Here is a 71,425-nt window from a genome sequence, read left to right on the forward strand (position 1 = left end):
AGTTTTTATAACGATCACGGTGACGTAAAGTTTTTAATCCGTGAATAGAAATCGGGAAATCGTTTTTCCCGTTTGTTTCGCGTTGCCTTCTATTGCACCGATTTATTTACCACTTGTTACGCGCCGATATATATTGACAATAAACGTTTGTAGTAATCCACGATTAATGACTATGATCCGTTTGTGACGTTAAATGGATTTACAGATTTTTTTCTCATCGACTAACGATCTTTTCGATTCGAACGAGAGTGGGCGACCGCGTGAAAAGCTCGATGGAATGGAAAGGAAAAAATTGATAGTGACTAATTCGAAGATTATATTGCCAAATGCTTTTGGTTCGATGTCAAATAAATAAGAAGGTTCTCCGTTAACGAGGATTAATCTACCCTGGAAGTAACCGTAGAAATCAATGATCGTAGAATGAAATGATCAAAGTTCGAAACTATACGAAGGTTTTCGCGACAGCGATAACATAAATCATATACCGCTTACGAGCTCGAAGTTGGAAACAAGAGTTCGACAATCAAACAACATCCAAAACTGCGAGGCCGGCCGAATCCCGTGTGGGAGTGTACAAGAATATTTTCCTGCCGAAGAGACGGAATGTAATTATCCTTGTTATCGACTTGCGCTCTGGTGCAGCGAACGTCGGATGAATTTATCAGCAAAACTTTCTCAATCGAACCGCCGGAAACCCGGATGTATTTTTTTCATAGATATTGTTCCCTTGTATAATTAACTTCCAATAATGTCTACTTCTTTCGTTGAAGTTTTCAGAATATCTTCACAAAGCTTAAAGCTCCTTCGGTATAAAATAAAATTAATTTCTTTTATCTATCTAGGGTAGATGTAACCCCCATTATAAAACGCGACGTAAAACCACTTACAGCTTCTGCAGACCCTATTTTCAATGTTTTGCACGGAGAAAAGTATGGAAGCTTTAAATTGTACATATAATTGCCTCTACAAAAAGAAGGATATTCTAGTGCCCCAAACTCAACCCCTGGAAGTGGATAGAATTTCATTTGAATCATATACAGTGAAAAGCAGCTGTAACGAAAAGATCATCATCCTGACCTTTAGATAATGATTTTGTCCATCGCCCCCTCAACCCCTCAATAAATTTTAGGATCGTTTTATAGTTATTCCACCCAGTGTATATCAGTTTTACAATTTTGAAATAACGATTCAAGGGTCTGGGCGTTGAAGGGTTAAAAATCAAGACAACGATCTTAGATACAGCTGCTGTTCACTATATATCATTCGAATAAAATTTCGCCCAACTCTGCCCCCAAATCCCTCCTAGTTAAGACAACAGGATCAAACATCAGTCCCTTACAGTATCCTAAATATCCTAATACCAGATTCCAGAAGCCAATCATCCTGGTCTACCCTCCCGAGCCACGATTAAAAGCCTCGGAAACTGTTTGCCAAAGAATAATAATTAAACACAGGTGATGTTAATTGAGCGTACCCACGAGGGACGTGTTAAGAGCATCGTTATCTCGTGGGGATGAATCATTTGCACTTCCTCCTCTCCCACAAATCCTTAATTAGATCTATCCGGCAGCAATGAGACGCGGATATCCGTCGGTGGAAGAGGGACGATGACAGGAGAACGATGCTGCCCCCACCGATTTCGCGCATGCTGGTTTTTCGCGTCGAGAGGGGTTGGTTGTATCTGGCCTCGGCGGTGGCGGATGGCAGAGTCTGCTGCGTGCAGTCGGCGAGGGTCAGGGGGAGAGGGTGGTGGTTTCGTTTTTGGGGAGTATATAAAGAGTAGGGTAGACTCGGAAGTTTCCTCACTGTTTTCCGGTAGATCGACGGGGATACACTTTTTTTCGCCACGAAGGTTCAGTGAAAGAGAAAACACCAGAACAGAAGAGGAAAACACTTTCTCGTGGGTCATATCGATGTGTTTGTCGGTTTCGTAGTAGTCACGTGGCTGTTTTCCGGTGTTGTGTAGCCTGGGGGTGTGTTGAGAGTGTTTGTTTATTGTCGTTGAATCACAAAAAAAAAAACAGAGAATGTTGAATCGTAGCAGCGTGACGCCGGACGATATCGTCGAGGAACAAGTAATAAATCCTGCTGTCTACATCTGCGCGGCGATCGCGTTGGGCTTCATCGGTTTCTTCGGGTTCACGATGAACCTGTTGGTCGCGGTGGTGATCATTAAGGACGCGCAGAATCTATGGACGCCTGTCAACGTGATTCTTGTCAACCTAGTCGTAAGTGATATTCCATCGGCATTAGACGTGATAAGCGTCTTACCGCGTTGTTTTCACAGCGAATCGGTTGTAGAATCCCAAGCAATACGGTATTGATATACTCGTGGTAAATACTGGAAGCCATCGGCTGAGGATAAACGGTCCCTGGAGAATCAACCTTTGAAACCACCTAGACTCGGAAATTGCGGAGATATCGGGGGGTCTAATTAGAATGTTTACCGAGGCATAGGGTGGGTAGGGGAATGTAAAGATATTCGCTTGTTGGGCTTGCACTCCCTCCCACCCACCTGCTAAATTTCTCGTTGATCCCCCTCCCCCGCTGTAAATGAACTTATTTTTTTTTTAAAAAGCATAGAATTACATTTAATATTCTGCAGAATTATGAAACAGGCAGTCTCTTTGGAACTTCATGAAATTGCAATTATTCCACGGAAGAAAATTGATTATTATCGCGACCAGTATACAAATGCAAGACTTCAACAGGCACTTTAACGAACACTCGGTGAGGATGCCGTAGAAGCAAAGTTTCGTCGCGTTCCAGAGGAGGGGGCGTTCGAATTCCAAAGAGACGCGTTGCGAAACTTTCGCGTAATCGCGTTCACGGCACCCACTGACGGAATCTTTAGTCTTGATTTAAGAAGCACGGTATTTCGATGGAATGCAGGTGGATCGGAGCCTTTTATCACGATAGCATTCGCGGGAAATGTTAAGGTTCGCGTAAAATACGCATGAGAAGTCTCTTTCTATGCAACCCTTTCCAAGTAGGTGCTCACACACGGGACAAGAGAAACGCTTCTGTTGCCGTGTGTGTAAAATTATCCCCGTTCGAAATGCTATTGACTTCGTGAAACTCCGATACGGAGAACTGTTATGGTATTAAATTGCCGGGACAGCAATTACCGTTGGCCCTTTAACATCCCAATGTAATGGGTATGTCACATCTAGAAAATCATATTTTTAGGCGTTTTCGTCGTGAAAATACAGACGAAGTACATGTACTGGGATAATTTTTGAGTTAACTAATCACAAGGAATAATTGGTTTCCACAGTAGAGGGGTTCGAGCGTTAAAGGGATTAAAATAAATTTTGAATAAAAGTAAAAAATAGGTTCATTTAAAATCGATATTTTTGACTTCAATTCATAATTTTTAAATAACGATTTAAGGCTCTTGGCATTAAACGGTAGCATTCTCTTACATTACTCGATAACTCGGCCGATCGAATGATCCCTGCGTCTCTAGGAAAGAATAATACGATCTTCGTAATTTCTTGTAACTTTACAGAAAATTTTTTTTTCATTAATTTAATTCGCAATTCGACATCCTCTGAACTATCGTTAATCGGTTATCTTTGAAACTTGTGTCGTTAAGCCTCAATGTTCGAGGCTCCCGTACGTTGTGCAAGGGTTCGTTACAAAATAAGACCTTGTTACATCGCCTTGCAAGAGAAACCTGATGCGATACAGGGACCAGAAAGTAATGTGTACACTGCAGACGCGAGGGTACGTGTCAAAGTTTACCGATATTACCTCCTTGAACTTTTACGACCTACTGGCGACGTGGTCCACGAGCAGTGGAGTTAGAAAAAGGTTCGTCCTTAGATAGAGTTCGATTTTAAAGGAGGAGTCCGATGGACGCGTTGCTGCCCTTGTTTAATCTCACGTCCGCCACCTCTTCAACAAGAAGGACCTAATGAAATTATAACGCGAGCCTCCCCCTACTCGCGGAGAAGTTACTTTGTAAAGAAATACTCCTCTGTGGGGACGGTTCTCACCCTCTTTTAATTCGCCCTCGCCTTTCTCCCGTTTCGAATACCGTCTCGAACACCCCCCGATTAGGGTTGCCAACCGTCCAGGATTGGCCTGGAGTTGCTACTTCGATAAACTTTCCTATAATTTATGCAAATACTGTTTCATATTTTTTTTTTTATATATAGACTTAATATTTCACCGACACTGTAAGGAAGTCGAGAAACAGGGTAACACGAAGGGTTATCGAGATATTGGGACTGGATCTCGGAATCCATTGATCGAAACGATATTCTCCAGTGCTGTTTGCTTTGGCAGGGTCTCTGATGGCGCGGTAGTGTCACGGTATTTTCGTTTAATATTGCCGAAAGTGCTCGAAACTAAGCGGAAGCGCGCGCGAAACAGGCTGTTCCGGGAACGGGGCGAGTTCCGGCGACGGTATGGAAAATTGAAAAATTATCGTGGTTCGATGTCGAAGCGTTTCGAGTTTTCACGACTGACCTTTTTCCATATATAATACATACACACATACATATCCCCCCGCTCACTACGATTCCATGTCGGTCGCGCAGAAATTCGGTCATCACTTTTCGTTTAATTGACAACGGAACGGGATCCCCCGTCGAGGATACACTGCTCTTTTAATGAACGACCGCGATGATATAATTCGCTGCGATTGCAACACAACGGTACCCGGGTTTTTCAGAGCAGAGGAGGTAGATGGGAGGGGGTGCTGGGGGAGGGCAATTAAATCAGCGTGTAGGTCCTGTGAAATTTCATTTGATGTTTATATCTGCGTGGTTGGAAATAAATGTCCCGTCTGCTGGTTCTTTCGACGTGCCGACCGAATTATCTCTACGCGGTAGGAAATAATGTACAGGGTGTTCCATTTCGATCTTGTGAATGAACGACACAGAGTATCCTGTTGCGATGGATGGTCTCTGGAAGCTGCCCGATCGAGGGGATGGAAGGAATTTGAAAAATGTTATACCGAGACGTGGCCATCGATATTATACTGTGAATACAGATGATGTACAATCGAACGTCAATAGGAAATAATCAATGTATATGGTCAGGTAATTGATCATCGGGTATCGGAGATGTCTGGTCACGAAAGTGGATAGATCACTAAACCAAATACGCTGGGCTTCCAGATTGAAGAATATATTCTTAAAAGAATTTCTCGGAATATTATAATCAGATTCAGAAACAGGGATTTCATTGCAGAAGTCGAGGGAGAAGATTTCATTCTGGGAAACTTTACCGCCGTTTCGAGGAATTCATTCCCCTCGCTTGGCTCGCGGAAATTAAGGGCGCCGGGAACGCTTGGAAGATTACGTTTGTTTTTTTTTTTTATTTATTAATGTTAAAACCGTCCCGCCGAGTCAAAGGATACTTTTCCCCACGGCGATTGCACAAAAGCATGAACCAATATGCACTCAACCTGCAATTTCCTTGGTACATTTTAATATCGATGGTCGTGCGAGAAAGAAAGGTGGACGGCCAGGTGCGCGAAGTTGGTGGGCACCCTTTCAAACACGGGGGGATTAACCGAAACTTTCGGTCGAAGCGAAACGCGAGTAAAGATTTCACGTCGGATTTATTCGTTATTCGAAACTCTTTATCTGGACGATGAATCTGCCCGTATTTGGATTGTTGGATAATAAATGACTATTTTGAACTGAAGGGATTGAACGATTATGGTTCGTGTTGAGCAGAAAATTTTTCATCGAATGGAGATCCATATCAATCGACATATTCTTACCAGCGAGAGCTTCTTGATCCTGTATTTAATAATTCTTAAGTAGACAAAGTGAAGCATGTTGAAGAACAACATTTATTATGCAAGAATCTACTACATTTTTCTAGAGAAATAAAAGAACAAGAAGTGTCTGTCTCGTAAAGAAAAAATTCCTTGATCCTTAATACAAGTAGAATACCATGGATCGATACATTTTCTTTACTAAAATAAGAGATCTGTCCCCTGAGAGATTTAGTAAATATTGAATCAATATATTCAAGATGTTAACTAGACGATAGAATTTAACCTTTGTAGACTGATCGTACACTATTTAAATGAAATGTATTAGGTATATATTTACGAAACGTAACACAATCCCTTGAAATGGTGCAATAATTTCTGACGTGTACTTTCAGGTCGGTGACTTTTTGGTGGCCGCCTTTGGGAATCCGGTTGCCATGGTTTCTGCGATCCGAGGAGGATGGTATTGGGGCTACAAAGTGTGTCTCTGGTATAACATATTGTTTATTAACTGAAATTACACGGGATCTCTCTGAGGAGCGGCGAGGTAGCCCGGCCACTCCGTTCCGCGCAGTTTTCTTTTCACCCTGAACAACCGTCGTCTCCCTTTTGTCGCAGCCAGTGCTTAGAAAATAATTGAATCGCGACGTCGCTGTTTTCGTCATTTCCCCCCCCCCCTTCATTTATCTTTTTAATCGAACACTTGATCGAAGCCCACTCGAACCCCTTCTGTCGAATCAGTCGAGGTTGCACCCTCTCTACCTCACGATGTTACCAATTTCTCTCGAATCGGACACACGTGACTTTGCATCGAATATTTTCAAAAAAAAAAAAAAATGTTCCAAAACCATGACCCTGGAAGAAAGCAATCCCGTTGTGTATTATATTCACGGGGGAGAGACTGCATTTTAATCCACGCGATCGCAAATTGCGTAACAAACCAAGGGAACTGTGAACACCCGACCAGCCCGGCGTGGAATTGTAATTTAAACGGTGGCTCGTTTCGACTTTCAGCCGAAGTAAAAATTTTCACAGCTACATTGTAAATATTTCCCTTTCTTTAATTGTTGATAGTTTTGCGAGATATAAGGAGTGGCCATATTGGAAGCATGGACGGTATTAGGTTCAGTCACCCTAATTATCATGCAAAAGGAGAGCGGGTCGATAAAGATGCGGTTCGTTTGACGTAATTGCCGAAACCAGGATCGTCGGGACGCTTAACCATTCTGTTTGCAGATTACCATGGAGCCCGTCCTATGTGCCGTCTTTCCTGGCATCGGTAACGATTACGTTTTGCCCTTTTCCGTTCGAACACGCCAACAGGCAGTTTTACGACCATCTCCGTCCACTCCTGCCATTTTGTCGCGTTTTATCATTGCCAATTAATCTCCCTCCCTTGATACTTCATCCTCTCTGTGTCACTCTTTGGTTATCGAACGATACAATTGATCAATTTTTTTTCTACATTAATTTCACTTTGTCGTTGTCCTTTCCGGTTAATTAGACTCGATCTGTTGCTCTTCATTAGTCCCTTTCACCTAGCTGTCAAATTAGCCATTTTTACTCCCTTCCCGGTTAACATAATAATCTGGACCTTCGTAACACTTTCGTTTCTCTTTTCACCTTTCACGTGTTCTTCGTTGGTAAAACGTATCGAAGAGGAGGCGATGAGGAAACGATGCGTTCGAAGTTATATATCGATATCAGAATTACTATCGACAGCTAAATTGACCGGGGAGGGTACACTCTTGCACATTCGTTGACTCGAGTGCATATATATTTATTTTCTTTTGTAACTAATTTTGTTAATTAATACTATTCTTTTTGGTACCAAAGGGATTTTTCCTGTTAAATAAATTAAATTAAAAGAGCTTAAAAATTTTACTCCGACCAAAGAACAGCTGAATAATATTTAATGTTTGCTGAATCTACTTTGAAATCGTCAACACGAATCTGACTCGATGTTACAAAGCATGGGGTTTTAAATCAAAATGTGATTATATTCGTTCTTCACCTGTAATTCCCACGAATCTATCTTGAAGTGGACTTTGGAGCAAAAATTTCGCGATTAACAGTAAACGATCACAGAAGCTGCGTGATTGCGATCTAATAGCCCGAACAGCTTCTATATCCGATATTTCTGGAACGACATATTGGAAGTTAATTCCGACTGCTTTCTAGCGCGTTACTTCGAGTCGAGGACATCATGATTTCCCGCGAGAATTTTCCATTCAATTTTACCGTCCCAACGGCATCGCCCTTCTCTGAGGCGATAGAACCGGCGGACGCGAATTAATCGTATTCCAAATGCGATTCTATCGACGTACAAATTGAACAACTTACACTGGGTTCTTGCAACGTGAACCAGCTACGATGGAACATCAGAGATCGTTTCCAATACTCATACTGAAAAACTATAATCCTTTTTTCTTGAACTAAGAGAAACATTAAACGTCAAAAAAAAAATTTTTGAAAAAAAAAATAAAGCATAATTTCCCAATCTTTTTTAGACTCACTAACTCTTTGTCAAAGGTTTTTTCTGTTAAATACCCCCGTCGAATAAACTATCTCTATTATCCAAATTTCCAAGTGTAGTTCTGCATGTAATCTTTGAATCTTAAAAAGTTACATTAAAATTAAAGAAAATACAGTAACTAGAACATCTCCTCAGCACCCACTTTGGGAAGCTATGTTCTAAAGAAACTCGAAGGATATTTTCGAAAAATTTGCCCATCGATCATCACAGCACACATCACAGTTAACACACTTTAAAAATACACTAGCTCAAATTTCTATAAAGTCACCTTCATTTTCATTGATATATTCAAAATACCACCAATTGTATTTCTCCATCGTATCTGTTTTTGTATTTTCATTCAAAAAAATGGAGGTTACACTAACAAACAAATCAATATAGAAATAATGAAGCACAATTGTTAATTTCAACTTTACTTATTTGAAAAGCGAATGACATTATAGAAATTTCGGCCAGTATATTAATTACATACAGAGAAGAGTTCCCAGGAATGTTTCGTATCACAATAATTTCTGAATATTCTATCTTCTTCCGAAGGTACGCTTGGTTTATGTCTACTCTGGGATTCGCCAGTATCGGGAACTTGACGGTAATGGCGGTGGAAAGGTGGCTGCTGGTCGCCAGACCGATGAGAGCCCTGTCCATAAGGTAAATAACGTTCGATTTCTTCTTACCTTTACCAGCAGGCCGGGGCGTGTGTTCACTTCGTCCAGCGGCCGGTTTCGAAAGGATTCGGTTGATTTATTTTTTCTTTCTTTTTTTGCTGTTTTTCCCTCTCGCGAAAACGTGGCTTGATCGAAGGGGGGCTGAATTGTAGGACAGATCGAACGGGGCCCGTTCCGCTCCAAAAAGTCCCCAGTGTTGTCGCAACCGTATACCCACACGACGCACGTGCGTGAACGAATTATGAACGAAATGGATCGTAACAGGTCGGTCCGACACGCGATACACGTGTTACATCTTCCTTGGCGGACGGCAATCACAATGGTAATATTAATTCACGTGCGATTAAACCCGTTCGCATGGCGAAGATTACGCGTTCAGGTTCCCACTTTTTACCCTAAACGCGCAACGGTCTTCAAGAGGTTCTTAGTAAGGAATCTACAAGATTGTTTAACAATCGTTGGAATTTTATTATCTACATACACGATATAACTGATTATTTTAATGTTAGTTCGAGGAGGAAACCTTTAGACGTAGTCCGCGAGAAGAAAGTGTTTAGCGCCCGAACGGGTCAAGGAGAACGTTCCGCGGTCGTTAATTTATCCACCGTAAGACGGTGTTTCGAAACAGGAAAATTTATAACACTTTTAATTGAGTAGAGGGGAGCCAGTAATATTTTCAACGGCCAAGAAGATTTGCTGGTGGTTTTACTGAACCGAAGAGACTCAAGTTCGATAAACATTCCTCGATGTTTTGAAATAGAATCCGAGGATCATACAGGATAATTGTACTGTTATTTCTGCTGCTCTCGATAAAACGATTACAATATGCAATACGAATGAAGTTCGAATATTTTTTATGGCCCACTTTGACAGCCTCTAGAAGACTTTATAACTCCCCGTTTGTCCCTCCCTTACGAAGAGATCGCGTACGAGATTAAGTCTTCTCTCGAATCACATTTGCAATTAACTTTGGATTAACAACCGGCGGGACGTCTCTTTTCTTCGACTGCTTTCATCCCTGGATTAGTAGCCGGCCATCAAAGAGAAAGAAGAGATTATTCGCCGAGCTCTCATTAACAATAGAGGGCTCTTTAATAATTACTTAATTCCGTTTCTCTCGACTTCGTTCCACCGTGTATTTAGAATCCCCGTTTCTAAGGTAAAAACGATTTCACCACCGGTTCTCTATCCTCGATCCAAACACGTTCGGTTTCCGGAACCTATTATTTCACGTCTAATACAATTTCCGTGAACAGTTTTGCGATTTGCCGTGCTGTATTCGAACCCAGATAGTCCTGCGAGGTATTAAAAATTCGCGACCGCGATTCATGGATAATTTCCAGCGTGGACCGCAAATGAAACGCAACTTATTGCACCGAGAAGTATATGATTATACCACCGCAAAATGACACGGTAAGACAAAGTGTGGTCCATTAATGTCACAGGCTTCCTATAATTAAGACGACACATTTTACCACCGCCTTTCGTGCTTGCATCCTTCAAAAAATTAGCCTCTGAAGAACATGAGGGATTACTTGAAGTGGTGTACCTGAGACTGATTCTACTTGAAAAGGGATAACTTGAATTCAGCGAGAATTCAATTTTTTAGTAATAACTTTTTTACAAACGGCGACCCCCAACTAAAACCTTCACAACACAACTTATGGTGACTACCTTGACAACACATTGAAAAATCATCGATATCAAAAGTATATTATAGTAACGGTCCAACTTAGGCGATGGTCGAAATTGGGCAACATCCTTCCCCTCGATTTTTCACTGAATCAAGGAACCCTCTGCTTTTAACAGAACGGCCGCGATACTTGCGTTAATCGTCTGGATCTACGCCCTCTGTCTATCCGTGCCGCCTCTATTCGGCTGGGGAAGTTACGGCCCGGAAGCTGGGAACGTGTCGTGCAGCGTATCATGGGAGGTCCACGATCCAACGACGAAAAGCGACAGCTACATCGGCTTCCTCTTCACCGTCGGTCTGATTGTTCCCGTCATCGTGATCAGCACCAGTTACGTGGCGATTCTATTAACGTTACGGGGAGTGAGGAGACGAGCAGGTGATCCTGTTAGACTTTCTTCTCATTTAATTTGAAATTCTTTTCGTTCCGTGTCGCTCGGACCAGACGTGCCCCATTGGTCGTCTTTTCCTCGCAAACTTTTCACGCGTTCCCCGAAAAAGTTCAAAAATTCCGAAAGACGGTTGTTCCAGTCTCGATGTCTGAGCTCTATTGTCCGTTTTAGAATTGCAATTCGCTTAATTTCCCCCGGTGAACTGGTAAACGATCGAACGACGACTCGAAGCTACTTACAGCCCGAGTAAAACGCTGCAGGCACAATGGTTCGGAATTGAAATTTAGCAAGTGAAACGGTCGAAAAAAAGTTTCTTTTATCTTCCAGAAAACTTAAATCACATTATTATTAACCATAGAACGTTTGTTCTATGCATTATTAATCTTCTCGGGACCTTTCGTGTTATCAGCCTTGGTCAAAAGTAGAAAGAAAAACTTCCTTTAAAACTTCAGACTTTCATGAAAATGATCAGAACAAACTATTGATCATGACGTCGTCGAAGAGGATTCATAAAATTACTAAAAATGTGTTCATTTACGCTACTTCTATTTGAATAAAGTTTATAAGTTTCACAATTTTTTCGTATCGTTGAGCTACATAAGCGTATGGAACTGCTAAATTTTGATTCTGGACCACTTTGGTGCCGATCCTTCTTCGTTTTATCAAGAGGATCAAAGCCATTCTGTTTTACTTCTTGATCCCTTCCGGTTACGACATATGATCCTCGCGAAATTCACACGACATCGTGTGTGTCGGTTCTGTGGGGCGCAGTTTTTCGTTTTTTGTGATCCAGGTGCACGAGGAAGACGGGAGGCGAAGATCACGAAAATGGTAGCGTTGATGATAACGGCCTTCCTGGTCGCCTGGTCGCCGTACGCGGCCCTGGCGCTTGGCGCGCAGTATTTCGACGTAAGTAACGCGTGTGGATGTGAAAAGTGGCGAAACGGAAGCCATGAACAGCGAACACGTAACAGCAATGAGGCGTTGATGGGGGTAATGACGTCTAGAGTATCGGAAGTGAAGATTGTCAGGGGGGTCCATGAGACGGAGGTCGTTTGTTGCATGATAATGTATAGGTGCACCAAAATGAGTAGTCCATTATTTTTTAAAAAACTTTGTAGACTCTTCTCGAAATAATTCAAATACACGTCCTGTTTTAACGGCATCTCGTTATTTGTTCTCATCGTCCTCTGGCATTATGACTAAATAATAGAGAATTGATAAGATATTTTGAATCTGAAATAAATATTGCCGTCATATTCATAGAAAATGTGATTGGATCAAAACAAGGTTGGGTACATTTTATTTGAAATAAGATAATAAATAATCATCTGAAATAACGAATTATTTCAAGTACTGTATTATTTTTACTTGACACATGACATAAGAAAACTAATTTTATCCTATGTTTAATTCAAATAAATTATTCGGTTAAACACTTAAACGAATAAAAAATAAAATAAAAAATTATTTCATTTGAAATTCCAATAACGAAATAATCGAAAGGATTATTCATTTGTCTGTCGAATAAACTAACACATGATTATTTCAAATAACACGTAGCCAGATAAGATAATATATTACCTTAACGATTATTTTTCAAACAGTTTGTTTGCATAAATCTGGATCAAACTAGACCCAGAGACTGTTGCAGGCCTAAGTTTACCCGATCAGGTGCAAAAATTACGCACTAATAAGCGACAAGAAACGCATTTTGCAGCGTATCTCTAAAACTGGTTTGTTAACTTATAACTGACAAAGACAAATTCATATTGCTCGATGGCTATCGAACCTGTCCTATATCATCGCTCGAAGAGCAAATGAAAGTAAGCACGTTGAACGATCGCCTTTTGCTCCGAGTCTTTCAACAGTATTTCACCAAGGCTGCAATTAATTAATACGCGTATCTATGTTGATATATCTACTGTACACGTTGCAAGCAAAATAAAACATCGTACACGTCTCGAGAAAGCGACTCCTACACACAGACTCGCATAGAAAGAAACACTGCTGCGCGCAGAACAACCAGCCCGAGACGAGTCGTTTAGTCTGCACGGCACCGAGCGTTTTCAGCGAATGCGCGAGTCGCGGTGAAAGTATTGTTATAATTTCCTGATACGATTAAGTGTCATTAACACGCGCAGAGCCGTGACGTCAACCGACAATGAACTTCGTTGCTGATCAATGCTGTCTCTTAAAATCTCCAATATTATTTTCCCTCCTCATTAAGAACTGTGTACTTAACCGTATCATAAAATGAGGGTTTTTGTTCAAACTGGTGTTGGTTGTTCAGAGGTACATTCTAATCATCAACCCTCCGACTGTGAACAGCGCCTTTAGGCGTTCTTCATTCGTTACTAACAAGAAATTCGGAAATGACGTGAGCTTCTTTCGCGATCATTACGATTGTCACATTTTATAAAATAATTTTAAAACGAATAGATGTTTTTTAAATTACTCTCAAAGAACATCTCATACAACAAACGTTCTACTTCCGAGTGGTTCTCAGTCTAAAGACGAATTTACACTTTCACACTTTCGATACACATCGCGGATGATTCATCCAGAATCCTTTCGATTCGTCAAAAGTAGAGGCTAGCTCTAATTTATTTACTGGTCACTTTGAATGTTCAGTTTGGATGAAATACAGATGTAAAACAATCTTTACACCTGTCAGTGTGGATGAATCATCCGCAGTGTAAAGTCCCGATTTGCACATCCAAAGTGTATAAGTGCTAAATTTGTTTTAAGGGTTAAAATTGTCATTGGTAGAAGTTCACTCGCAAATCCAACCAAGTACATATTCAAAAAACATTCCATCGCGCAGATAGAATTCCATCATACTGTACGATTTCGTCAGAGAAAATGTTCCTTCGTGTCGTTCCACAGGCGAGACCATCAGCATCCTTGGCCTTGCTGCCAGCTCTGCTGGCCAAGTCCTCGATATGCTACAACCCGATCATCTACGCTGGCCTGAACAGCCAATTTCCACGATCCTTGAAGAAGATCTTCGACATACGAAGCTCGAGGACGATGGTGCCAGAGAGTCAAAACACGGCGTTGACTGTTCTGAACAGGCAAGAACAGAGAAACTGAGGACTGTCGAGACTCCCGGTGAGGGAAATCAACCCAACAACAACAACAACCCTGCGATCCTATGGATTTTGGGGGGGATCGTTCGAACAAGAACCGAGAGACCAACGAATACCATCGAAAGAACGCTTTCGACGAAAAAGGAATTCAATATATCCGCTGGAGAACATTTCAACGACGTGGTTCTTTCTTTAACCTTGTCTCCTACTCCCCTAGATTATTTGCCATCCTGTATTTTCGTCTGTGTACCAATTCGTGGTACGATCGGTACAGGATAAACAAACATATAAACATATCATAATTTATTCATTATTTGTCATCGTAGCGCCTCTTTTATTTAAAAAAACACTGTTATAACCTACCTCTGTTACTTCCAACCCCGGTATCCCCTCCCAGAATAATTGAAAATCCATTTCTGGGTGAATTAAGTCCACGAATTTTTTGTCCACACCACGTACATATGTGTATTGACTGTTCCCGTGAAAAGATTTTAGCAGTTAGGAGGGAACCACGACGGTCCAATGTGTCGAACGAAACCGACAGGTGTTTTCGTTACTTGCTGTTTCGTGTCTATGTACAGTCCTTGGATGTTTTCGTCCGTCTCGTCACGGTCCTCGTTAAACGACGACGGAGATTTCGCCGGCCGGACGTGTTAATTAGCCGGTTTGTTCGCGGAAACCGCGTCTGCGTGACAAAACGGAGAAGAGCGTGACGAACGCCTCGGAACGAAAGCCCCGAGGAGGATCTTTCGATTGGGTTCCAAGTCCACGCGTTAATGCCACAAGCGGGCTCTAGGTTTTACGGGAGAGAAGTTTCTGCGTCGAGAGTCGCTCTCGCGTGGAAATGTACCGTGAGCTTTTGGAGCTCAAGGGAAATATCCTTCGCCCTCTGTATGCATTTGGTTCCCGTAATTTGCCTCTTCGTTACCAGCCCCTTAGTTTGTGTTTGTGGTCGCTGTCATCTGTGTGTGTATGTGTGTGTATGTACACCCACGTGCAAACTCGGCTTCCACTGGGCGAAAAAGCAGTGTTGGGAAAGAGCCTCTTACTATGCTTGTACCACTTGGTATTTGGAATTACTGAAATTTATGCCAACTTAACATTCGATTTAATATTTATTTCAGTACCTGGAAGAAATTTACTAAATGGTAGAAGGCTTTCCTTTTACGCCGCTTTTACCCCCAACGGAAGCCGACTTTGTTGGTGGGTGTACCTATGTGTTTTCTAAAAAAGCGAATGCGGTGTAAACCTGGACCGAGAGGCTGGTATCCCATAGAAACTTAAAATTTCGTGGCAAGATCCTACACTGAAATATTCTTTATTCATTCTACTGCATTTTCTACATCCTTTTACACACTTGTAATAATACAGCATAGAATTTTGGAATTAAATGCAGACGAGAACAATCTTTCGCGCGTTTCAGTGTGGTCACGAGACATCCACGTTGCGTGTCCAAAGTGTAAAGAGTATAAACTCGCCTTGACATCGTAACACGCGAACGTCCAGAGGCTAAGCTAGGTCGTTCATCGAGGGGGCTGAAATACTCTCGGTTAATCGTACATCAAAGTGTATACCGGCGAACCGTAGCAGCTTTCTGGGGGACAAAAGGGTTAAGAGACAAAAGGCCATCCGGGCGACGAGGAATGAATCGCAAGGATCATCTTTGAGAGAAAAAAGTGGACATCGTTCCTCACGTATTCCCAGACGGTTCGCGTGCTCCGTTAATTCTTTCTTTCTTTCTTCTTGTTTGCCCCCCCCCCTGCACGGTAGCTCGAATGTGTTGCTCGTGGAATACGGCTAATTGGCAGAAAAAAAGGAAAAAGAGATAGAGATGAAAGCCGTTGGGTACCAGAGTACCAGAAGAGGAGGCAGACGCGCGCCTCGCAACCATGAAAAACAGGGAATCCGAGCGGGGGAGTAAAATTATTTTTAATACGAGAACGCCGACAACCCTCCGTTTCTTTTTTCCACCAGAGAGAGTTACTTGTTCGCAAGTTGTGCTCCGTGAAACGTGTGCTCCCTTTGCATTATTCATGCATTCAACACCATCGCGGACCAGCGCGTGTGCGAAAAAAGGAAAACTTATAGAAAAGGAGGGCGTCGATAAATAAAACGATTCCATCGATACCACCGGCGGTGGTTGCTTGCCATATCGGTGACAATTATTGTTCGTACGCCATCGACATTTTTATCCGAGGGACGAGCACGGAATATGAATCGTTCGCAGCTGCGAATAATTCCTCCTCTGTATTTTCTTTCGTCCATAGGCGTGTAGTTACGACGCTGCTTCTGTGGCTCGGCAGGGGGTGAGGGGACGATCCATGAAATTCGGATTAACCATTCGTAACACGGACGCGATTATGCCACCACGGCGAAAGTGAAATCGCGAAGAAAATTCAGCGTCGTCGTCGTTCGCGCGAATCGAATCCAGGTCTGCTTGCAACTAGTTCGGATACGAGATACCTGTTCTTGCGTTATTTACGGATTTTCGGACGGGATCGACTGTGCAATATCATTAATCGGCAATTTTCTCGTAACTGTAGTCGTTGTATCAGTTGAAAGAAGTTCAATATCAGTTAAATAATAATAATAAGGTCTTGATTACAACATATAAAGTTCAGACGAAATCACGAAGAACGATATTTTGTATGCAGGGTGAGGCAGTAAGAACTATTAACTCGTTACCTATTGGTTGTATGAAAAAAGACATTGCAATCGATAGAGCCACTGAAAAAATCGATCATATCAATATATTTATTGATTGATTTCATCATTCGATAAATTGGATCAATTGAATCATATTTCGTTTTTACGAGTAGCACAATAAAATATATGATTTTAACATTTCGAACGAATTCATCGACCTATAGTAAGCTGGCCTTGAGCTGACTTTGAACCTCCACATTGGACAAAACTACAACGCAGCATTAAAAAAAAGTCATTGACCCTGAAAAAGCTTAAGGTTACCTTGTTATGGCCGAACATATAACATACAAAAAAGATCAAATTGTAACCATCTGAGGAGTTCCTTCGAATGAAATATAATTCCTTTAGAACGTTCTGTGATACACCCAACAGGTAACGAGTTATTCGATATAATAATTCATATTTACTCATGTGTGTCCATGAAAAAAATTATTTATTTTTTACATTGATCACACGAATAATGCAGTAGTTGCTAAACTATTCCTAGTGTAATGATTCATTCGACGACTATCATTACAACACGTCATCAAAGTGCATCTATGGATACAATAAAGGTCTCCAAATGATTTCTGAATTCTTGGATATCTTTAGTATATATAATAATAATAAACAGTATATAGCGATAATTGGTATAGACGAAATAATAAAGAACGAAAACCGGAAGTTCTATTTCTTCCGAAAGATCAAAGTCAGCCTTGACGTTACGTCTATGTAGATCTAATACACGCCAATAAAATAATAATCCACATCGTTAATTACTCGTCGAATTACGAAGACAGCCGAGTGTTAACCTTTCTTGTACCTATCAATTAAATATGTCTCGCTGATTATAAAAGGAAGGCGTGTGCAACGATTAAACAAACTGCATAATTTCCACGGGAGAACGAGCCAGGGTATTACGCAAGGATAATTGGCCGTCTCGAAACGGCGAAAAATCGCGCAGAGACGGGGTCCGCGCGCGTATACATACAGGTTTCAAATAAAAACAGAATGGTGGACGGACGGGTAAGCGGTGATCGGAGATGGTCGAATTGGGTCGTCGCGAATCTTCGGCGCATGTACATATACGGTTGCTACAATCGCGGCTCGTGACTGCAATAAATCGCTGGACGAACACCGTGCTCAGAGACTTTTAGCAATTGATCCACGTGCTCGACGAAAGGATAAGGGGAAGAATAGTAATCGCGAAACGATGATCCTCTCTTCTCTGGTTCGCCTTCTATGGAGCCGTCTGATTGCACTCGAAAGTTTTCCTTCGACCCGACAAATCCTATAAAACCCATCTACGCCTGTTAAGAGACGTCTATGTTTCACGAAAATTTTTCTCGAATTTTTGTTAAATCAATCAACACCGTTTCACCCTGGGATTAATACTTGTGGGTCAGTCCGTGCATAGCGGTTAAGGTGGAATAAATTAATGCTCGAGGCTATCGCGAAATGTAACGGTATAAATTCATTTTCGGTTCCCGTTTCAACGTTGCGTTATTATTATATAACGTATCGCTATAGGTAACTGTTCGCCAGTCGATATGAAAATTGGAAATTCCTGAGAATATAACACAAGATCGTGAGTATCGATTAAAGCTGGTCCAATAAATTTATATAAAGTTCGTATACTTGGCGGCACAAGGGTGTGTTTACGCGTGGAATGTTCGGGACCCTGGATCGAAACGAACTTTTCTCCGGGGGGCAAATGGAGACGTGCGAAAACGAGCCCAGGGCTGAAACCACGCGACGGAATTAATTATTCCGTGGGGACGACGTCGTGAATTTCACCGGAGGATATTTTACGAAACCCGTGGCGGTATTTCATGTGTGTGCGTCCTGCGAGCAGCAGCCGTTGCAGAAACGAGCAAAACGAAGTGTATGAGGATCGCGGCGGCGGCTAACGATTAAACGGGACCCGAATGCAGATGAACCTGTCGAACTCACGTGAAAACACCGCGGCCTTTCCGTGACCCCATGTAACCGTTCGTAACGGGGAACCACGGGTAAACGTTGATCTTGAAATCGTTTCGATCGAAGAAACTTCGGGAAATTTCGGGGAATTGAATTACCATTTGCGATCGCAATCTGCGCGACACGTGAAAATTCGTTTATTTGTGTAGGTACTTTCAGGAGAAATGTGCGGAATTCGCTTCTGTATTTGAGAAATGAAGTAAAATTTAATCACTCGAAATGTTACGTTTTTAATCACAGAAAGGAAGAGGAACCTCTTGAAACTTAAGAGGTCACACTCAGTCAGGAGGCCGAAAAAAGAGTGTTCTTTGGGCATTTTTTTCTCAAAAACTATAAGACCTTTTTCAAAAAATTTGTTTGTGTTTTAAAGATTGCAGTTTCTAGATTGTAAGGTAATTTTTTTAATTAAAAATATTTATTAGTAAATAAGTGAGCGATCTCCCGGTTGTCTCTTCACAAAAAGTGGTCTGCCGTGATCACTGTAACTTCATAACGGTTCATCTGAAATTAAATATTCAGTAAGATTTATGTAATGGGAGAACCAATCTTGTTCTTGAACGTGGGGTTTGTCGAAATATTGGTTAGGAACAAGACGGCGGACATTTTCCTGAAAAAGTGCGATTTTCACCTAAAAACCACTCGTTTTTGGTCAATTAAAAAAAAAGGTATCGAGCGAAAAAAAAATCCTTCGTTCAAGGACAAGTTTTTCTGATTGTAATTAAGGCGCAAACCGTTTCATGTAAATCTACACAGTAGTTTTCGAGAAATATTGATCACCGATTTAGAGAGTAGTAGACCGAGTTTCCGCTTTGATCGATACGCAACGATCGGATGCAACCGCTGCCGGCTCCTTTCACAGCCCGTTAAATCGGTAAATTACACTTGCCCCAAAATCGTCCAGGCTTTTATCCACCGCGGTTTGTCGGGCCATTCCTCCCCCGCTCCGGTCTAATCGGTATTATCCACGGAAAGAAAGGACGACAGCCATCGTCGCGGCGAAGTATTCAATGGCCTCGACTGGCAAATCTTTTGTATTGCAATCGGACCAGCCTCCTAAGACCCCGTTAAGATCTCGAGGATTCATGGCCCCTTCCCATTCGTTAATTCCTTTCTTTGGCCGCTAACCGCTTCTGAAACGAATTAGCCAGATCTCGTTAACCAGTTCGAGAGAGCGACAGGGAATGTACGTCCAGCGAAGATCTGTCTCTCCAGTAAAGATCTCGTCATCTTTGTAACCATGGATTGTTCTCCGTCGAATAACCATAGAGACATATTTCTTCCAGAGCTTTAAGTACAGAATCTGTTGCAAGGAAACCACGGATTACTCTGTTCAGTTTCCAGAGCAAGTTCCTGAACACACTTGGTTGCTTCGAGGACTTTGAATAATTATGTACGGAAAAGATCCTCGAAATTTTGAATTTTTCAGGATACTGAGGCTTTTGATGCACGCCTGGTGAGAAGGGACTGTGAAAACGAAAAGTATGCAGGCTGCGAATGAAATCGAAGTAACGCGGCCGTTCGGCCACGTTGGTCGACTCCACAGTTGTCGAGGGGAACTGTGCAGACCGTTCACGATAGCGAATCGCTCGCGATGGAGTAACGGTATCGAACTAGTGAAATTTGTCCCCGATTCTTTGTTTCGCCGTGATTCGCAAAATACTATCCCCGCATAGGAACGTTTATGGTTCTGTTACTGGGCGAATCCTCGACGCGGGAATCTCGGTGTTGTACATATTTTAATAAATTATAGGCAGCCGACTGGTCGTGCGTGTATATCCGTAGTCCGTCGTGGTTCTCTGATTAGTATATTGAACCGTTTGTTTAACGATGATAGCTCATCGGAGTGGGGGTAGGGGGGAAAGAATAGAAAAAGAGAAATTCGACTGTAGAGACGTTTTGGGCGTGTCGGGTTATCCCCTATCGATATATTCAGATCGCATATATGCATGAAATTAACATGCGATTATTGACACGAGCGATTTCTGACGTACGCAGAATTGCTAAATCGCGAGGAATGAGGGAACTATGCAGATTTAATTTAACGCCGATTAATCGACCTTTTGACTCTGACTATCGGCCTATAGATTGCAAAAGAATCCTGTCTGATATGTTTTTTCTTCAATCGCAATAACGTGGTCGCGATTCATTGTCGTAAAATTGAGAATACGAGAGATACGATTGTTAATTCTATCCTTGGATACAAAATATCCTTTAACAGTAGAACTACCGATGATATACGTATACTACTTCTATCGGGTCGGTAAAAATGAGAAATTTGTTAAAAATATACAAATTTATAAATGAACTAATTTCTTCATTTTCATATAGCAATAAAAGTTGTGAAACATCTGAGAAAACGCATTGTCGTAAGATTTTAATCACCGTTATAAGAATATACTGACCAATCATTTTGACTGCTGCGGTAGTTCTAGTGTTAAATCCATCCGGCAGAGCGAAAATCTCTTCTTGCGAACTCTCACACAATTTCATCTCGTAATTTGCACGACAAACTTCAGCTTTCACTACGAATTGTCTACTTATTCGAATAAATTCATTTCTCCGAGAATTTTGTCGTTACCAGGTCCCGTATCGGAGTCATCTAGTCGTGGACTCGCGAAAGGCAAACTGGTACAGTGGTAGTATTAGTATATACATACTAAATTATCGTGAATATATTAGGGTTGGTTAAAACGTTCGTAACGGTTTTCGGTGTATAGCTGTCTTGAAACTCTTGAATGGCAAATCCGCAAAATCGATCACATGAGAATTCACAACGACCAAGTGAATAATCCTCGTTACAGAGCGCGGGAAATCGCACAAATTCTCCAAGAATCGAATTCAAGCATGTAAAATCATTTGCATCAATTTGGCTATATGCTGGTCGGCTCATAAACCGCACAAAGCCTTCATTCGACCCAATAGTATAATTGCAAATTTCTATCGGAATACTACAAAGGGTTCAGGATAAAAACTATACGAAAATTCGAAGGATCGACGAACGATAAACTCCGGGGTGAAACGGGGTCCGCGAATTCCCGCAACGAGATCCCGCTACCGATATTATTGCACGTTACGGGACATCTTCGCGAAGGGAGAGACCCGCCGAAGAGCAAGAAGCTAACATGGTGGGAGGGAAAACTCTCTCTCTGTCTCGAGCACAGCTGATCATTAAAGCTGCCGCTGGCCAGTCAAACTTTCACGCTCGGTGATATCCGAGCTTCGTAGCGTTCGAATCGCGTTGAACTTGAAGGTGCCCGCGAAACGGTTGTTCGCCACTAGAATCCGTTCGGTCGAAGACATTCCGCGGGCCAGTTTTGGTGTCTCGTTCCGGGCAACATTTTTCTGGCTTTCGGTGCGTCAGGTCGAATCAACGTCGACGGGAGAACAGACGAATTTCAAGAAAGGAATATATCTATATTTGGTCGACCGCGATCAGGTGTTGCTGCCAGTTACCTGGACGGATCGTATGCGAAAGAAGGTGTGTTTCGTGGAACGTCTACATTCAGAAATTCGAGAGTGTTATAGTATAGTCGGCGGAGGAATTGCTAGATCCAGTGAACTTCTCCGGTTGATCGGGAAGGAGATTCCGAGTTCTCGCGGAAATGCCAACGGTGTGACAAACGAGTGCATAAGAAAGGAAGGGGATACCAGTGATCGTGTGTAGAGGAGTGAAAGAGAGAGAGAGAGAGAGAGAGAGAGAGAGAGAGGAAGAAAGTCGAAGGTGGTCGAGGTAAGAAGAAATGCGTCCTGGATCCTGTTCCGCGAGTACCGACTGTTTAAGGGTATCGGGACACGAATTTTCGAGGTCTCGAAGGCATTCCGTGCCGGTGAACCGTGGTCGAAATTAACACGCTAATGCGAAGTGACGCTAAGTCGATCCCATTCGGTGAGTTCAGCATGGTTACCGTGAGAATTACAAATGATCTCGATCGCGTGGCGAACCGAACGCTAGCGGGAATAGTAGGTTCTGGCAATTGAATTGCTTTCGCAACAGGTAATTTCCATGTGAAATTATCGGTATTATCGCACGAGCAGAGACGATATAAACGACGGTATTATTAAAAGAACAAAAAGAAGAAAGAAATGGAGAACATGAAACAATATAGAGATATATAGTATCGAAGATGCGAGGTGATTCTTGTTTCTACCGAAATCGTTCTGTTCGCCATTTAGTTCCCTCAAGATCACTAGATTCCTCGGTTAACCTTCGTACGTCTGTTAAACCGTCTAAATTTCTATTGCACGTATTCCGTTTACTTCGAGGCACGGTTTATTCAACGGTCCCTGCTCGAACAGAGATTATTAACATTTCAATTGGATCTTGCGACTGCGCGATTATTTCGTTTCAAGAAAAAAAAACCTACCGATCTTCCTCGTAATGTTCAGACGAAAAGAATCTCGGGTTCAACTCTACCGTTATGATTAGACGTTCGTTCGGCAGGCCACGCTGCGCTATATCCTTCGATGTTTGAACGTCGACTTTCGGATTCTTTCGGTGTCGGTCCGAAAACGGTTTTAACGATTTCTCTTTATCCTTCGGCTTATTTTTTCGACTCGTGTTTCCGCGTGTTTGCCGTGGCTGGGTTTTCGAGGCGGGTGTACCCAGGTGAAATCGACCGTTCACACGGTGGGGGGATTCATTTTTCGGCGGAGAAGACGAGCCCGCCAGAGAAAGGAATAACAGCGGGGAAACGGGATCGAGCAACTGATCTCGAGAGATCGTATTGTCTGTTCGGACGTACGAATGAACGAACGAACGGCGCACTTGAAACTCGCGTTATTAGTGAAAGTCTCGAGCGCCCCGCTTTAATAATATTCGTCCGAAGGTACGATTCGCGTTTAATTCGTATCGTGAAATTCGAAGGGATCAATGGGGTTGCCTTTATTCTGAAAAGTGTACCTCCAATGAACGGCTGTTCGTCACGTGAATCCTTGGAAACGTGGAAATTCATTTGTCATGATCGATTCGATCGAACGTTTACATCGAAAATAACCCAGACCACAGAAAACAATATAGACACAATCCCCTCTAATGAAGACAGCTTTTTAATTATTATTCGTGAGATCCGTTGGAACAGATGAATATCCAGGATCAGCGAAACGATCCAGTAAACAAATCAATTTTCCTCTACCGTCGTTTCAGAGATAACGGATGATAGAATAAGCAATCCACATGGTAAACGGAAGCGACCTTGCCCGAGGCACGATGAAATTATGACGAGGAGTAACTAGTACGCCCCAGAGTCCACGTATCTGGGCTCGAACAAGAGCGTGATCGATCGAAGAAGAGCGGGACACCAGTTCGAGCTGTGTTAACAACACGGTGATCGATGACCATTTTTCAGCTCAGGATCATTTCAATGACAATGGTCCCGCGGCTTCTTTTCCAAGCGGTCTGAGGGACACAGAGAGCGCGACGGCGGCGGTGGTGCATGTATATGAGAGGGAAACAGTGGTTCACGAAAAGCAGACGAGCGAGAACGCTCTGTCGCGAGTGCTCGTTAAGCTCTCGTAAGGTAATCTTTACACGCAGTCGAAGTGGAGACTGACGAAACTCGAGGAACAACGATTAAACTAAAAGGGGTTGAAGTGCCGGCTGGAACGAAGGAGCACGAACAGGTCGCGACGAAGTGATCGCGACGTGGGACAACCAGTCGAGGCGGATTCGACGATGCTACTACCGTTCACGACGTTCAACGGTTCTGCCAATAACAAACTGTTCGAGGACAACGCATCCAGGGGCTCGTCGCGTCGACGGGACACAGGCGGACGAATCGTTTCGTGAGGGAACCGAGAACAACGAACGTGAAATATGATCGACCGCGTATTCGTTCTTCTGACGGTCGTCCATACGATCCTCGATCCCGCGACGGGATACAACGTTCTGATGGCTACGATGGGTGGCACGAAATCGCACACCGTACCGTTCGTCGCTCTGGGAACTAGCCTGAAGGCACGTGGCCACAACGTGACGCTTGTCAGCGCGTTTCCTGGTCCGGCGGCGAACAACGGGCTCCAGGAGTTCGTACCACCAATTTTCGAGGTGATTAAGTTCTCTTCCAGCTTTCTTTATTAATATGTGAGAACGTCTGCCTTACATTCGCGGAGAAATGATCGTAAGCGATCCGGTACTCTGATAGATCGAAGACGAGCAGATTCAATGTTTTTTTTTCTATCTGATATACTGTGTGGAGTAATTATGAAAGTATTCTAAAATTTTCCATTCTTATGTAGTGTGGTTAAAGTAAAAACGAACCAAGTATGACATGTTTGAAATCGTGTTGAGAAATAATGGTTCTCCAGGCAAAGATAGATTAGATTCCCTAGAAAAAAATTGTTTGTTTTTATTTTTACCACAAAATGTAAGGATTAGAAATTTTAGGGTGGTTTTATGGTTATGCCACGCAATGTATATCATATTTATGAAGATACATGATAGGGACAAACGGGGGTAAGTCCTTAGTAGTGTCAAAAGTGTCCAAGTCGTACTTTACTTTACAAAATTAAACACTAAAGCCTTTCGCTACGTATTATTGAAATAAAATTCCTGTTTGAGTAGAAAATGTAAGACAGCCGGGAGCTGGAATGTGGAATCTAGGAGAAAGGGTAGAGCAGGATAAGGGAGTCAAAGCTGTCCTTAGATCGATTTAGATCTCTGATACACTATTAGCTTATCGAAAAAATAACCTGTACCAAGTTTCAACCCTCTATATCAACCAGAAGGGTAGTAACAGGGAAAATTTGGATTAGAGCAGTTTACCCTCCCTGTTGAGATAGAAGGTTGAAACTTGATACAGGTTACTTTTTTGATAAACTATCGAATGGTGTATCATAGATCCAAGTCGTTCTAAGCGCATCTTTCACCCCCGTATCTTGCTATACCCTTTAAGCAACCGCAGAAGGGAATCGGAGAGCACTAAAGAAGCTGGTTACCTGATTTAGAACCTCGCTGGAATCGCGTTAAAGTGATCTCTGTGTCCGACAAAATATAACAATTCGAATTTGTTCTCGACAGGCCTACGTCGGGAATTACACGTCGGAATGGGATTTGGTGGGCGCAAGGTTCCGCAACGAGCTGCCTATCTCGCCATGGGACGCGATGCGATACGCCTGGGAAGCTTGCGAGGCGCTTCTTCGCGACGAAGTGTCGGTGACCATGCTGAGGAAGCCGGACGGAAATCCACGTGCCAGGTGGGACGTCGCGGTGGTGGACGGAGCCTTTCCAGAGTGTCTTCTTGGCGTTCTTCACAGGGAAAATGTGCCCACGATAATGCTGAACACGGTAAGGTTGACTTAATAAGGAACTCAAACTTCATTTAACCGAATGAATTAACAGATCGACGAAGGGTGCTATACCAATTAAACTATCAATTGTTCTTTTTCCGCCATAATCGACTGCTGCCACATTTCCCCCAGATTATTATATTATACAGTTCACTCGTTTGTTCCTAATTGCTGCCCCCTCCCCCGTGACAAAGAAGCCATGGTAACAGGGAACAATTTCCAAGCCGGGGGGTGGTGGTGTTCCGCTCGGCTGTATCGCGTTTAAATTAAATCCTGCACCCGTTCAGTTATCATTAGTACGCTTAACGAACGTAATTACGCGACGTTGAATTACTAGACAATCGAGGAAAATCAATGTTACGTACGCCGATACAGGTGGCCCTGTACAGTGGCTCGATAGGGCGTCAAGGTAATCCGTCGCCTTGGTCGGTCACGCCATACTTCGGGAAATCGTTCACGCAGGACATGAACATCGTCGAGAGGGTACTGAACGTCGCCTGTCTCCTCACCCTCAGGATCATGCATTGGATCATGGTCGCTGGATACGTGCAACCCGTTCTACGTCGATATCTAGGTAAAACAGCTGGGACAAGTAGATCCAGCCAGATCGATTTTGCTCGCATATGGTGTATCTCTCAACGTTATATGTCATTTTTCAGGGGATCAGCTACCCGATGTACGAGACTTGACTGCAGAGGTACCGTTGACGTTACAGAACAGTCACTACAGCGTGGCCGACTCCGTCCCGTACTTGGCGAACGTCGTCAACGTTGCCTGCCTTCATTGCAACCCAGCCAGCAAACTTAGCAACGACTTGGACAGCTTCTTGCAACGAGGTGGGTCCGATTCGAGGCTGATTCCGTTACAGGGGCTTTCCTGTAGAATCGATCTGATCCCCCCCCCCCCACACGAGTGGAGCATCCAAGATTACTCAAGGATAGAAACAGACTTTCTGTATTCTATCACCGTCGTAAAGACCAAGGACGCTATTGCCAGGTATCCGTAGACTCCTGCAAGGTATACTCTCGAGCGTAGAAGCAACTCCTTATTTATACGCCCATTTGCTCCTTTCCCACTCACCTCACAGGTTCAATTGAATGAAAAAAAAAGAACAAATAAATGAATCTTGTATCTTCGAGAATCTTGCCTCCGATTCCAAGTGTCTCAAAGCGTGTCCAGTTCGATTCTATGGAAGTTCATCTCTCGGAGTGGCCTACTTTTCAGATATCCCTTTACAGCCTACGTTACAAGCGAACGAAGATTGAATGACCGTCCCTCGGAAGAGATTCCAATAACGATGATAACCGAAACGTGTTGCCCGTAGGTTTCATCTTCGTCTCGATGGGTTCGTCGGTACGCGCATCGGGTATGCCGGAGGCGTTACGTCAGATGTTCGTCGCGGCGTTCGCCACCGTTCCGTGCAACGTCGTATGGAAATGGGAGGGCGGGAAGATCAAAGATCTACCGTCGAACGTCCGAACGGCGGCTTGGTGGCCGCAGCAGGATCTCCTCGGGCACCCCAAGTTACGAGCTTTCGTCTCCCACGGCGGTCTGTTGTCTTTACACGAAGCCGCCTATCACGGAGCCCCGACTCTCGTTCTGCCGGTCTTTTGCGATCACGATGGAAACGCCGCGCAGGCAGGTGAGAGATCAACGATTTTTCACTTTAAAACGATCCATTGGCGAGGTGACCTTTCGAGCTCCGGCCAAGGATCGAATCAGGAATGTCGTTTTTTATTTTCGTTTAAGATACTGGAGAATATTACCAGGTCTGCAGACGATCGATTCAATATTTCTGAGATGGGTACATGTATGTAGAATATTCTAAATGGAGTAGAGTGTTGGAGGGTATGAATGAATATTACTAAGATACATGGAATATAACTATATTGCAAAGAATAGAGGACTTTGATCAGGGAAGACAGAATTTTTTGATTACTTAGACCTTGAAATTGAGTCTTTCGAAAACGTTTGGTTACAGAAAAGCTGGGCTACGCTCTCGTGATGGATCTGGCCAGTATATCGATCGGAAATCTTCGGGAGGGGATCTTGAAGGTGGCAGCGGTGCACAATAATTCGTATCGTACGGCAGCGAAGAAACGGAGCTCGTTGTTACGGGAATTGCCGATTAGCCCCACGAAATTGGCGACTTGGTGGGTGGAACACGTTGCCAAGTACAAGGGTGCCGAACACTTGAAGAGCTCGACAAGGTATCCTACGTTCGGGGCTTTCGAGCGATCGGATAGTTTATTATATTTTCAGATTGAGTGGGTTATTAAAATGGAAAAACTGAAATTATTTCAGATACATGGGCGTCATACATTACTATTCCATCGACGTGGTGATATTTTACGCGATAATGTTGCTGCTGCTCGTGTACGGGCTGAAGAAGCTTTGCTGGCGAACGATATCGAAGGAAGCTGTTAATAAAAAGAAACTAGACTGATCTGTGCTGATTTCACGGTAGAATTGCTATATATATATATATATATTCATATTTATTTTGTTTAATATATTCTACGATCTATGTAAATTATAAACGTCGATTCTGAACAGGGGGCAAGTGTAAAGATATTTGTAATTATAATAAAAATGTTTTCCTAAGAACATTCTTTTACGTCTCCGAACGATGCGTGAACACGGTTTACAAACAATTCGAATAGAATAAATTAACATCGACGGAAGATAAAACTGTATGTTACATACACTGGTAAAGTAGAATCCTACTTGGAAGACATTAACCACCATTCATAAGGCAGATAGTCCGCCAACCGCGTTCATGGAATCATTCTTCTCTTTATCCTCTATAAATAACAAATAATAAATGAACGATTCGAGACGAGAAATTTGCATTTAAACTTTTTCCTCGTCTGCGGTGCCAATCAGCCGCGAACACGCCAGCAAGACTTTCATTTATTATACGGCCTTCAATCTTCGTCGGACGATGAAAACTGATTATTACGATGGTCTGAAAGAAGCCTTAAAAGAGGTAACGAGGAATTGCAAAAAAAAATACAAGTAAGCACTCTTCCATCTCCCCATCAAGAGCGGAAGGTCGTCCCTAGTCTAGCACCTCTAAGCAACCCGTCTGGAGCTTGATCTATCGGCATCCATCTTCCATCAAATAGACTGTTCGAACAATAAATACCTTTAGACAGTCGTTGCCGTGTGGAACAATAGTTTCCGGGCTGGATGACAGGCTATTGGCTAAGTATCTGCCACTATGAACACTTTAATAATCGTTCGACTAGAAAGTAGGGGGTAGTTGTAATAAAAGGAGTACCAATAGCGATGCCTCTGGGGATACAAGGACACCCCCACTTTTGGGACTCAATCACTTGACCAAAGATTCGATGAAATACGTTTACTCAGGATTATCCCCGATAATAGGAAACCCCCAATGTTCATAACAGCTATATTCTTCCCACAGCTACACACAACGTTGGATTCCCATGGTGGGGTTGTTGGTATACCAGGTATATATGTACGTACCCTGGCACCTTTGTCATTTCCCCTACCCTTGGACAGAGCAACAGCGACGGCGGCAGAGGGCCTAAAAAGAGGAGGGGCTTCGAACGTGACCAGGTACGGTCCTGAGGTTAGTTAAGGCGTCCGCACGAACGGCGGCGCATACGTCGTGTTCCCGTTGAGACGCGAGGAGGCGAAATAGGAGAGAGTGAGAGAGCCTCCGGTGGTGGAGAGCGCGCACGTTTCTACGCGACGCCGCGTCTACGTCCGTGACCCGTGGCCAAGTCAGCGGTTGGATCATGATGGGATCAGTACCAGCTGACTCGTTCGTCAGGATGTCGGTGCGTGTTCCGTTCGTGTCGCGTATATGAGACCTTAGAATCCCCCGTGTACACCCGCCCGTACACGTTTTACCCGTCTCTTCGTCAGATACACCGTGCGTATCGACCTGAAATCGGTATGTGTGTGTACGTGCGTGTAGTGTGCGTGTAGCATGCGACGACGACGCGTATACAGGCGACACGCGTGTGGTTTTGCGACGTGGTGATCCTCTCTCTCTTGGGACGCGACGGCGGCGACTGGTCGATCGTTGGGCGCACAACACGCTATGCACGACGATGTGGTTCGCAGCGGTAGTGGTGGCGATGATCGCGACGACAACGATCGTGTTTTGAAAGGACACGTTTACCCACGTGGAACAACGCGGTACCAGTTTACGTGGTGACTCTCGGGCCCCCGAGAGAGGACCGAGATCTTTTTTGGATGGAAAGTAAGGAAATAAAAAAAGGAAAACCGATTACTTAGGTGACGGGTGGCGGGGGGAAGTGGATACGGCGGAAGCCTCGCGGTGCAGACGGGAGACAGGAGAGGACACTTGAGCCGACGGTGTGTGTCCCGAGGAAGGCAGACATTCGGGGAGAGGAATAGAGAAAGAGAGCCTTTGGGAGATAGAGACAGCGTGTAAACGTAACGGGAGAAGGAAAAAGGAGGAAGATAGAATGGGGCAGAGAGAAAAAGAATAAAAAGACCTAGCAGAGGGCCCGAAGTGACTGGGTGTTGTGTTTGATCGCGAAAACACGTGGGGAGCGACGCGGGAGAGGGTTCTTCCCCAACCCTCCCTCTTCCGCATCCCCCTGTTAACGAACTTTTCTCGATAAACGGGGGTGGACTCGGTCGAAACCCCCGTAATCTCGTCGATCGATCGTTCCTCGGGCAAACACACACTCACGGGTGGACCCCCCCGGAGGCGCAGAAGGAAAAGCGGGCAATCCTGTGTCACACATACACACACACACGTGGAATTGTATGCGCAAACGGTTAACGATGCTGCGCGCTACACTGAGCGTGAAAAGTTTTCATAGAGTATATGTGTGTGTGTGTGTGTGTGTGTTTGTGGTGGCGGTAGTGCGTCTCGTGTGGCCAATCATGCTTCTTTCCTGTGGGCCCCTCTCACACGGGTATACACATTGCCTTGTGTTTAACCGCGCCGGAATAGAAACGGGCCGCCGAGGTCGGGGGCCGAAGTCCTATCGATGCAAAACGGGCTCGCGTCACGGCGTCCCGATGTTCAATAAACAAACGCCTTCGGGCCCAGGAAACAACACAACGTGTCCCTGACGCGCCGTGGCGAGACTCCTTTACCCTCTTGCTGCTGCCTCTGGTGCGTGACGTAATCCATTCAACCGCTTACTACGCAATACGGGACGCGCGCGGCCGCCTCTCTCTCTTTCTGTCTCACTTTTTCTTGGTTCAGGGGCCATGTCTCTTTTCTCTGTTGCGTCTAGCCGAGGTCTTTTGCTCGTTTGCTCGCTTGCTCTTTGGGCTCCTACCGCCCGTGACCAACCCTTCTTTTCCATCGGCCGCTGATAATGGCGACGCGAGAAACTCTCCTCCTTGTCCGCCGTTTTGTTATTGTTGTGTTGCGTGCCGGGGCCACGCGATGACGACGCGGCGGCGGCTCATTCCTGCGCGTCGCCGCCGGCTCATTCCTGCGCGTCGCCGCCGTGGAGTTTCTCGTTTTCCTTCTTGCGAAACCGTGCTCCGTCTCTCGACCCTCTTGTGTCAATGGTGCTTCCTCTTTGTGTGTGTTGTTTTTCTCTTTGTTTTTCCTGGACGGATGTCTGCCAGTGATCGTTTATACGATGAATTAAAATAAGGATTTCCATTGTCGAGACGACCTTTCGTATGGGTAAGTAGATATTTGGGTGCAGGGGTTGCCCCCCGCACAACTGCAACGTATGTTGTTGTTGCGTTCGGAGCTAGAAGTGGTTTAAAGGGATCTGTTTCTGGGACTGTTTTTTTCTTTTAAGTCTAACAGTTTCTTGTGTTTATGTTAATTACTGTATGTGAGAAAGTGCGATGATAAGATGAACGTATGTTGGTTTCAGGGTGATGCATGTGTTGATTAATCGTTAAATTCGACGAGAGAACAGAGGGAAAAATCGCCAGAGGGTCCCTTTGCTCGATGTAAATTCATATCTGTCGGAGTCGTTTCAATCGCTACGAAAGAAAAACAGTACCTTTTTCCGTTTATACGTATACTTGTACTCGGCCTCGCCCAAAGTGGATGTTCGAGATTAACGCGGAAAATATAAAGCCGTTCTTTGACGAAGAATAATCCTGACTGCGAGGCGCGTACCAACAACCTGTTTGAAGGTGTGATAAAGTAAACAGGCGGCGCGTGCCCCCACCCCCGTATATATGTACATCCTCACTAGGGATTCAGTCTTCCAGTAGTTCACTCCATTTTTCATTCTATTCGTTTTCTTATTCCGCCACTCTCAGGCTAATTACACGTTAGAACCAGGACAAACAATCGTCTGCGTGCGCTCGCATACCGCCGGCAATAATTCATAGCTTGGAGTGTGTGTTTGCGTTCATAAACGAACCCCAGCCATATACAGGATGTAACAAAAATGTTGGAGGCCCCGGAAATGGGGGATTCGTGAGGTGATTTGAAACAAGTTTTTCCTTAGGAAAAATGTTAACCAAGGCTTTGCTAACGAGATATTAACGAAAAACACCGACCAATCATAGCGCGAGTCTTTCATCCGACTTCCCGCGATAACGTTGGCTACCAATCGCAGTGCATAGCCAATGTTACCGCGGGAACTCGGCTGAAAGACTCGCGCCCTGATTGGTCGGTGTTTTTTTGTTAATATCTCGTTAACCTCCAACATTTTTGTTACACCGTGTATAACCGTGAACCAACCCTGGATCGTCTACTCGATCGAGCAGAAAAACTCGTGTGTACGCTGCCCGTCGCTACTTTCGAATAATTACTCTTGATTCGTTATCTGAAAGGCAGCACGGATCACCACGGGCCCCTACGGTCCCAAATAATCCCTGGGAAGTGCGTGGAAAAAGAACCAGGGGGAATTTGGTGGTGGCGCGTGGAGATCAACACGCCAGTCGTGTCGCTTCGACGCCACGCCAGTCGTGTCGCTCCGACGCGTATCTTGTGAAATCCCCGAAGCCTTGAAAAAGTTCCGGGCTAAACGTTGGCCGCGGAGGGGGGGGGGAAGGGAATTAGTGTGTTGCGTGTGTTTTGTAATCGGCTGTGTGGCTACCGCCGCGTGGATATTAGCCACGCATCGATCGTACCGAGGGCTCTTCTCGTCCTCCGTTTTTCGGCTCCTCCGGGGGCTCTTTTCGCGGTACCCAATGGTGTATACATACATACGTGTTTTTTTTTTTTGTTTTGTTAGCTCTTCTGCTCACCACGAAGGCGCGCGGAGTCCCTAGTTTGATTTTGCGTAGTGATTTTTTTTTAAGACTATCGGGCATGCCGGCTTATGTGGAACACGACGGTGGTGGTCGCTCCAGTAGTGATTGTGTTATCGACGTGTCATCATTGCGACACGAATCCGCGGCTCTACTCGGAAATGTGTGGTGTACGTATCTATGAGAGAAAGAGGGGAGAAGAGGTACGTAAGTATATTTTTGCGTGGCATTAAAACCTACCAGTACGTTCGAACACACCGGCACCGGTCGATTCCGTGTATATACACGCTTTCAGCGATAATTGCGCGTGGAACTATGGCGATCGTGTGTCTCTTTGGAATTCTTTGCTCCCACCCCAGTTACGTGGGAAAGATAGAGGTAGAGCTCAGCTCGACTCGTGCAGTGTGCTTCTGCGAGTGTCCTTAAGTCGCGTAGTAGTCATCGCGGAACAGACAGACGCGTAATACAAGTTTAACAATTTCCATGGAAAACCAGGAATCGTTTTTGAGGATTTGTATTTAGTTTACTCGAAAGTACGTGGAATCTCTTCGATAAACGATTGCATATCGATTGAAGGTTTACTGTATCGTCGTGTTTGGGTAGAACAGGCGGGAAAGTGTTCTGTGTGAGTCATTTCTAATCGTTTCGTCATACTCTGGACGGTGTATATACCGTGACAGCGTGATTACGCAGTTAACCGTTTCTTGTTCTGTTTTGCTTGCAGTGGGCCGCCAAATGTATATCTGTTTTGTTATTTTTCTCCGTGGAACGAAAATCGTTCTAAAAGCCATAGTGTGTACAGAAAGTACACTAGGAGCATAGACAGGAAAAGAGAAAGAGCGTTGTTATACCAGGAAATTGCGTGCTAATTTTATCGTTCGTTTCTTGAACTATGGCTAACCGTGGAAAGAATCGACTTCGTGCTCCACAATGTAATTTGCGTAGTTTATTACGGAATTGTTCATTTCATAAATTGCGACGTATTGGTGGACCTTTTATCGTTTAAAGAAAGTGTACAGTGGGGATTCCCGTTTCCTCGATGGAACAGTGGATTCCTGATGGTGGTTGAATTGGTTGTAAAACCATCTAGCTCTTCTCTATACTTTTGGTATAGCTATATAACACCGTAACATACGAATTAGCGTTTATACTACTCGTTTCCTGGAACATACCGCTACGCCACTGTCGACAATTTTACGTAATTCTCCTGTCGAGATGATCCTCGGTTTATTGCGCCTCGAACAGTCTCAATTCCGTTTAGAAACGCGCGTATTTCATTGCGTTTGTTACGTCTTTGACAGGGGATGTCACTACAGTGAGATGTATACAGGGTGTCTCAAAAATATAGGACCAACCGCAACACGCATATTCCTCATGCAAATGCAAACCGAAAAGTCCTTTACCATTTTCTAATCTGAAGCTCCATTTCCGAGATATTAGCAGTTAAACGAACTCCAATCAGCTGAGCGGTGGACCAGATGTATGCGCAGATACAGTTAAGAAGTGCACGATCAAGTCACCGACCTCTGCTTCCGTATCTGCGCGTACATGTGACCCACCGCTCAGCTGGTATTGTATTTCCTTTAACTGCTAATACCTCGGAACTGGAGCTTCAGATTACAAAACGGTAAAGGACTTTTCGATTTGTATTTGCATGAGGAATATGTACATGTTGCGGATTGTCCCATCTTTTTGAAACACCCTGTACATGTAACAAGTTTCACGGGCGATTCGTGAGACGTAACATGGGCCTCACGATTTGTCGGGAATATGCTTTGTAGTTTCTCCTTGTTGCTCTGCCGCCATCCCACCTACTCTGTGTTGTTTTCGTTGGCTCCAGCCTGGAAGTCCTATTGTTTGATCGACTGCACGCGCAGGATATATCGATCACGTGTGCTCGGAAAGAAGTGGCTGTCGATGTTTTGTGTGTGTTTACTTTGTAACGCTTCTTCAGCGCTATCTTCACCCGCCCGTGTGGAACACACATTGTTTTGTCTCCACTGTTGCGGCTCTCGGCGCGTGGCCGGGCTCCGTCACGATTTTTGCACGCGTCGAAGGAACTTCGCGCACCCAGTCGGTGACGGCGACTCGCCTATCTCTGCCGCCACGTGTGTGTGCTAACGTTGCCGTGACATTTGATTACCCAGGAAGCGAATTGAACGCAAAAATAAACGGTAGCGGCTCTGTTGCGCGGAATCGAACGCGCGCGATTACAATACTCTCTGTTCCTTGTTTCTCTTCGCGTTTCACACGCAGAGTCGGGGGGTTATTGTGAACCGTGATCGAATGAATTAATTACGGGAGGGAGGCCCAGGCGTGATTAATTGGCATTCGATAATTATGTGCCTCGGCAACGAGCTGGATTTAGAGCAGTGTTTCCCAACCTTTTTAAGATCATGGCCTACCTCGACGACCCTCAAAGATTATCTCCATGTCCCCCTAACATGTAATGGTAAAACAAGTTCTGAAAGAATGTAACATTAATAGCTGCTTCAAATAACAAAAGAAAATAGGTAACGCTGTTGTCCATAAGGTAACGAATGTCAATGATTCGCTAATTAACTCCCTCGAGATATTCAAATTGCCCCTTGGTGGAGTTATAGGCCCCACGGTTGGGAAACACTGGTTCAGAGTGGTAAAGCTTATTGCGTAGCGAACGAAGTTATTAGCCTCGATATTGGTTCGTCGCTATCCCCCCCTTCCCCGCCATTTTGGGGGCACAACTCGTGAGTGGGACCCCAGTGGTTCTCGATGATTCGCGGTGCTGCTACGCCTGGTGTACATCTTTCAAAGGTGTAATTCTATGCCAGTAAGCTCAATACACCTTTCGTGGGTATAATTCTTATGATACTTTATCGGTGTATATTTATTTTCTGAGATAATGTGCTGGAAAAGTGAGTCCGTATCGCCGAGAATATTCAAGGAAGGTTGCTACGATCATTAAGAGCTATCTTCGAGTCATAAAAGAGACTACAATGTAAAGAAACTGATTAGTTCTGATCTGATCTGACAACCGTTGTTCGTCCTAAAAAGACAGTCATATTGTCACCGATCATGTCTCGAAGTGGATGATACTATCAACACAAAAACCAACAGGAAACAAAACTCCCCACGAAATATCCGCAAAGTTTTCAAAAAAAAAAAAAAAAAAAGAACCCTAGTTCCTTTCAAACTCTCAAGTTTCACACTCTCGAAATATCAGCACGAGGAAAAATGCTGATCGATCTGTTGCACGAGCAAGGGGTGGCAGGGTGAATAGGGCGATCGTCGGGAAATGCGTGAAAATGTCGACGGGGGAGCAGACGAGAGAAGAAGAGAGAGAGAGAGAGAGAGAGAAACGGTGTCGGAGGTTACGCAACCTGGTGGGGATAAAAAGAGGTGACTTGTTTGTTTTGGCAGCGATAGGCGTCGCGACACGTCGCGGAGTTTTCGTCGCTGCTGCGTATTTTCGATGGTAAACAGAAAAATGACGACATTGGTTCTCCCTGGCCTCTCTCTCTTTCTCTCTCGGCTAACCCTCGATCGGCCGCATTATCTAGCTCGAACGTAATCGGTGGCGGTCTAAAAATACAAAAATATTGCGAGGGAATCGTGCTGGAAGAGGCTCGCAGAGACTCGATAAGGATCGCGGGAAAGTTCGAACGCGCGCGCGAAACGTTAACGTCCCTCGCGTGGGGTTTACTACTTGGTATCGGGAATTACTGAAATTCCTGTCAAATTAACATTCGATTTAACTTTTCTTCCAGTAGTCGAAATAAATTTACCAAATGATAGGAGGCGTCTCTGCTACGGTATTTTTTTCATAACGGAAACCGTGTTTGTTCCGTGAGGGTGTGATCGGTTGTACGACAAATCGTGTCGTCTATAGGGCGATTAACGATTGGGCATCGAAGAACGTTGCTTCGACGTGTGGTACTCTTTCGTCGGTACTTAATAGCCTCTCTAGGAGTTTCATCATCGGTCGAATGACGCATTTGTACTGGTATGCGTCGGTCGTCGTGGTGACGGACGGTTCGCTACTGGCACGTCGACTCGACTGCCCGGACGAATTTTCTGTGTTTCACACCCCACGTATAGCAGAAGCGAAATTTTTACTGAAGATTACTGGAATTTTTGTCGCCCAGTTGGTATCACTGATTGTCACCAGGTAATTTAAGTAATCCAAACGGTTAGATCGGTTCCATTTGAGCAGGCTAACTGAAGCTCGATCGGTAAAACGATCGGGGTGGATCTCGAATGAAGACAATGTACCGTGGGGGTGGGGGCTGACCTTATACTTTCCTGTCGGTCAATAAGAATGTTCGATAGCAGGTTGCCGCAACGTTTATGTAACGCGAGCGTATTCCAGGCATACGTAACAGATATCTTTGTCGCGATAACGTTTATCGTGGTGCCCACCGGCGATGCAATCCTTACGGTTTCACGACGGTTTGCTCTTCTCATGAATGAAATCGCACGTTTTTTTTGTCCTCTTTCTTATTTATGCTCCTTGTTAACACTTAACAGACGGGTTGTTTTTTCTCTGTTTTTCTCCGGTATGAGCTCCGGAGCTCACCGAAAACCTCTCCAGATTCTGTATTTCTTCTCTCTCTCTCTCTCTCTCCCTGTGATCGCGCTTCATTGATATTAATTATTACGTGTTTCGTCGCATGAAATTGGAACGATTAACAAGAGCAAAAAAGCATCAAATGATATTTGTGGATCGCAGCACTTAAGCGTACACCAATGAATATTTGGATATTCGGAGAATCTGTTGGGACCCATTTGTTAGAGTTTGTCGGTGGTCAATTCAGAAAATATGGACGTTGATAAATACTGGACGTGAAAACATATGTTCGAGTATTACGTAAAGAAGTCTAGTCGGAAGTTTCACCCTGTGGATTATTCCAAGGAGTTCCAAGTTGGGTTTCTTCGGTGTGCAGAAAAAGGAAAATTAGATTTTCAGCGATGTACTGGGTTTAATATCGCGTTGCAACCGCGGCGCCTATTATCAAACCACTCTGGGTGGAGATTAATCGCCACGAAAAGGAAAGTGGCGCGCACTGAAAAATAACGTATCCAGTCGGTTGGTTGTGAGCTTTCCCTGGCTGGAGAATCGCGAATTTCCTTTATGGTCGAAAGGAATCCGAAAATTTGAGACTTTGCGCGGAGAAGAAACCATCGGAGAACGGCATAAAATTCCGTTGATTGTTACGAACGTCTAGCGGGGCTGGACGAGGCACCGCGGGAGAGCCGCCAATTCGTTCGAATCGCTCCAATTCCCGTGACACGAATTACATCGACATCATTATACACCGTGGAATGGAGGCCCAAATAACGAATAAGCTGATCGTTGATCGTCGTCGTTGAAGTTACATTGATGTTCGTATAACGTAAATTAACCCTTTCCGATCTGGTGGCCACGTTTGTGTAGATAACGTTTTTTATAATCTCACACAAAGCCGTGGCTGTAGTGTGTTGCAGATCCATATTTTTCTTATAAATTTCAATTTTTTCCCTTTCTGATTGTAGTAGGTCTAGTGAATTCAGAATCGAATAATAAAACGTTTTTTTCTTTTAAACCAAATACCAACTAAATAGTCTACTGAGTTAAAATGTGTAATCAAATATTTTTTTCACTGGAATCAACGTCGGGAACACTGATTGAAATGGTTCGTTGGAAATAAAGGATTTACACTGGAATACGATGGTTTAACCAAAATGATGTATTTCCACTGAGATGTGCACATGTATGGTCTGAAGTGTTCATCTAAGGTACTAAAAGGGTTAAATCTCGATCAGACAAGGCCCCCAAATATTCTTCTCCGTTTTCAATCACTTAAAATTCACATCTTCCGTTTTCAACGCAACAATAACATCTTCGTCGTACCATTATAAAAATACAAGAAATCTAATAAGACTCGGACGAGTGCAACAACCCCCAACCCCCAAATTAGCAGTGTCCACGGTTTTCTACCTCGGTTTCCTGACCCATTTGCCTCATTCTGCTCCCCTTAGATATCTCCTATCGGCCATTATTTTTATCAAACCTATTAGTCGAACTATTCTTGGTTCATCGATTCCTCCAAAGGATCTGTCCGCCAGACGGCGGAGAGGCCCGAACTTTTTTTGCCATGCGTTTTCTCACGGTGATTCCTGGCCGGTGCAGCTCGGGGTTCGCATTCCTGACACCGAGTTTATTTACGATTTCTATCGACAGAGCAGAGAAAGAAAGAGAGAAAGAGAGAGCAGGACGTCCGGCGTCTTTTGCCGGAACCCCCGCGCGCGCGCAACCAATTTCCGAAGTCATTAACCCCTCCGGCGAGCATTTAACCGGGGCCCTCCTATTGTGCACCGAACGATCATTCAAATCACCGGTCCCCTCCCCCGGTTATGTAGATGCACCCGCGTGTGTACAGCTGAAATTCCCAGGAAGTGGTATATACAGGGTGATACAAGAAATTCATAACTTCTAGAGGTAGATAGTAGGGGAAAGATGTTTAAAACGATCCCTTTAAGGCGTAATATATATATAAAACATGCAAATGCTCATTATTTAAATAAAAGTTAAGTAGTTTTTGTAAGTTAGTCTATCTATCTTATCATTGGCTTAAATAAAATTTAGCTACGTGATCAATTATATTTTTTATTCACATTTCTTTGAAGGCGTACTTAAGGATCATTTTATACCTACTGAAAACGACGAACATTAAAAACACAGAGCACTGATATTCAGGTGGCACTTCGAGCAACGACTGGTGACGTGCGGGAAGAACTATTGTAGAACGACAGTACGATATAGCACCACTAATAACCACAGGGCAGCCAGGAATCATTTTACCTCGAGGGATCGTTTTAGACACCTTTCCCCTACTTGTCGGATAACACTGGGGATCATTTGGCGAGTCTAGGAATTACGAACCTTTTTTTTGGTATCACCCTGTATATGTGTCCCTGGGTCGTCTCGCTATTGGTTCGGATATTTATTGCGTGGGAAGCACATCTTTTTCGGCCCGTGTACGTTTCGCTCGACACTTTAAATATTATTTATCGAGTGTGAACTACTCGAACGATAACCGGAATCTCTCTGTACCTTATACAAGTCGTTGACGGGAGATTTCGTCGGGTACTTCGGGACATTTTAATGGCTGTCAACCGTATGAGCGATGGAAGACGAATTGGTGTATAGGTCTGGCGATGGACTTCTGATGTTACCTCCAGAAATCAGTTAATTTAACTCGATTCTCGTATAGAATAGAAAATAATCCTAGTTTTATGAAGACAACTTTTTCATTCCTCTTGAGTTCCCTATGCTTCGAATTTGCGTATACTTCTTCAGGTTCTCAGGGAATCGAGAAAGACTTCGAAAACAGCTTCACAGTCCAAGGGAGCATGTGCTCCAATTACCGATCCTGCGCTACCGTTTTCAAGTTCGACGACGGCTGAATTCCTAACCGTGAGGATCTGTCTATGATCTCTGCTTCTCCGCTAAAGTGTTCTGGAAATCATAGAATCAAGTACTCAATTTCTAACTCTGGAATATTATAGTATTCCTGAAGTTGAAGAATTACATCAAAGATTCTCCTCATTCCTAATCGTGCGACTCAAAGGGAAATGCACACTTGTATTTTTATGAGAAAAAGGTGTTCCATTTTGGACGGGCATAAGGTTCGCAAGGAGAATCGAGAGAACACACGGGCTGTGGCGGGAGACCCCATTGCTGCTTTCTCAGGTAGCACATTTCCGGCCCTCGTATTGACACAGCCACGCGATAAAGAATATTTACCGGAGCCTCGTAGCTTTCGTGATGTGTCGCGGTGGCACCGATTTGCCATTCAACGACTTTCCATTGTCGGGCCGAAGGTGTGGAGGACAAGGATATGAACACACACACGAGAAACTATCGAGGTTAGAGAGAAACGTTTGAAGTTTGAAGGAACGTAGCGCGTCAACAGCTGACTCACAGAGCTCTCCGCGCGCGCGTGTTATCTTCGAGCTCAAACCATAATTAGGTAGACAGAACGCTCGAACCTCGTGACGGAGCCTTCCGGCCACGGGTACCTTCTTGAATCGTTCTGGAATAAATTTTCTTCACACACACATACATCGAAAATCCCATCGTTTTTTTTCCGTTGCAAATTTAGCTTCTAATGGTAAAGTCCGGGTCGTATTCGACCGAAATTATAGTTCCTCTTGTGTTATCTCCACTATATTTTTTATTTTTGTTTTAAAATATTTTTGATCAATCACTAATACTTGTATTTTTTAATGTTTATATTTACACTGCAAACATATATGCAAATTCACAATTTTAGACATTAACACGTTGACTGCCACAGTGAAACAGGTCGTTCGTAGCCAGACACACTTTATTTTGTTTCTTATTTCCCAATAGAGGTAGGTTATCTTGTTTTAAATTATACTGTGATATTAATTTTACAGAAAAATACTGTAATGGTATTTAAATAATCCAGCCTCTTTGCAATGTTTCAAATACGAGTTATCTCGTAGTTGGCAGTCAACGTGTTAATTTATAGAAAGAAGGCTAAAATGACAGTTGAGAATATTCCTAAAGAAATTATCATTTAAATTTTCTTCGGTAGAGTCATATAATCGTCTCAGGTTTACTTTTGTATCATCGAGAAAATTTTCCTTACGACAACACAAAACAGAAAAGCTCTGGTTCGGTGCTCCGAACTGGGACACGACCGCGTTTCCGTGCACGCTGGATAAAGACCACGAGTGGCCGCAGATAGTCGTGAGATTATTTCTAGACGCGTGAATTATATGTATCTCGCGTGCACGGTTGTACGATGCGATATAGGGAAATCTCGTTTGCGTTCATTGTGACACGCCGGGGGAAGAAAGAGAGATGTTGAGGGCGGGGAATAAAAACGACGAGATCCGAAAATTGCATCATTGCGTCAAACTACGTCTCGTTCGTGTTGCGTCACCTGCCTTATTTGTTATTCCCCCTCCGAAGGGCTAAGGTGCCGCGAACCGGTTAACGAGAGAAACGGCTCCTGTCGTCGCGATCTGGAACGGAAAATTTCGGTCCTTTAAATAACACTCGAGGATCGATCGTGCGGGGGGAGGAAATCCTGCTTTCACCCATTTTAGCCCACGTGTCTTGACGGAATGCATATCGATTTTCTAACTTTTTAATACGTCTGATTTATTTTCGGCTGCTTTCAACTTTGAATTGACCGACGTCAGTGCTGTTGATAGTGTTTGCTGACCTTTTAACACGAACCTACGCAATGGTTATATTCGGGATAGTTGTTGACCCAGATTTCATCGAATAGGGTGGACGGAACACCATGTAGGTTCATCGATCGTGTTGCTGTTCTCTCCCTTGTTGGCCAAAATAACTCCGTAATTTGCTGGACGATAGATAAGCGTCCTAATGAAAGCTGACCAAAGATCAATCAACCTAGGACGTTCACCAACTGGTATCATAAACCCCACTACGATTTAGTGTCTGGGAATGATTTCGAAAGTAATTCAGGGTGGAGTTAATGACTACGAGCGTGTCCAGATGATTTACCTCTGACGTGTTAAGACGGTCGGAACGCAGGGATGGAAGCAAAGAAGTTGCGAACCGTTAAGCGGAACAAAGTTGATAATACATGGGAGTCCGTAAACCGGACATCGGAGGGAATGGTACGAGAGTGTGTATACGAGTGGGATACTTCATTGGACGAACATATATCCGTGAGCACGAAATTCACTCGATCTGTTTAATTAACTTGAAATGTTACGATGATTTATGCGCAAAGAGGCAACGTAGCGAGCCGATCAGGTTCTTGCTACCTTGCTGATTCATCGAATCGAATTGAAGCGGTCTTTGAACAGACTGTTAGGGACCAATCGATTTTTGGAATTTTTACAATCCAGGTTGCATTAGTTTTACGTAGACTACTGTTCCCTGGACCAACCATTTCTGGGTTAAAAGGAATAACGATGTGAACAAAGATCTATCAAGGTTTTTCCCTCGACTAAGAGGCACTCGAAACGAGGAGCTGCCCACGTCTCTCCGTGGATCGTCTCGAATTGCTCGACGAAGTCCACGATAAGAAACCGAGGTTCGAGGCACGAGCCAATCCGGCATCTCTTATCGGCTTGTTATCAGTCTCGCCGCGTCGAGTTATGAATGGGGCGAGAATCCCCGTGCCATTTCGACCGCGTTCGATTCTCCAGGATCCTCTCACAAGCTTTTCCGTAGAAATTAACCCTTTGCACTCCAATGTCGCCGCTGTGACGAAATCTATATACATAGAGCAACTTTGTATTTTTATACATTTAAAAATTAAAATATTTTTCACTTTTCCATGGGGGCATCTACTGTTACATTGCACACAATTATATAATTGTGTGTTAAAATTAAATAGTCCTGGAGTAGCTGGTTGCTCGTAGTAAAAATGACTCGAAGTTGCTGGTAGGTCATATTAAAAATTGCTCGGAGTGCAAAGGGTTAATATCGTTCGCACGGTAGAAGCTCGATTCGAAGATCCTTAATTTTCTGCGTTAATCTTGTTTTCGCTCGAGACTCTCGAGATTCGTTATAATCGATTGGATATTAATCCCAGCATCATCGATACGATGAAAACGTCCCTCGTTCCGGTTCCCTTTTGGTTGAGCTCGTCTCCAGCCACACGAGTTCACCAATTATCGATGATTATCGATGATTATCGGAACGATAACAGAGAAAATGACGCGAAACATTCAATAATGAACCCATCACGGAAGAGGGGATTTATCTTCTCCCTCGACGCGTGTTCGTTTAATGGTCCTCGAATAGAACGCGAGAAATTGAGAACCGCCCTGGAAATGTTTCCCGTTGCTCCGATAACGGTTTTATTTCAGATATACTGCTGTGTGGATTTTCGTGCAACATTATCGCGTGAAATGCGATTACCGGTTCGATTACGTTTATCTTTCCATCGAGGCGGTTTTTAAAAAGGGAAGAAATGGTTTTCTGCCGAGTGTCACCAGCGAGACCGCTGGTGCTAATTTGGTTTCACATGTGGAAAATTTGTTTCGGTGCCCGTAGTGCAACATAATTATACTCGGCGCATAAATATAAACGAACCGTGGAGCGGGGCCCGACAGTATGCTCCTTGAAACCGGCTCTGCGCGCACCTGAATCGAAATATATCCATTTGATTATCAGGAAAAAATACTCGTTGCTCTACGTATGTATTCTCTGAAAACTCCTTATCTTGCCTGTGTGGAAATAGTAACAGGTGATATTTAACATTATCGTCCAGTAGAGTGATTATGTATATAGGTTTGCATGGACTAATTGGAGGTTATTCACTTCAGTTCACATGAAAGTGTCGAATAAAATCCCCAGACTGACTCTGGGGTCTATAGATTCATTATGTTTGTCAGTGAAATTGTTCATTCGCAGAAGTTTATTTCTTCAGAAAAGACAAATCATTTCTCTGATGCACAATTATTGGAATTGAGGGATGTAAGATTCCCTTTGGAATTCTTCGTGGATCTGCTTGTCTTCACTTTTTCCACTCGAGATCATTTCCTCGGGGGTGCATTCGACATTTAATCAGAAGCATCCACCTTCATTGAGATCCATCGTCTACGTATTTGTACGGCGATTTCTGTGATATTCCACCGGTGTGTGACGTTTAATCGCCGAACGTGACGCAATTAGTCGGACTAAACGGGTGGATCGCTCTTGATCCATTAAACCAGAATCCTGGCTGCGATTCGAGACTGCGCTTCGATGCGGTCCTTGGATGCGGGCAATAAGCTATTTCGTGGACAGCTTAATTGGAGGGAAAACAGCCCAAGTGATCCTCAATATGCAGTCTTTGATTTAAAATATATAAAGAATTACGAGTACGGTAGAACCTTGATTATATCGAATACTCCCAAATTACAGATTATCAGAACAGCCGAAATTTGTGAATAAAGATGATATTGTTTCATCTATTTCGACAGACATATGAAATTTTAGATCTTCCAGACCAAATACAGTAAATCCTTTATGAGTGCTCATCCCCACCACTAGGCGCTTGACTCGTCCCACGGAGACTAGTACTATTGATTGTTTTGCGATTTTTGGGACCTATTAAGAGCTGATTAATTTAGCATTTAGCCCTTAGCCCTGGTGTGAGTAAGTTGTTGGTACTGAATCAATTATTTTAGAGCATAATTTAGTGTTACGTTTATCGTATTGATCTTTTTATGAATCACGGTTAAGGGAGGACTAGTTATCCAACGAAGATGCTGAAAGTATGGCCTGATTTTGCGGCTGCTGCGCATCAAAACGGGTCAAACTCGATTCATCCGATACACAACGAGTTCCGAATCGTAATAATTTCTACATCGTTCCGTCCCTCTACAAGAGAAATCGTCTGTCGCGCTCTATAAACGTGTGCGTCGTTGAAATTTAATGGGTCAAGTGGGTCGATTAGTTACATAGTTGTGACACGTGTTGTCGACTACGGTCGCGCGAACAGACCTTAAAGAAGTCTCTCACGTGATCGTATCTCGAAGCGACAATTTCCTTGTCAATCCCTCCTATTCTAACGTTGCGCGTTCGATTTGCTTCCAGGCGGATCGTAACTATGAAGTCCAGGAAGTTCTTCATTTTCAACAAGAAGCTCCTTTGAACGTGACCGCCGCGATGTGATCGTTGGTAAAATTGTTCTGCCGAAAAACACAGACTTAACACGGTGGTGCAGGTGTTGGTGGTGGTGCGCTGGTCCATTGGCGTTGAATGGGTGGTTTATCGCGATCGTCGATCGCGAAGGTGTTCTTCGCCAGGACTACTGAACTTGCAGAACTCTCTCCTTGAGAGAGAGAAAGAGAGAGAGAGAGAGAGAGACAGAGAGAGAGAGAGAGAGAGAGAGAGAGAGAGAGAGAGAGAGAGAGAGAGAGAGAGAGACAGAGAACCAATCAAGACTGTGGAAGAAGACAAGGATTTTCCAGTCTACGGCAGGAAAAAGGAGGCATGAGGAGATCCAAAGATCATCGGTAACTGGACCAGAGGAGCTATTAAAATCGAGTCTCCCTGCAATCTTCTCTCGTCACAAGTTCATCGTTCTCGATCGAGAGGTGAAAAATTCGAAATTCACGCGAAGAGAAAGAAGAGGCTGCCACACTGCTGCCCAGTCACGATCATCTTCGTGAAGTTCACGAGGCGCGGCTCTCTCTCTCTCTCTTGGGGGGAGGGGAATTCGCTGGGGGAAGAAGGGGGAAGAAGATAAGGTACCGATCCGACCGGGTGGGACCACGGCAACATCTTCTCTGTCTCGAGGTCAGCTCCGTCGGTGAATCGAGCAAATTTCTCGAGGCACTTCGTAATAGAGTAGTAGTCACTCCTGCTTCTCTCGAGTACGGGGACACAGACGATCGATCGACTCCAACCCGATTAATCGCGGAGTGTACGGAGGTGGAAGAACCGGAGAGAGGAGAGAGGGTGGCGGTGGGATAATTTAGGAAGGTTTGACGATAGCCTCGTCAATAGGACACAGTGTCGATGAGACAAGGAGATGAGGATGAGGTGGTCGTTGCTGTTCGTCGTGTGCCTAGGCGTCGCGGCCCGGTTGGCCGGTTGCCAGGACACCAGCTGGCCCAACACGTTCGAGAGCTACCGCAGCGAGGATCGGGCCGCTAACGGCAAATACGATCCTTATTACGCGGTGGACAGGAAGTACGACGCGGAAGGATACCATCGGGGACGGGAGCTGGTCGCGCCCGGTGACCCGGAGTTTTACGATCGGATCGTTAACTACAGGAGCAACAGGGCCATCGATGCTGCTAGGTACGTTGTTCGATAACACCCCAGTATGGGGGGGGGGGGTGGTGAGAAAATAGAGAGGTAGAATATCCAGGAGGAAGAATCATCGCTAGAATCGTGTGGGATATTTAGACGTTGACTGCCAACTACGAGATAACTCGTATTTGAAACATTGCAAAGAGGCTGGATTATTTAAATACCATTATAATATTTTTCTGTGAAATTAATATCACCGTATAATTTAAAACAAGACTTAAAAAACGAAATAAAACGTGTCTGGCTACGAACGACCGTTTTCATTGTGGCAGTCAACGTGTTAATTTATTCGTTTTACTTGCGAAATGGAGCAAAATAAATATTCTAATATAGTTTAATATTACTTTTGTGCATTATTATTAATATATTGAAATCCATAGTGTAGAAAAGACATTTCTGGGAAATTTGTTCTGAAAAATTCTAAATAGCACAAACATCCGCAGTTCAGTGATATCATATTGACTGCCAACTATGAGATAACTAGTAGAAGCATTGCGAAGAAACTATTTAACCGTCGAATGGTAATAGCCTCTATTAATGAAACGCATATATTTTCGACGATTTACGACTTGAGAAACAAAACGACGCATGTCTGGTTACGTACTGTCTGTTTTCACTGTGCCAGTCAGCGTGTTGACCCTTGGAAGGCGAATGATCTAGAACGGTCGTGGCAGACGAATGCAGGGTCCCTTTGACCCATAGTAAAATTTCCCTTTTATACAGATTTCAAGAAGAAATTGTGCATAAAATTTTATGTATATTTTCAAGTTCATATATTACATTTACACATAACTATAAAGAATACAATATTAGGTACAATTGGGTTAAAATGATCCTGTATTCGCTGTGCGAAGGTTAATTTTATGAAAAAGTAGAGAAGGATAAACAATCTTAGACCTTTTCGAAAAATGTATAAATACTTAGAGCTTCTGTAGACCAGCGTTCATTTCGTTTACTCTAATTCCAGCGAATTACATCAATGATTTATTCGTTATCGGTATAGATCAACGGACGACAACACGAAGGTGAACCAACAACCGGGCCAATTAACAAACCTCCCGAAACCGAGCACGAAGCTGCCAACAAGACGGCGATTTAAAAACGTGACGATCGGGGACGGGATTTGCATGAGCATCGACATCAGGAACACCGCGATGAATTTCGGGATTATGAAGGGCTGTCGCGTGATAGAGGGTTTCCTGCAGGTGGTGCTGATCGAGAACAATTCCGAGGCAGATTTCCAGAACATCCAGTTCCCGGAATTGCGCGAGATCACCGGGTACCTTCTGTTGTATCGCGTGAACGGCCTGAAGAGTCTCGGCAACCTATTCCCGAATCTGGAGGTGATACGAGGGAACATTCTGCTCACTGACTACGCGTTCATGGTGTACGAGGTGCAAAATCTCCAAGAGGTGAGTGTGTACACTAAGGGTATAACGATGATTCTTGAATTGGACAGGGATCGAGGACCTAGTGACAAATGTATAAAAAGGCAGAGTTGTATAAATTTAGTTTCCTTTCGGACCAGTTATTTCTGCACCTTTCAAACTCTATTACACGTGTTTAGGTACCTTAAGAGCCCTTATATCCTTGTACCCTTACAGAGAAGTCTCAAGGCAAAGTAGGGACACATCGATAGCCTTGTGTAGAGGTCCAATATTCTCGATATTATCACCAACGAGGTACAGGAGTAGACCTAACGTCCAATGTATTTCTACGATCCACTTTTCTGGGGCGTCAACGCTCCCATTACCATTTCAGTGACACTATCATAACGTAAAAAACGAATCTATTTACTGTAACGAAATTTCATCGTTCTTTTATAAAGTGCAAAGGTCACTAAAATCACAGGTTTTTTTTTTAAGGTCTCGGTACTACAGATTAGATGGACCACCAAGTGTCTCGTAAGGTGACAAGTCTACTTCTATATACCTCGTCGGTGATTATCGATACGCAAGCATTGCGCGCGATATTTTTACCGCGTCGAAGGAAAAGAAACAAGGTGAACGGTGTATCAAACAAAAGTCGTGTTTGTGGTGCAAATATTTTTCAACGAGTACACCCGAAGCCACGTTCCAAACGGGAAGCGCTGTTCGACCGCGTTATCGATGGGGATTCTCGCGGTCGGGTGTTGTTTCTCAAAATAAACGTGGATCAATATTCGCTTAGATCGCAAATATTTGTTTAATCATTTTTTCAGCGCAGAGAGAAACAGGGAAAATTACGCTGTTCTGCTCTTCGGTTTATGAACCGCGCGCGATCGTGAACCACGAGGTGGGAGGAGGACTTGCCGGGAATATGAATAAAGATTTGAACTGAACCACAGAGCCAGAGTGTATTAAGTCGCAATTTTTTAATTTTTGGAGCAGAGCGAATCAAGAATGCAAAACCCTTCTAACTTTGGAACCGTGTTCAGTAAAAATTCAAGGAGAAAGAATTGCTACCTTCGAACTATTGAATACATTTAAGACAGATCTCGATATTTAGAACATTGCATTTAGTCCTCTATGTGATGGACTTCACACTGTTTTAGCTCTGAACAATATACCTGTGATACCACTCTGAAAAACCAAACAACTTAGAACGAAATAATTGTTATCATCAGAAAATTATTTTTCTAGAAAAGTGGAGTCGATATACTCTGACTCTGAGCTCCAGATATGGGTCGGTGGAACGACTCCAGGCCCCCGCGGAACAATTTGCGTCACGAAACGATAATTTTCCCCCTCGATCATTCCCACGAGACGGGGCTGGCTTCGATGCTCCTCCGTTCTAATTCGCGACGACGGTAGCCCAGTTGACCCTCACGGTCAAGTGACGTTAATTAGTCAATCGAATTAACCGATCGATCGACCTATGGCTGGGGCCGATATTAACGGGAGCTGAACTCGGTGTCCGGGAATTCTTCGTGTTTTGCAGATAGGCCTGAGGAAGCTCACGGAGATTTCGAGGGGCAGCGTTCGAATCGAGAAGAACCCGTCGTTGTGCTACACCAACAACCTGAACTGGGACCTGATCGTTTCCGCGGGAGAGAATGTTATCAAAGACAACAGGGAGGAGTCCTCTTGTCCCGGTATTGTTTATCTCTTCGCCTATCCCTTCTAAAAGTAGTTTCACGATTGATTATCTGTGTGACGCCATTGGTTGCGACGTTCGGTCCATCGGATCGATCCTGTTGCCATTCCTTTTTCTGTTCGATGTAACATTCACGAAAGTAAAATGGAACCTTTCCAAAAGCCACCCATTCATCTATCAAAAGTCACTATTGTCAGTTGTTCTTTGTTCATCTTGGAGCTTATGGAAGTATACAGTAAATCATCGATGAGTAACGCTGACTTTTTAACACTAAACCTATCACGACCGGTCAAATGACCGGTTTTGCTGTTCTAATTCCTATCTCCCTGAAGGGTTCGGTAGGTTTAGTGTTAATAACGTTTAGCACAGTGATAGAGCTTGGAATTACGAAGCCAATGATATTTGTTTTAGTTGCATATGGCCATTAGTTTATATATAGTGTAAAAGTTGATCAATCGGATCCGTACAAGCATCGTGTTTTTTATATTCCCAGGATGTTCTCACTGCCCGCAAGGCTTCTGCTGGACCTCCCAGCACTGTCAGAGAATGGAAAAGCTAAAATGCCACGACCAGTGTCTCGGCGAGTGTCGCGGCCCATCCGAGAGCGACTGTTACGTGTGCAAGCATTATCGTCACGACGGGAAATGCGTGGAAAAGTGCCCCAGTCATCTGTGAGTAATAAATATCGGAAGTGGATGTGTGAACCATGTTTCCCCCCGTCATTCTACCCCCATTGTTGTGACCCGAATAATCGGTGAAAATACGACAACTCCGCGGTTCGCAGATACGCCCATCTCTCCAGACGATGTATCACCAAAGAAGAGTGCGGGAAGATGAATCGTCTGAGGAGGGTGTACATGCTGGAGGAAGGACAGGCTTGGAGGCCGTTCAATGGATCGTGCATGACTCAATGTCCCGAGGGCTATGAGGACGCTCTCGATCAGAACAACGTAAGGCATTGTTCAGTTAACGATTTATACTTATCGTTTATTAGTTACTCGACCGATATCGTTCCACAGATCCGCGAGCCTTGCGCTAGACCTTTGGTCAACTGACAACAGTCAACTGTATAGTAGAACAGGTTGGATCGTATCTGAATCCAATATCGTAGGTCCCAAGTCACATTGTTTTTCGAAATAATCAATATTAAAGTTTTAACAGGGCCCTTATAGACATTAGGCACGAACGATTGTATTGCTAGCAGTCAAAAAAAAAAAAAAAAAAAGGAAAGCTTTCGATTTGGGCAAGGATCAACCTGTGCTACTATCCTGCAAAAGCACATAAAAATCCCAGAGTTCATCTCGAGCACCTCTCCTTGTTAGAGCCAGAGTAGATATTTCTAGCTCCTTGGATAACGAATGTTTCCGTCCGATTTACAGACGACCACGTGTCGAGTCTGCGAGAGCCTCTGCCGAAAAGTGAACCATGGATCCCTGATACGTCACATCTCCGACGCCCAAATATACCGTGGCACCACGGTGGTGAGAGGCGCGCTGGAATTTCAGATACGGAACGGGAATCCTAACATAATGAACGAGCTGACCGACGCGTTCGGCCAGATCGAGGAGATCACCGAGTACCTGAAGATCACCCATTCATTCCCGATCACGTCGTTGAGCTTCTTCAAGAAGCTGAAGATGATCAAAGGGGAGAAACTGGATATAAACAACGCGAGTCTCGCAGTGCTGGACAATCCGAATCTGTCGAATCTGTTCCCACCGGAGCAACAGGTCCGTATCGAGAACGGTCGATTGTTCTTCCATTATAATCCGAAGCTGTGCCTCTCGAAGATCGTACAGTTCAGCAAAATGGTGAACATCACGAACTTCACCGACATGGAAGTGCAACCGGAATCGAACGGCGAGAAAGTCGCGTGCAATATCGTCAACATAAACATCACCGTCCGACATCTCGGGCCAGATTACGCGGATCTGGTGTGGGACAGTTACAAACCGCCCGAGGGACAACAATTGCTCAGCTATCTGTTGAACTACATCGAGACAGAGAACGAGAACATCAGCTACGAGTCGAACGCATGCGGCGGCAACAACACCTGGCAGATACTCGACGTCGATATACCCAAATGGAACAACACCGTGTCGAAACACATCACCAATCTGAAACCGTATACCAAGTACGCGGTGTTCGTGAAAACCTTCAACGCGAGGAACACGAAAGTGAACCCTGTCGGTCAGTCCGAGATCATCTTCTTCAGGACAAAGAGCACCATACCCTCACCACCGATGAACGTGATGTCGACTTCACTCAGTGACTCGGAGATATCGGTCAAATGGGAAACGCCGATGTATCCGAACGGTCCAATAGGGTACTACATGATCTCCAGCACCGTGATCCCGGAAGAGGAAGATTTGATTTCCTATCGGGATTACTGCAACAACACATTGGAGAACGATTTCGAGACCGAGGACGTGATCCCAGAAGTGACCATCAAGACACCAGTCATGAACGCTGTCTCTTGTTGCACGAAGGACAGGCAACACGTCGACGTCATCACGTCGAAAAAGTTCGAGATATTCTGTCACGAGAACACGACCATCAGTTACATATCGCCCGGCTGGAAGGATTATTGCGTGTACAATAGTTACAATACCATCGACAACAAGTTCTACGAAATGACGAACAATCTGTCCTCGTTTCAGCCCGAGAAAGAATCTCCGAAAAACGATCGTACGAACGCGGTGGTGGGGTACACGAACGAAGCAGCGATGACGTACAACATCAGTGGCTCGAACAATTCGTTTGTGATAAAACATCTTCGACACTTTTCACGATACACCGTGTCCATCGCTGCGTGCGGAATCAAGATGAACAACGCGCACATGTGTTCGTCCATTCGATACACGAACACCAGGACAAAGAGACAGGAGCACGCGGACGACGTGCGGAACGTGAAAGTTCGCGTCACGAACAACACCATAGTGGAAGTGTTCTGGGACCTGGTCAAGGATCCTAACGCTCTGACAGTTTCGTACAGCATCGAGTACACGAACATGGACGTGAAAGACGCGAAGAAGAGCACTGAGTGTATCCCGCAGACGGGACGTCGCGAGAAGTACAACAGTTTCTTCATCAGAAACCTGAGCCCCGGCAAGTACAGTCTACGGATGAGGTCCACATCGTTGGCTGGCGACGGTCTTTTCTCCGACGTTGTTTATTTCTCCATAAACGTGTCGAGCAACGGCCCGATCACGTTGATCTCGTTGTTGACCCTGGGCGTTATGTCCACGATCCTGATCGTGATGTTCTTCTTCCTGAGGAGCCAGCAGAAGAGAAAGAAGCAGGAACGACTGATAGCAAGCGTGAATCCCGATTACATCGAGACCAAATACGTGATCGACGAGTGGGAGGTGCCCAAGGAGAACGTCGAGATCGTGGAGAAGCTGGGCTTGGGTAACTTCGGTATGGTGTACCGTGGTGTGTACGACAAAACCACGCCCGTCGCGATCAAGACTATCTCGAAGACGGCCAGCCAGCGGGAGAAGAACGAATTCCTGAACGAGGCGTCGGTGATGAAGAACTTCTCCACGTATCACATCATCAAGCTTCTGGGCGTGGTGTCCGTTGAGAATCCTCCCTTCGTGATCATGGAATTGATGGAGAACGGCGATCTGAAGACTTATCTCCGTCGGATTCGTGACCGAGAGGACTTGCTGCCGGACTCATGCGGGATCATGAGAATGGCCGCCGAGATAGCCGACGGTATGGCTTACTTGGAGTCCAAGAAGTACGTTCATCGTGATCTCGCCGCGAGGAATTGCATGGTCTCGAAGGATGTGGTCTGTAAGATCGGCGACTTCGGGATGGCGAGGGACATCTACGAGACCGATTACTACAAAATCGGCCGAAAAGGATTGCTTCCGATCAGATGGATGGCGCCCGAGAATCTTTCCGACGGCGTGTTTACGTCCGACTCGGACGTATGGTCGTTCGGTGTGGTTCTATACGAGATCCTGACTCTGGCGGAGTTACCGTACCAGGGTTTCTCGAACGAGGAGGTGCTCAGCCACGTGTTGCACAAAGGGACGCTGAACGTGCCGCGTAGCTGTCCCGAGAACATTCACAAGATCATGGAGAAGTGTTTCAAGTGGCGACCCAGCGATCGTCCCACGTTCATGGAAATCGTGGGCGAGCTCGAGCCCTGTCTCGGGCAGGATTTCTGCGAAAAATCGTTCTACCATTCCGCGGACGGCCTGGAGAGTCGGAAATCCGACCTGAAGAAGCCTTATCATCCAGCTGCGCCGATCAGGTTCCATTGGGGCAACGAGACTGCCCGATGGGTCAAAGAATTCGAGGACAACGTGACCCTGCTGGACCAGACCAAGGCCGGTACCAGCAGAGGGCGCATCTTCAAGAACGGTTTCCAACATTTCGGTAATGTAACCAACTTGGAGAACATACCTCTCGATCGATGAGACTGATCGGTATCTAAAAGCCCCCCGTTGGCCCACGCGACAGGTGAACGCACCACGACGGCCGCGGGAATCCTTGTAGATACGAATTGTACAAAACCGATACTCAGGGCAACATTGCGATTGGCCCAACGAGCACCGGACGAGCAGTGTGTTAGAGTTGCCACGAATTCCGCGCGTGTACACCACGGTCTCGGCTTTCCTCGTTGTGTGTTCGTTGACGAAACAGGATCTCGATGGTGACCAGCGACTGACGAAGAGACATCGCCGTTCTTCGGTGTGTCCAACACGATCTCTTTTTTGCATCGTACATACATACATACATACGCGAGTCTTAACCAAAACTCGAGAGATTCCGTTGTGAGAGATCGTTCAAGGAGTTTCTTCACCTTCACTATAAAGCGCAAAACCAAAAGCTTTCTCGGCTGTTCTAGCCTACGGTATAAATCACCGCCGATTCTTTTGGGAGGTTTATTTTTTATCGTCGTCCTTCTCGTAACGGACACACTTTTCCTAAAGTATAAAGCGATTCTCTCGGGCTTCAGGGCTACCACGCGCGTCTAGTAGTTGTACAGGCCTTTCGATGTTGCGAAAAGAAAAGAAACTGATCAATCGTACCAGAGTTGATTTTTCGTGTGCGATAGTGTGCAATGAATTCTCTGTTATTGGACCTAGATGTTGGGTTCCAACGTAACGTTACTGCGCTATCGGAAATAGAAGTTAGAAAACGATAACATATGAATTCACTGTTACACGATATTTAACAACGATGGACACGTTGTTCGCCGCGAGTTACATCGCGTTTTCGCTGCGAATCGCATCGGTCATGTGTTCCCATCGCCGAGTTTCGAACTCAACACATCAAGGTTTACTTATACATATCTATTACGAGCACTTTCTTGGAATTTTTGTATATACATAGAGGCAATCGAAACGACGAATCGCCTCCTTTCGGCCAATTTAGTCCGCGTTTCATCGTCCTTCGAACGGAGAATAGTTTCTTGATCGTGTTTCTATAGTTCGACGCTGCGGAATCACCGCTTCCACGGCAGGAATATCTCTTGGAATCGCGCTCCGAGACACCACTAAGGCGTGCAGAAAAAGATCAGCGAAACGGGAGTGGACGATTCCGGGCTGGGAAGCCGGAAAAAACAGCTTAGAAACACAGACACACGTTCGTCACTCGAGAATCCATACCACACACCAGAGTTCCTTGTTACATGTATATCTGTCACACGAGCCTTCAACAACTCTGACGCGTTGCGTTTGATATTAGAGTCGAAGATCCATAAACCAACGAGAATCTTCCGATTGGAGATACTCGAGAAAAAAAAAGGTTTTCTATTGTCTGCTCATATTAACGATAGATTCCACGTTGCGATATTACATTTCGAAACTTTGTGGAATTAAGACATTAAAGTTGTGATTATTGTTTTTTGGGAATACTCTAAAAAAAGTCACACGTTACTTTTTTCCCTGCGACGAGTTTTATCTTTGAGATGACCAGACAATGGAGTAGTGAATACGGTCTACGCTCGTGCGAGTATGTTGTAGGTAAACTTGCAATAAGCACGCCAACAATCTTTGCAATAAATATAAAATAAGCTTAAGGGGGGGGGGGGTTAAGAGCAGAGAGGAGGGGGTGATCTAAGAGACAAAAGAGAGTACCTCTATTTTATAGTAACGGATGTCCGGATAAGTATTTTTCTTGGCCGTATTTATTCTCGATCGATCGCGACCTGGGGGGTAGGGCGTAGAGGTAGGGGGTGGGAATGGGAATGTTACAGGGACGCGTGGTGTAGTCGAGTAGTAGAGGGTGGTTTTTATCGACTTTCGTCCATTCGCGGGGTTCACTGGACTCTCCCACGTGATACCTTCGCCTCCCTTTTGTTTGTTTATTTTCTGTTTCTTCGAGGCGTTATTACTCGATTCTCGGTTATCCCGCGAACGGGGAAGGAAACGAAAAATCGAAAATCGTATTTCGTACGTCGTTCGAGGCCACAAGTGGAGATGGGACGGAAAACTCGAGCTGTAAATTCTATGCTGTAAAAAATATAAGTTCGAAAAACTTTCGATTATCTGGATCGATTATCCGGACGAGGAAGAGGATAGATTTATGTATTTTTATTAATTAATACAGCGTCTATGTTTGCAACGCGTAACTTATTCTCTCTTTTTCTTCTTTTTTTTTTTTGTACGTTTAATCGCTACGTCGTACGTTTACTTATTTCACCTAGAAGTTCCTTTGATTTAGCAATATTTTCTTTTATTTTCTTTTTTCTTCTTTCTCTTTCGAGAATGTATCGTCGATTTTTTGTTTAGGGGTAGTTTATTTAGGTTTACGTAGGAGGATACGAGAGTCCACGTAATCGAAAGTCTGACGCGCGTTGAAACGGCATATTTTATCGAATCGTTTGTCTCTTCTTTTTTTTTTCTTCTGTGGTTCAGTGAAAAGAGAACCGACGAGAGGGGAAGGGAGAGACAGATGGTTTTCGGGATGGATATTTGACGGAGGAACGTTGTAATAAGTTAAGTTAACGCGCGCGTGTACAGGTAAAACAGTCAGAGGTATTATAAGATGTTACTACGGTTCTAATGTTAACGCGAGAGAATGAGATTAAGCGTCGATAGGAGGGGATCTTGTTTGTCAGCGTAAATCTCGTCGACTGGGAAAACTGTTTCTTGTCGGGTACGGAGAGAGAAGCAATCACGATTGGCGAGGATTAATTAATGAAATTGTCTGCGACGGTGTGTACACTTGTCTCTCTCTTGACAATTCCATAAACATTATTCGTCAGGATACCTGAATTTTACTAAAGATTGACGGAAGGATTGATAAATTACATTTTTCTTTTTTGTTTTTCAATCGTCCCATTGCAGAAATGCAGGATGAAAATTGAAATGTGACCACGTTTTACGGACAAATAGGTCTGTTGTTAGTTGACAGGCGGAAAAAGTGACCAAGTTTTTTATGATTTAGATCCAGTGGATTATTAAGACATTGTGAATCGATCGATATTTTGAACGTAGATTCGTTCGCGAATATCGTTTATTCGATCGATTACGTTTCAATTGTCTCATTTTAATAGAAAGACGATGCATACTTCGAACCGCGTTCAGACTCGGCAATCTTTGGTGAAACGTGTAAAGGAGAATCTTTAACCAAGTTTTAACATGTGTTCGTCACATATGAACCGATTGTACATATTGTATAACAAACACCATGAATAATATTTAAAAAAAAAAAAGTAACGGATGTCCTACCCAGATAGAACGATGTGGGCAGTGTTGGCCCGAGACGACGTTATTCGGGTGATCGTAAAAAATTTCCGATTAATCGTACGAATCGTATCGATCCAGAGTGACGAATTTAAACGTAGCAACAATGGGTGATTGTATAAATCTGTTTCAATGTATGTACAGGGTACGGAGAGATAATAGGATTACACCGCGTGTTCGGAAACAAATTACGAGAAACTGAATCTCTTTCCTGTCGGTGTTCAATAACGACCAGTGTACGTACGACTAAATGTGTTTAACGAAAAAAAAAAAAAAAGAATAAAAAGAAAAAGTGTGTGCAAAAGCAGAGAGGAGAAGAGACTGGAAAGTAGAATATTCTTGAAATCAAAATACTCTAATGGGCATTAACGTATCTTCCGCGAGCTTCGAGAGAGATAAAAAAAAGAAAAATACGAAATATTTTGTTACTGTTGCAATAATAGAGAGTAAATCGTTGTAAATAATAAGAATCAGGGCGCGCGCGCATCGCGTCCCCTCGTATTTCCCGGAGGCGAAATAAATAAAATACGGCGGATCGAATTAACGATATTAGATGATAAATAAAAAGAAGAAAGAACAAAAAATGAAAGAGAATCGAGCGAATCTCGGGCCAACGAAGGATCGATCCGTATCACGTTCTATCTGGATAATTGGTTTAGTATTTATTGTTGCCGACTAGTGCCTGGAGGCAGGAAGAGGTCGTTTCTTGCGCGCGTATCTCCCGAAAGAGAACACAAAACCCGGTAAAATCTTCAGGAGGAAATGCGCGCGCAAAGTTTTTAATCGATAGACACACGAGTGCCGTAACTAGAAGACGTTTTCCTTGCTCGTTAAGTCACTAAGATACGCCACTTATGGTTCAGCTCAAACCCAGTTCTCAATTCCACCGATTACGGTGTCCTGTACATATACGATACCCAATTCGTTCACTGTAAACGCCTAATTCACTAACCGATTAATTAGCTGATAAGCGTTAAGAATGAACTATTATCGTTTAACAGTCTTCGTTTCGTGTTGTTTTTAAATTATCGAACATAGTTACCTACTAAAGTGATCGTCTGTTTTTCGTCTTCAGTTTTTTTTTTTATATTAAACTTATATATTTTTTTATAGTTGACTTAACTCGTCGCAGACCAATCGACTTGGTTTCGGTAGATCGTTCTAGTTACGGTACTGTAAATGTGCATGGCACGTGTACACAAACACTCACACACAGACACACACACGCACGCACAAAACGGACGCGTTGTATGCAAGCAGAATTTCAATGGACTGACGCTCGAAGACTTAGTTTTAAATTAGGCGTGTCTCTCGTTTCGTTAGACGGACCCGTTTTATAATATGTGTATTCTCGCCGAATTAAGACCAGCCCCTTCGTGGTTGCGTCTGTAATTTTTCTCGCGGACTGTGTTGTCTGTAAATATTTGTAATATATGTGCGTGATCCAGGAACCGGAGGGATGCTCGATTTCCTTTTAGAAGAAATGAGTTCAGTTTCTGTTCAAGTTTCGGACCGATATTCGATTAAGTTTAGGCATACTGTTCTGATTAAATTCTTCGTATTTAAGTTTGAATATTTATGTATTTCTGTGCATATACTTATATATACTTTGTTTTTTTAGATCGACTCGCTATGCCTCCTTTCGTGGTATTTTCGTTTCGTTCGATCGTTTTCAATTGAAACTAAGCAAAATTGGAATTTCATGCACGTTTTCTGGATCAAGCATCGCCCGGACGATTAAGTTAAGGAATTAATGGCACTAAAAAAGGATAATTACTCGCGGCAAATGTTACGACGAAGGAAAGTGTTAGTGTTAATTTCACGAGCCAACAGATCGTTATTTTTTATCCTGCGCTCCTTGGATCCCAAGGATCGTCTTCGCGGATCCTTCGTGAGCAAAAACCAATAGAAACTACACGGAAACGGATATCCTTGTGCCGCGTGTCCACTAAGGAGTGATTTCTCTTTTGCTCTCGAGAATATCCTTCAGGCGTGTATCCACTTGATCAGTAAACTCTAGCAAATTTTGTATCCACTAAAGAGTTGTCTATGCTCTGTATAGTAACTCTCATGGAATAGTTTTCCGAATGGACACGTGGCGTGAAATGTGCAAGATGTAAAAAAAAAAATAACTTATCATGATTTTCCGAATTCGAATATACACCTTTGGATCAATGGACGCTAAAAAAAAAACATACACATAGTTCGTTATAGATCCTAAAACTCCAAGATTCGAGTCTCGTTCAGCCCTCGCAATACTGATCCAAAGATGTGGATGAAATATCCAGAAACCGTGAGAAATCATTTTCTTTTTCTTTTTTTTTACACCCTGTACGGGAGAACACCGGGACGTCTTATATTTTCCATGGCTCTAGTTACCCTAAGTATTGATAAGGATACACTTGTGTATATGTATGTCGCGTAATTAACAAGCGTTCTGCATCGAATGATTTCGACGCGTGTGTGTTTATAGAATCGTGTACGGGTATTCCACGGTTTCCTCTTAATTAACTCGATAATCGTTTATTATTTATGAACCGTTACGTTAAGAGAATTAAGTTCCAATGAGAGCGATGTAAAATCGATCGATTCGTCGACGACGAGTCAAGGGGCCCGATCGATCGATCGATTAGAGAGGAATAAAAAGGTCCGTTCTCTTGTTCGGTTGAAACGTTCGAAACAAAGAGGAAAGAAAATCGGGCGCGTGGGTGCAAAAAAAAAAACGAAGAAAGAATCCGCCGGCAACGTCAGTGTGATTTCCGAATAGAATTTAAGAATTTCGCGCATCTCTGCGTTCTCGACCTCGCACCATTTTTTTTTTTTTTTGTTTCTCGTAAAATTAAGTAATGATCGATGCTTGTTGTTCGCGTGTGTCCACTTAAAACGCCAACGCGTCCATAATATACTTTTTTCCGTCAGTTGTGGATCCGGTAATAGTTTGTTCATTGTCCTCCGTTGAAAAAGAACCAAAAAACGATTTTTCTTCCTTTGACTTTCCCCGCTTCGTCGTCTCGACCAAATCACCTTAAGGCGTATATCGAACAATTTAATCGGGAGAACACGATGATTCGATTCTCGGTTAAACAGGGATTCGATAAACAACAGGTGACACTAGCGTCGATCTGCAAGGGAACGCGGGGTGGGGAAACATTAAGGCAACAAAAATTCGGACATTTCCCTAAGAAACGTTATTCCTAATCAAACAATCCTGCCATACCGTGTCTTCCAAGACAGAGACTACGAAATAGCGAATTAGTTTAGTATTTATGCGCAAGTCGTGCGCCGTTATCAGCGCGTTGCCAGCCAAAATCCCAATTGGAGTTCCGTGTCGAAGCAATAATACATGTAACGAACGATTCACATTCCGAATTCTAAAAGAGTTTCCATCGAAACGTCATCGTGTTGGTACAACTATGTTCACATTTGCCTGTTCGTTGGTGTGAGAACAAAATATATTATTTCCGTGTGTAATCCTATTGTATGGAAAGGAAACAAGTACAATGTATGCGTGAACACACACACACACACACACACACACACACGATGAAGGTTCTGAATCCAGAAACAAGGTATCAATGCATACCGTACGTATATGTATAAGTGATATTTTATTGGAGAAGGACCGCGATACTACCGTGGACGAATTTGAAAGTCGCGATTTTAATGAACGTAGCAGCACGTGAACACGGCTCAAACATTGCATATCCAGAAGAGAAAAAAAAAACGTAGAAATATGCGCTTCGATTGACGGTACCTCGCAAAAAGAGAGAACGTAGTATAAATACGTAAACGACTCGCGTTTTATTCGTGTTTTGGATCACGTGCTACTGCGTCTGGTACTTAAAGACTTGAAAGTGTGTACAGGCTGTATTATACGAGGAAAACAGGTGATAGCTCATAAAGATTCTGTGAACTTTTCGAAAGATTAGAGAACGCTAGAAACACAACATCGAAGGGATGCAATTTAAACCGTCAAAATTATTTGGCGAAAAAATAAAAAAATGAATCGAATTAAATGGCAGAAAATAAACGAAGAACTCGGGGCCAAGCAACGTTCGGTAACGGTGTACGACTCGACCGTTTAAATCGTGTAATAAGTTAAGTTCAACCCCGAAGAAGAAAGTGACCGTGTGTAAGCATTGGGAAACAGAGTGAAGTCTGATCGCGTGGAATTGAGAGTACAGTGATTCTGGATATTCATTTCGTATTTTTTTGTTTTTCACTGGTTTAATGTCTCTGGTAATCTCGTATGGCAAAGATCTAGAAGCTACCAGGGACCATTACTCTGGTGACATTAGGAATTACGGGTAACCAGTGTACCTCGACGTACAGGGAACGGTTTCGTTCACCCTTTGTTGGTTTTTCACCCGCGAACGATGCGCATACACGCGTGAACACATTTCACATTCTGTAAGATAACGAGTTTTAGCGACTAGAACTTAACCGAAACGATCGGGGGAGGGCGATGAGCAATGAAGAGCTGGAGAGACATCGAAGAGTGTGTACCTACTAGTTCGTTCTTCGTTGCTAAGAGTGTGGTTCAAATGTTTCAACCAACGGATCAAGGATGAAAGATAATTTGATTATTAATTATAGTTGTAGGATAATATTTCATTTCGAATGAGTACAACACATATCGAAGTAGTAGTTGATCGAGAGTGTAAACGTGAGGATGAAAGAGACCACCGCGCCCATCTCTGCTTGACGGTACATTAAGTTTGATACGACCGATCGCGAATTGGAAACGATGATCGGATTTCTTTAGCGATCCTTGGTCCAGAATGAAAAGTATTGTTTACAGTAGATGATTAAATAATACGAGATAATCCCAATGGAAAATTGAAACGAAGGTAACAGATAAATGATATTGTTTTGACATACATCACATATAAGAAAGCCTAAGATATTTCGAGTTTTTCTTCTTTTTTTTTTTTTTTTTTTTTTTTTTTTTATTAAAATACGATCGTAAATGTTTGCATATGTTTTTGTTGTTTGTTACACGCGATGGTATGTCGCTAAAAAAATCGTTTGACTCCTTCGATCAGTCGCCACGGCCTTCACCGCGCTCGCCACACCTAATTATACAAATGTACATACTTACATTGCACTAATTTAGTATTGCCGCTGAGTATTACAACTAGTCACATAAGCCAAAAGTTTGTTACTCTCGCAAAGTTTTCTTTTTTCTCAGTTTTGTAATAAAGGAGGATGACTAAAATGTGTTTGAGTTTCTCTGCTGCGACTGAAATCCCCACCACTGCCTTCTTTTTTATAATTATAATTTTAATTAGCCGAATGTTTATACAAATACGTATAAATATTTATTAATGGTCTTATTTCATTGTGTTTTACACGTCTGTATATACGGTAATGATCTGAACAACGACTGTCTGAAGTTACGTGCAACTGTTTGTCGTTTGACTGAAAGAGAGGTTTTCAAATTTCGCGCCATAGTTCGAACGAGAACGTGCATAGGCAACCGTTGAAAATTATGAAATAAATGACGTGGAGTTGTTTTGCTATTTCTCCACGATTCATGCGGTTATTGCGCATGTATAACATTGTCAATACGATTGTTTGTGATCGTCCATATTATTGTTAACTTTGAAAATATTCACTCACCGGTCGCTGGCTTCCAGTGATCGAGATGTGGACAATCAAAGACGCCAAGGATACCACTTTCCGTTGCTCTGGCAGATTCTGTGCCTGTATTTGACAAAAATATAATTTAGTTCTGTTTTAGAAAGAAATCGAAGCAACTGAAAGATATACATATACCCCAATTCTTACCAAAATGTTCTCTGTCCTTGATTCATTTTCCCGGCTTCGTCTTGCCTAACGTACTGGTTCGATATAAACACCAAAAAATCAGTTACTCTTGGATCTCGACACAAAAATACATTTCCGTATAAAGTACAACACTTTAGCCAAAGAATTGTGGAAGAATTTCTTAGCAAACTGAAGTATTTTACAGACAATTGCAAATTTTTTAGGAGCCGATAAATGAACGACCGCGAGCTTCGCCAAGGAACACTTACTAACGGTTGACCATAGCGGATTTGACTAGCTACCAACGAAATCAATTTCATGTTATATATACTATATAATTTAAAAAATGCTACCACTTCCATACACGTAAATTCAAATTTTCACTATTAAAAATCAATTTTATATTTAAGATGATTTAACAACATTTTATTTTGTATGAAAAGGAGCAAAATATTTAATTTTGTGTATCACTTACCGACGGTTGATATTAGGAGACGATGCCTACTGTAGGAAACTACTACGTGATTTTCGAATTTTATGAAAACGATTGTGTAGACCGGAAGTGATATTTTGAAATTTAAATGCAATCAAGAATATCCTGTTCAATAAACTTTTATTAATGCATTAATACAAGTATCGAGTCATAAGTTTGAATCTTAGTAGTAGAAAGTGTGAAACAGATTCATTTAGTTGTTTTAGATAAAATTATAACAATACAAGTGCCCAATGCCTTAATTTCAAAATCATTTTCGTAGAAATTTTGACGCGGTTTTTTTAAAATGAGAACGACTCGATGTAAGCAACAGTCATACAAGTGATTGTACTGGTTAATTTATACTTACGTTCACTCGAATACCTGTCATAAAGTAAGACTGTGAGAAAAATACCAGCGTGAAAGATACATACGATTCATGGCCTTTATGCAACACGTAAACTGACTGTAGAGTATACCAGTCGTAGTTCCACGATCGCCTTCGCTCTTCCCTGGACTTTGCTTTCTGAATAACAGGACAGTGGATTTTGGCCTTAAGCGATCGACCCTCGAAGAATTTCCGTTTTCACTGAAATTGAAAAATCCAATACGTCAGCAAATCTGATCGAGGCGTTCGTCGTAGAGGAACGAAAGAATTGTTGCAAAATCGCACTACATAGTGTCGCGCGACGTATACAGGGTCAAATAGTCGTACACACGAGTTCTTGCGTGTCTCTTTTTCTCTCTCGTTCGTTTCTCTTAATATCGTTCTTGCTCGTTCGGCATACGATTATCGCGAGTTCGGTTAATCAGAAGTTCGATAACTCACGGTCATGATCGTCAAGTGAAACCGTCTCCATTAAAGGACACAATACTCCGGTAAGAAAAAAAGAAATTCTTCTGATCTTGTAACATTTTGTTCAAAGATTTATCTTTATTGCCAACGTTTTTTTTTCACATTGCAGCTATAATAACATACAATAAGGCAATTACAATTTTGAATCACAAGACACAATGGTCCATTGCATAACAACCTTAGTACTCGCGTTTCTACTTATAACGATTAGTAGAACATTAGCTGCTAGAGTTTGCAGTTCGTCTGCGGAGAACTGTAAGTCCCTTTATTTTTCTCAAGACCAAGGACACTTTCAGAAGCTTTTCCTGTCACGAACACGTTTTCTTCGCAGGGCAATCGAGCATAGGCCTCCTTATTTCTCCCATAGCCACCGATCCGCTTATGCACGAGATCGAAATTTACTGGAACAATGTGAATCTCCAACCCGAAGAAAAGATCGTGCTTTTGGACACGAGTCGTCCAAACTCTCCGGTTGTGCTTTACCATGTGACATCCGGTGGGTCTAGTGGTTTGGAAAAAACGGGGATACAGGCGGAATTTGTACCCAGCACGGAACTTTCGTTCGTGCAACGATGTACGAGTAGGTGAAGATCGTCATTTATGTCTCGTTAATTAACAAAGAGAAGTTGTAATAATATTTTTCTCTCTCAGAATACAGTGTAGCATTGCAAACAGCGATCGGTGATTTAAAGGAGACGAACTGTATGAAGACGCAGCCGACGTGGATGAAGGAAAGACAGGACATATTGGGTCCTCGCAAGATCAGCCAAATTTTTCTTCCTGGTACACACGATTCCGCGTGCTACACGGAAAATCAGAAGGGCAACTTCATCACGAACCCAGCTGTGACACAGGTATCGTGTAAAATCAAAATATCTCTTCTATTTTAACCCTCGTCGCAAGATGCATGTATTTGTTTGGATTATCATCATCGTTAACGATACGTGTCAGGGAATCCTCAGGATATAGACATTCTGGGTCAATTGATACACGGTGTACGGTACTTGGACATCAGAGTGGGTCATTATCCTTTGTCGAACGAGATTTGGTGGACTAATCACGGTCCCTTCTATCGATCAGTACCGTTGAAAACAGTCGTGGATCAAGTGAAACAGTTCCTCGATTACACAGACGAAATTGTGATACTGGATTTACGAGAATTTCCCATTGGTAATATCTATACACGTTCTTTTGTAATGACGTTTTGCTTGTTCTGTGTGTGTTCTTTTTTTGTTCATTGCAATTGATTTTTCTTTATTAGGATTCGATGGTATAGCCACCCATCGCAGGCTTGCGTCATTTCTAGAGGATGAATTTCAGGATTATTTCCTAACAAACGGTTATGGATGGACTATCACGATGGATGAGATTTGGTCTTCCGGAAAAAGATTGATAATCGGATACGAGAACATGCAGATTGTTCGGGAACACGCTAGCGTGTGGCCTTGCGTGCGGCATCAATGGGGCAACGTCAGGAGCATCGAGGATTTGTACAAACATCTAGATAAAATTGAAACCAATGACAGGTACGGACCTTGGAAAACGAACTGTTACACGAACGAATATATTAGTTAATAATTAAAATCATTAATTTTTCGTTATAACCAGTGACTATAGATTAAGGCCAAGAGCAGCAATGGCAGAATTGACTGCGAATTTCATAGATGTAATTTACAATCGACTGGGAAGCCTTCGTGATATGGCGCACAAAGTGAACGCTAATGTCACTAATTGGTACAGCACCGTTTGGCAGTATTCCGCGAATATCGTGGCAGTGGATTTCGTGAGGGGTACAAACATCGTCGAGACCGCCATTAAATCTAATGAAAATCGTCACTTACACTGTCAATATCATTAATTTAGATTGTGTTAATTGTATTAGAAGAAAGACGTTAGTTTCCTAAGTTGTAGACACTTTGAATTAATTGGTTCTGAATAATAAAGTCCACATAAATGGTATGCTCTAAATGAAACTATGTATATGTACAATAGATAAGCTTTTGTCACACTAGAACCAACGGATCGCCTTTAATGTTTTCTGCGTGATCGTTTGGAAAACTATTTTTTTCCCGACAATGAGACTTCCGCCGGAAGGACAAATAATGCCTTGATCCAAGGTAGCCAAAGCTGGGAAATCTATCGCGTTGCATGAAATGGGATCCCTCGGAGACTTCAGTTCGGAATATGTTTGAAACGGTGTCAGTCGATCAGAGAAAAATGTTTTCTTCGTCTGTGTTCTTGCACGTGGCCCTCGCGTTTAGTGTCGCTGGACAAACTCAATGTTTCTTAACCGAGCCGTACTCAAGTAATTCGATCAACTGTCCAAACGATAAGATGTGCACTCACATCGAGAACTGTCCGGCTGTTTTCAATCTGATGAGTCAGAATCTGCTACCTATTCACAGGTGAATCAATGCGATTATAATTCAGTCATAAGTATCAGAATTTTAATGTTTCAATATTTACTTAGATTTCGTCAAGCGATCTGTGGCTATGAGAACGTCAAAGCAAAGATCTGCTGTGATTTAGGTAGCCATACTGCGAATCCAGCATTTACTCAGGCAGGTGGTACACTTTTTACGAGATCGAATTCCATTCTAGAATGTGGGAAAAGTTTTGTTCGGAGTAATTCTAATACTTTGGGGATGTACCCTTTTGTCGCAAGGATTGGCTTTATGAGTAGGTCCCTTACTAACTTTGGTCTTAGATACTAAATAGACAGTGTTCGAAATTTTGTGCAATTGTATTTTAGGAGCAACTGGGAAAATAACATACCCTTGTACCGGTGTAATTCTGAATGAACGGACGATACTGACCACTGCAAGTTGTGCGCTTGCAAAAACTGACGATTACAAATTGTATGTAGAACATTTTGTGGTCTTCTAGAGTGAATCTTCAAGTTTGTTTTTAATGTTTCTAACAGATATTCCGTACTTGTTGGTGAGTTTAACGCCGAAACAGATCCCGATTGCAACACACAGAAGCATAATATATCGTATGTAATAAAGCATCCCAATTATCAAACGGATACTTTTGCCAACAACATAGCAATGTTGCGTTTACAAGAACCAATACAATATACCGGTAATTAATTGATGCAATAAATATTTCAGTATGATTTCTTCTTGTAAAAGTTGTATGTATGAGCTTGTTGACTCTGTTAATTTAGCAAGTGTGCAACCAATATGTCTTCCACCAGCAGACAGACTGTTAAATCCAACTGTTAGTCCTGTTCTCGTTGGATGGGGAAAACTGTCCAGTCAAAGAAGTAAGAAACGTGGACGATATAAACGGGAAGAAACAAATATGTATTTAGATTAATGATATGTCTGAATTTTAAGTGAAGTCCTGTCAGCAGCAGTCTTTAAGAATGCGAATTATACCGAATCAAGAGTGTTCGAGTTATTATGATCAAGGACTGTCGGTCGAGCTTTGCGCTATAGGAGATGAAATGCCTTGTTCAGGATACAGTGGGAGTCCCCTTTTATTCAGATATGGGGATTCTTATTTTCTGGTAAGAATTATAGTATATTTTGTAGGTTTTGAAATCTTAATATATTTACAACATAATCATATACAATTATACTGGATTTATACAGTACCAACAATCATTTGTACATAATTTTTAGTTAGGCATCTTGTCATATGGTTCCAATTGTAATTCGGCCACAAACTTTCCTTCAGTCTTTGTCAATGTACTAAGTTATATACGTTGGATCTTAGAAAACTGTTGATTACAGAATAGGATGGTTAGTATCGATCATAAAATTGGTTAACACAGGTACGATATGAACATTGACTTACATATCATTTTTTTACAGGCCAGAATTTCCCTATTTGTGTTTGAAGATGTTTAAGTATTTTCCACGAGTCATTTCTTTTGCCTCTTCCAATCCCAACTGATAAGCCATGTCATGTAATTTTTTTACTTCGGATATTAAACCGGTCATTGACAAGTTTCCCAATTCTGAAATAATGTCGAACTTGTTTTTTTATATAATATAGACTACTATTCTACGTAATTTACTATCAACTAAGAACTGACGGTGTAGCTGATTTATGTCATCTGGTGTGAGACCAGCAGCCCAGGATGATGGTTCAGTTTGCGGTGAATTTTGAGCAACAAACTCATTAACACCTGGAACTTCATTAACCGCTAACATATATGATACATTACCGCTTTCACTTAAAGCAACATGTATGTTTCTTAACATGAACTCACTTTGCTCAGGCCATAGATCAGGTGATGCTCTATCCAGCTTTTCCAAGCTCATGAGACTCTCTTCCACACAAATTAAGTCTAGAAGATTTTGGATTAAATAAAATTAATATATTAAAATATTTCATTCATTTTCTCCTTCGTGTACATACATGTACTTACCTGGTTGATCTACTGGCTCTTCTGTAGTCATTATTATACTCATGGGAACCGTGTTCCCTAACATACACTTAATTTAAAAGACAAGTTACAAGTACCGATACGGAAGTAACGAGCGTAAATACAATACACAATTGATGAGCGTTAAATGTAACAGACTAGTCGATTACAGGAAGGGTTAAACTATGTTTACAAGCTACGAAGTGTGAAGTGACTCTGACTCATTTCTTGATTCCTGTAGTTTCTTCGTTAATTCTCTCTGCTGTTCGAGATTATATAAATTTTGTATTCTTCTACGTTCTCGTCTTTCGTTATCACGAATTACACCTTCATGAAGCTTTTCTCTGGAACAGTTATGGGAAGTATACAGAGCCATTCACGGAAAATATCCTGCGACATCCTGCATCATGTAACATGGAATAAACGTATGAATTTAAATACATTTATATAAACATGGATTTTACTAATATTTTCTTAATTAGATTCAGTTCTATAATATTTGCAATAATATTGTTTAACGATATAGTATCGATTACATCTTTTTAATTAGATTAATTCAAAAGGTTTAGTTGGAGAACTTAGAGAATTTCACATAGATTCTGATTTTAAGTTTCCCTGTTTTGAAAAGTTTAAGAGAATAGAAGTGTCTGGAAAAAAGGGTTTTACCCTGACCTGAGTTTGTTTACTGTACTCTACGTCCCGCACATGTTGTTTTATTTATTCAATACAGTCCATGTTACGCGACGGTGTCACGACCATCATGGAGCTCTGTTTATAAGCGCCACTAAGTACTTAACCTAACTTCTGAAACAGAATTATTTAACTCACAGGTCAGATTCTTGTCTGTAATGCACATAAGCTGTTATTCCAATCGAAATGATACAACATCCCACAAACGTAGTTTTAGCTGCCAGAGACATTATCCACGTATAATGATTTAAAAAAAAATACTTTCCGGCCACCTTCGATATGCGATTATTATCGACGGAGGGAGTGGAAGTGCGTAATCTCAACTAACCGCTCGCGATATATCGAATCGAATTTAAGTTTGCGACTTACGAATGTGGTGTGAAAAGTGCTCTGTGAAAAGTTGTGTAAATTTGTGAAAATATGCGAGAAATTATCCAGATCGATGCCTAAAAAAGTAAGTGAAGCATATTTTTAATCGTTGTTTCTATTATTTTGTTCTTTGTGAGACATGTGATCATATATATAAGCTTCAAAACGGAATTCAATTTTCGTGTTCAAACCGTAACGTACTTTTCGCCATATTGTCGTAGTTGAGATTACGTTTTTAAACAGAGCATGCTTATTTAATTATTGTATAGGCATTAGTAACGATCCGACAGTAAGCGGACACATTAGATTAAGAAAGATTTATAGACAGTGTGTTTAGTCTTGAAACAAGTTATCGACAGAGAAACTCGTTGCTACGTCTCAATGTACCACTCTGGGCCGTGAGAGTGCACAACGAGTCTCTCGTGCATTTCAAAATGGATGACAAGAGTTCCTCATTATTAACGTTTAATATTTACGAAAATATACTTTTTTATTTTGCAAACCACTAGTTTATAATTAATCTCATAAGAATTCTCTATATTACCTAGAAACAATTGTTGAATACCGTTAAATATGTATAATTCTGTTTTGCCATATGCTGCATTTTTTGAAATTCTATTGCTTGAAGCTGCCCCGTTTTGAGAGTGGGTTTAATAATGGGCCAAGTGCCATTGATATTCAATAATGTACTTACATTCGCTATTTCAATTACATACGTAATCTGTATACACATTTCTTTTATGTAGTCGAACGCAATAGTTCTTTTAGAATAATTTCCGGAATTCGTCGATTTATTCTTAAAGTAGAATCATAATTTTCTCGTGCAATATGGTGCGTACTTTTTCCACGATCCTCCCTGCTTCTCCACGAATCGTCTCGTGACCACGCAAGTATCCGAAACATAATTGGGGACCGGAAGGAATTTTGATCGCGCGGAAGGGTGGAGTCTAACGTTACGGGGATGTAGGGTCCGTTCTTATCTGCGGCATACAGGCCACGTTTCTCTGCCTCTCCGTATTCCACATCTCATAGGTTATACCGCGAGCTCAGGACACGGTATGATGAATCGACC

At 43.0% G+C, this 71,425-nt stretch overlaps 6 protein-coding genes across 6 annotated transcripts; 5 read left to right on the forward strand and 1 right to left on the reverse strand.

Annotated features, from left to right (window-relative positions):
* The first annotated feature begins 2,027 nt into the window (after nt 1-2,027).
* Nucleotides 2,028-14,116, forward strand: LOC107191514 (rhodopsin-like). Its single transcript, XM_015580576.1, has 6 exons — nt 2,028-2,228; nt 6,133-6,227; nt 8,811-8,921; nt 10,748-11,007; nt 11,814-11,929; nt 13,910-14,116. The coding sequence occupies exons 1-6, from the start codon at nt 2,028-2,030 to the stop codon at nt 14,114-14,116; spliced, it is 990 nt and encodes a 329-aa protein (XP_015436062.1).
* A 10,473-nt stretch (nt 14,117-24,589) lies between these two features.
* On the forward strand, nt 24,590-28,507 carry LOC107191515 (UDP-glucuronosyltransferase 2C1). Its single transcript, XM_015580577.1, has 7 exons — nt 24,590-24,820; nt 25,793-26,059; nt 26,437-26,635; nt 26,721-26,897; nt 27,386-27,703; nt 28,043-28,271; nt 28,366-28,507. Exons 1-7 carry the CDS (start codon nt 24,590-24,592, stop codon nt 28,505-28,507), a joined length of 1,563 nt encoding a protein of 520 aa, XP_015436063.1.
* An 18,216-nt stretch (nt 28,508-46,723) lies between these two features.
* LOC107191644 (insulin-like peptide receptor) lies at nt 46,724-54,543 on the forward strand. The gene is made up of 6 exons (XM_015580731.1): nt 46,724-47,023; nt 48,039-48,447; nt 49,955-50,108; nt 50,604-50,781; nt 50,895-51,060; nt 51,490-54,543. The coding sequence occupies exons 1-6, from the start codon at nt 46,752-46,754 to the stop codon at nt 54,541-54,543; spliced, it is 4,233 nt and encodes a 1,410-aa protein (XP_015436217.1). The 5' UTR covers nt 46,724-46,751.
* Nucleotides 54,544-65,051: 10,508 nt separating this feature from the next.
* LOC107191675 (PI-PLC X domain-containing protein 1-like) lies at nt 65,052-66,855 on the forward strand. The gene is made up of 6 exons (XM_015580772.1): nt 65,052-65,171; nt 65,248-65,496; nt 65,568-65,770; nt 65,879-66,086; nt 66,178-66,442; nt 66,525-66,855. The coding sequence occupies exons 1-6, from the start codon at nt 65,075-65,077 to the stop codon at nt 66,772-66,774; spliced, it is 1,272 nt and encodes a 423-aa protein (XP_015436258.1). The 5' UTR covers nt 65,052-65,074; the 3' UTR covers nt 66,775-66,855.
* A 278-nt stretch (nt 66,856-67,133) lies between these two features.
* LOC107191516 (venom serine protease Bi-VSP) lies at nt 67,134-68,538 on the forward strand. Its single transcript, XM_015580578.1, is given in 6 exon segments — nt 67,134-67,321; nt 67,387-67,602; nt 67,604-67,774; nt 67,840-68,000; nt 68,086-68,184; nt 68,258-68,538. Coding segments are annotated over 6 exon segments (1,116 nt in total).
* A 211-nt stretch (nt 68,539-68,749) lies between these two features.
* LOC107191704 (protein lin-52 homolog) lies at nt 68,750-69,384 on the reverse strand. The gene is made up of 4 exons (XM_015580803.1): nt 69,298-69,384; nt 69,139-69,216; nt 68,962-69,060; nt 68,750-68,883 (listed from the first exon to the last, which is right to left on the reverse strand). The coding sequence occupies exons 1-4, from the start codon at nt 69,359-69,361 to the stop codon at nt 68,750-68,752; spliced, it is 375 nt and encodes a 124-aa protein (XP_015436289.1). The 5' UTR covers nt 69,362-69,384.
* Nucleotides 69,385-71,425: the final 2,041 nt, after the last annotated feature.

Source organism: Dufourea novaeangliae, unplaced genomic scaffold, assembly GCF_001272555.1.
Source record: "Dufourea novaeangliae isolate 0120121106 unplaced genomic scaffold, ASM127255v1 scaffold228, whole genome shotgun sequence".
Taxonomy (NCBI): domain Eukaryota; kingdom Metazoa; phylum Arthropoda; class Insecta; order Hymenoptera; family Halictidae; genus Dufourea; species Dufourea novaeangliae.

Bases quoted from the DNA above. Each gene is read 5' to 3' on its own strand.
- LOC107191644 (XM_015580731.1), top strand. From the start codon at position 46,752: ATGAGGATGAGGTGGTCGTTGCTGTTCGTCGTGTGCCTAGGCGTCGCG. The intron at 47,024-48,038 runs GTACGTTGTTCG...TTATCGGTATAG, and splicing joins AGGGCCATCGATGCTGCTAG to ATCAACGGACGACAACACGA. The intron at 51,061-51,489 runs GTAAGGCATTGT...TCCGATTTACAG, and splicing joins ACGCTCTCGATCAGAACAAC to ACGACCACGTGTCGAGTCTG.
- LOC107191514 (XM_015580576.1), top strand. From the start codon at position 2,028: ATGTTGAATCGTAGCAGCGTGACGCCGGACGATATCGTCGAGGAACAA. The intron at 6,228-8,810 runs GTATAACATATT...CTTCTTCCGAAG, and splicing joins GGCTACAAAGTGTGTCTCTG to GTACGCTTGGTTTATGTCTA. The intron at 11,930-13,909 runs GTAAGTAACGCG...GTCGTTCCACAG, and splicing joins TTGGCGCGCAGTATTTCGAC to GCGAGACCATCAGCATCCTT.
- LOC107191675 (XM_015580772.1), top strand. From the start codon at position 65,075: ATGGTCCATTGCATAACAACCTTAGTACTCGCGTTTCTACTTATAACG. The intron at 65,172-65,247 runs GTAAGTCCCTTT...TTTTCTTCGCAG, and splicing joins CAGTTCGTCTGCGGAGAACT to GGCAATCGAGCATAGGCCTC. The intron at 66,443-66,524 runs GTACGGACCTTG...CGTTATAACCAG, and splicing joins AAAATTGAAACCAATGACAG to TGACTATAGATTAAGGCCAA.
- LOC107191704 (XM_015580803.1), bottom strand. From the start codon at position 69,361: ATGTTAGGGAACACGGTTCCCATGAGTATAATAATGACTACAGAAGAG. The intron at 69,217-69,297 runs GTAAGTACATGT...AAAATCTTCTAG, and splicing joins AGAGCCAGTAGATCAACCAG to ACTTAATTTGTGTGGAAGAG. The intron at 69,061-69,138 runs GTGAGTTCATGT...CGGTTAATGAAG, and splicing joins TGATCTATGGCCTGAGCAAA to TTCCAGGTGTTAATGAGTTT.
- LOC107191515 (XM_015580577.1), top strand. From the start codon at position 24,590: ATGATCGACCGCGTATTCGTTCTTCTGACGGTCGTCCATACGATCCTC. The intron at 26,636-26,720 runs GTAAAACAGCTG...GTCATTTTTCAG, and splicing joins CGTTCTACGTCGATATCTAG to GGGATCAGCTACCCGATGTA. The intron at 27,704-28,042 runs GTGAGAGATCAA...GTTTGGTTACAG, and splicing joins TGGAAACGCCGCGCAGGCAG to AAAAGCTGGGCTACGCTCTC.